The 72,089-nt window shown below is 46.6% G+C and overlaps 1 protein-coding gene across 1 annotated transcript; it reads left to right on the forward strand.

Moving 5' to 3' along the window:
• Positions 1–9,478: 9,478 nt before the first annotated feature.
• On the forward strand, positions 9,479–49,312 carry LOC115094463 (serine/threonine-protein kinase Nek6-like). Its single transcript, XM_029607547.1, has 4 exons — positions 9,479–9,885; positions 11,465–12,647; positions 44,092–44,295; positions 44,848–49,312. The coding sequence occupies exons 2-4, from the start codon at positions 11,486–11,488 to the stop codon at positions 45,000–45,002; spliced, it is 1,521 nt and encodes a 506-aa protein (XP_029463407.1). The 5' UTR covers positions 9,479–9,885; positions 11,465–11,485; the 3' UTR covers positions 45,003–49,312.
• The last annotated feature ends 22,777 nt before the right edge of the window (positions 49,313–72,089 follow it).

Genomic DNA, 72,089 nt, shown 5'->3' on the forward strand with positions numbered 1-72,089 from the left:
CCGCCGCTGGACCCGCAGGTTATTTAAGTTATTTGGGGGGGGGTTCGGGAGGGTGGGGGATTTAATTTAAAGGGTCGGGGGTGGGTTTTAGGGGGTTTTAGTGTGCCGGCTCACGATTCTAACGATTTATAACGATAAATCGTTAGAATCTGTATTGTATTGTGTTCCATAACGGTTTAAGACGATATTAAAATTATCGGACGATAATTTTAATCGTCCTAAAACGATTCACATCCCTATAACACGTTATACAAAAACAATTCCCCCTGGCTCGAAGATATGCCACAATTCCGTCAAGCCAATCGCCCCACTAGAAACTCCCTTGCTGGCACCCTCCACACCCCCTCACTCAAAATTGGTCACCTTACTACCACCAGAGATAGAGCCTTCTCCATTGCTGGTCCCACTCTCTGGAACTCCCTTCCCGCCAAACTCCGCTTAGAACCATCCCTGAGCCATTTCAAAAAAGGAATCAAGACATGGCTCTTTAAACAGGCATACCCCAACTCCTCTCAATCCTAGTCAGTGACCTCCTCTGAACCATTTCAGCTCCCGCCCTGCCTACAATCCTTCTCATTGACCTCCCCCGTACCACCCCAGCACCCTCCCTGCCCCATCCCCAGCACCTTCTCCAGCGCCCCACAGCCTCCCCCCCACCCCGCCCTTTCCCCCCTAGCAACTTTTCCTCTAAAGTACCCTTGCTCACCTTGCCCCACATTCATCCCCCGCACCATTCCCCCACCCCCTCCGCTCTTTTTCTCTCCTCGCTCCCTCCCTCCCTTCCCCCCCTTGCCTCTGCTTTTAATTGTACATAAGTGCACATGCCTCCTTAATATTGTTTATAAGTTCATATGCTAAGTTCATAAGTGCACATGCCTCCTTAATATTGTTTATAAGTTCATATGCTTATCTAATTTTAATATGGAAAACCTAAAAATCCATTTAGTTCAACAAAGTTGTATTTCTGCTCGTTGACTCTCTATAATTGTACTTTCGTAGTTAGCCTTCTATCATCGTTCATTGTAATTTCCTTTCACAGTTACCTGTAAACCGACATGATGTGTCCTACGAATGCCGGTATATAAAAAGCGGTAAATTAATTAATTAATTAATTAATTAATTAATTAATTTCATTATTATAACTTGAGGACTGATGTTTGTTTCTCCATTGCTGCACTGCATACAGAGTCTGACTTGTTGCAGTTTCCAGTTTAGTTTTTGTCTATATGTTTCTATTTATACTTTATGGTCTCTTTATGCTGTATTTGGTGAGGGTGAGGTGGGGTATTCTGCTGGCTTGCAGTTTCTATGTAGTAATTTTTTGCAACCTGATTTGTTCTATTTTTCCCACAGGACATGTATTGGTGTTTTAAGGCCTGGTGTAATATTTCCAATGTTGCCTTTTCATAGATAGGTTTGTTCCTGGTTGAGAACTGGCAGTTAGTACTATTTTAGTACAGGAAGCTTAATATATCATTATTGTCATTTAGTTTTCTCAAGACTAAGTAACGCTGGTTGAAATAATATGACATAGTCAATACTCTTTCAACTACTATTCCTTCCCAGATAATCTTTGTCTTTTCCCAGAACCTCTGCATTCCCAGACAAAAAATGAAGTCTCTTTTCCAATTTCTCCTCTCAGAATCTCTTTACCAGTTCCTCATCCCAAAGACTCTTTATCAATTCCTCTTCTCACAGTTCAGTTACTCACAAAGCACTCGGAATGGCTCTAAGGTAACTCATCCCCTTCCCTAGGTGGATGCAGTTCCCCAATCCTGTGCTCCAATTCCACACACTCCAATTCCAGGTTCCTTTGGGACCTGCCAGACTCCACTGTAGCTTCTCTCTTTTACTCCAGAATTCAGCTCCTCACTTTCCTCACCCTTTCTCAGCCTCCTGATTCTTCACTTCTTGAGGACTTGTTGAAGCACCCCAGCTTCTACTTCTCAGCATCTCTCTTAGTACCTGTGGTGCCACAGTGGATAGCATCTATATCCTTTCCAGTTGCTCAGACCCCCTCCAGAGACTCCTTCCTCAGAGAGCAACCCTTATTCTCTCTCACTCATACTTAAGGGAATGGTTCCATGGTGTAGTGGCTATCACATCTGTTTCACACACAGAAGATCTTGGGTTCAAGTTCCAGTGGAGCCCTTTTTTTCAAAAGGGCATGGGATAAACACTGTGGGGCAGATTTTAATACCTACGCGCAGGCATAGATTTGTGTGCACAATCTGATGAGCACAAAACATGCACGAGCAGCCACGCACGTTATAAAATCCGGGGTCGGTGCGCGCAAGGGGGTGCACTTGTGTGAGCCGAGCCCTAGGGGAGCCCCACTGGCTTTCCCTGTTCCCTCTGAGGCCGCTCTGAAATCGGAGCGGCCTCGGAGGGAACTTTCCTTCCACCCCCTCCCACCTTCCCCTCCCTAACTCGCCCCCAGCCCTACCTAAACCCCCCCCCCCCCCCTCAATACCTTTGTTTTGCAAGTTGTGCCTGCCTCTGGGCAGGCGTAGGTTGCACACGCCGGCTCAGTGCCAGTGTGCGATCCCCCGGCCTAGAGGCCCTATGGAGGCCTCTGGCCATGGCCCCAGTCCTGCCCCAGACCACTCCTGCCCCTTTTTTCAAGCCCTGGGACATACGCGCGTCCTGGAGCTTGCGTGCGTCGCCAGGCCTATGCAAAATAGGCTCAGCGTGCGTAACCCCCCTACGCGCATAGGGCATTTAAAATCTGCCCCTGTGGATCCCTAAAGGCAAGGAGGAGGGGAATGAAGTAAGGCATGGGGGGTATCGTGCTGGTGTGGCAGATACTACTCTTAACAAATAAGCCATCACATATGGGTAACTTGCTGGTGTGGCAGATACTACCCTTGGCAAATAAACTTCAAAATGTGAATCAACTCTATCATTGCTCGCTGCTTCAATGGCAGGGGGATAAGAGGAAAGGAGGAATTGGGTTCAGACAGCAACCAACAAAGACATTGACCTGTATGGTCTGGGAAAACAGATGAGCATGGGGGTAACTTGCTTGATGCGGTGGTTACTACCCTTAACCAAAAGCCTGATACTACACTTCTGATGCAACTCCAACATTGCACATTGCTCTGTGATTCAATGGCAGTGAGGGAGGGAAATTGGTCTCAAACAGTAACCAATAAGAGCCCTGACTTTGGCAGTCTGAGAAATTGATAGGAATGGGAAACTGATAACTTTGGGAGCTTGTTGGGCAGACTGGATGGGCCATAGGGTCCTTTTCTGCCGTCACTTTCTATGTTTCTTTGTTTCTATCATCCACACCTCTTTGCGCTCCAGATGAACCTTCATGAGTTGCAAAGTTCCCCATTTTAACAACATAAGTTGGCTCCATTACAATTTCTGATATTACTGTGCTAGCTAGTAGCCAGTAGGACCATATTCTTCTCCACTTCAAAAAGAAAAAAATTGTAAATTCCCTATTGAGCAATTTTTTCTTTAGCATAATCCATCTTCCATCTCTTCCATCAGCCCCAGGCATGACATGAAAGAAATTCAAGTGAGCAGACACAACATAAGAAAATTTACCTTAGAGAGAAACAAAGACAGAGCTGGGAGCATTATTCCAAGTTTTATCATTTTTTTCTGTAAATTTTCAACACTGTTTATACTTTTTAGCCACTGTATTTTTAAAACTTTTTTTCAACCATACCATTACAAACATTTAATCAACAGCATAGGCTGCCCAATTGAAATTCCTTGGGCTTAAACTTTAGGCATCCTAAGCAAAATCAGTCCATTTTCTTGACGTCAACTTCTTTTCTTCTGGCCCTCTTCCTGAGCCTCCTCCTCGCAAAATCTCTTTACCTCATTCCCGAAGGCTCTTTATCAATTTCTCTTCTCACAGTGCAGTTACTCACCCAGCCCATGGAATGGCTCCAAGGTAACTCACTCCCCTTCCCTAGATAGATGCAGCTCCACAACTTTGCACTGGAACTCCACACAGGCACCACACTTTCTTGGGTCCTGCCAGACTGCCTACTCCAGACTTTGGTCTCCTCAGACTCCTTTTTCCTTATACTCCTGATTCTCAACTTCTTGAGAGCTTATGGAAGCACTCAATCTTCTCCTTCTCCAGCATCTCTCTTAGTAACTGTGGCTTCACAGTGGGCAGCACCTACTTCCTCTCCAGTTGCTCAGACCCCTCCAGAGACCCCTTCTTCAGAGACTAGTCTTTGTTCCACATGGAATACCCCTTTTTATATTCCTAATACCCCTCTAGAGGAAGGTCACACTGCCACTCAATCATCATCCATACCCCTTTGCACTCTGAATGAACCTCAGTGACCTAGAAATGTCCCCATTTTAACAACATAAAGCTACTCCGCTACTATTTGTTATATTACTGTGCCATCTAATGGCCAGTAGGGCCATTAGATGGCACAGTAATATAACAAAACTGGGGTAAACTGGGGTAAAAGCCATTAGTATGTATGTCCTAAAATAAGCATGTACTTGCATATAAATTAAGAGGCATTACATGCAAATGAGGATTTAGAGCGTGCATGGGAAATAGCATGGTATACTCTTTTCTACATGCTATTTTCTATGCTCGCACTAATGCTGAAATTTAACATTTGTAGCAGGTGTTAAATCTTTATCATGCATCATGCTATGGTCTAATGGCCCTATTTACTAGGGACAAAATGGAAGAAAACCTTTAGTAAATAGGCCCCTAAAACTGTCTGCCTCTTGAAATCATCTGTGCTAACAAGCCCCAAGTGAGAAGGCCACTTACCACAGGGTATTTCCTCTCCCAGAACCCTCCACCATGAAAATCTGCCACTCTCCCTCCCTGGAGAACCAGCCTATGCTCCCCTCCCCCTGATAGCAATCAGAAACCCACCCCCAAAGCCTCTGAGGAATAACCTGCCCCAGATCCTCTCAAGGGAGAGGAGCAGATTTTCATGGTGGAGGGTTTTGGGAGAGGCAATATGCCATGGTAACTGGCCTTTCACTTGGGGCTTGTTTTCACGGATGATTTCAAGAGAAGTACCACTGGTATGAAACAAAATTATGTGTATCATAGATATAAGGTGCTCTATTTTAAACAGATGATTGGTATTCAGCTGTTTTTCAATGTGATACATTTGTATCAAAGAAAAAAATGATTTGATTTACTATTTGCTTTTGCCTTGAAGGTTGTACTAAGTGGAAGGACAGTTCTCAAATTATGCTAGTGAATTGGTAGAAAATGGTTCTTACCTGTTATAAGTATGCACTTATTGTAGCAGAGAGGCATAATTATTTATTTTTGTACAAAAAAATGTGGAAATCTCTGCATACTTATTTTGTTGCAGGTTGGCTGATAATTTCCCCAGTATTGTTTATTGGATCTGGTATATAACTATGATTTATTTGTTTGGGTTTATTGTTGAACCAGATTCAGTGCTTGCTGTGTTATATGATAATTATTATTCTTGCTTGTTTTTTAAATGTATATGCTTAAAAATGAAATAAACATTGTGGGCACACACATTCAAAATAGTACTCCTTGCTTGCAGTTCTCTTTCTTGATACTTAGAAAGAGTCCCAGGGTAGGTTCTGCTAGATCTGATTACCTGACCCTGTTGAATGTTCCCTGCCTCTGGAGATCTAGGGTTGCCAGAGAGCTCCAGGTCTTGGTCATCAGAGACAGGCTGAGATATTCAGCTTTGTTCCATTGCAATTCCCAAGAGGAGCAGTCCTACAGCTCTGTGCAGTAGGATAAGAGTCAAATCCTGTCCCTAGTAATGTGGAATTGCTCAGTAGCTGTACATTTTTTAGGTATGGTAATTTCACAGGATGCAGGTGATCTCTCCAGTTCACTAAACTGCAGATATCATTAAACTGTTAGGCCCTGCCCATTTCTACCTTGCAGGTAAAAGCAGAGAACAGTTGGTGTAGGTAGGAGAGTCGCAGAAAAAGAGGCTCAAACTTTAGCTACACACAAGAAGAGTCCATCAGATCCAGCTTTTAGGAGAATTATATTGCATCCTAAAAAGCACTTCACTCTGGAGCTACCCGAACACTTGTTTTCCTTGGGCAGTCCAATGCTGATGAGAGAGAGGAGTATGAAATAGTTGGCATATAAATTAATTTGAACTGTTGGCGGTGTGTTTTACAGTACAAGAATACCATCATATGCATGTTTGGCAGCAGGACCATGAAATGAGCAAAACAAGGCAAACAGTTCCTGCAAGTAAAACGGACATACTGTAATATATTTATATAAGAAGACACTGCCAACAGCACATACTGCATAATTTTACATTTGTGTTTACAATAAACGGTTTTCGCAGCTCATACAAAACACAGTCCATGTTGGAAGAGCTTTATTACAAGCTTTACATAAGCTTGTAATATGAGTTTGCCATTAAAGCTGAGAACTTCTCTGCAAGTTGTGGGTTTGTCATTGGTCAATTCATATATTTTTCATTCCGTATCTGTTTTGCTTTTTGGATTTATTTATTTATTTGCTTTGATTTATATTCTGCCTTTCAGCCACTGCAAAGCGGATTACATAAGCGGATTACATTCAGTTCTGTAGATGGTGCAGTGTGAGTTTTTTCACTCCTTCTTGTTGTGCTTTTAATTTAAAAAGTAACGCAAGGAAAAACTTCTATCCACTCTAGTTTATATGTACCCATTCTGTACCAAAATTAGAGGTGGGGGGGTCAAGCCAATCGACCAATCAAATTGCTGAACATCGCTTGGTGTTTTTAATCTTATTTTTAGTCCTGGGGGAATTCTGTGCTACTGCGGAGCACAGAATTCCCCTCCAGCACAGCTGCGCAGAATCTGGTAGGCCCAGGCATGTTGCGAGTGGAGGCTGTCCCACTCACGGCGAAGATAGAGCAGGCCCCGACATGCCGCGTGCGGAGGCCGTCCTGCTCGTGGCACGCCTGGGCCTGCTTCATCTTCGCTGTGAGTGGGACGGGCTCCACTTGCGGCAAACCGGGGCCTGCTCCTTCTTCACTGCGAGTGGGACAGACTCCATTTGCGGCACGCCGGAACATGTTCCATCTTTGATGCGAGTGGAGACCGTCCCATTCGTGGCGAAGATGGAGGCCCTGGCATGCTGCGAGCGGAGGCCATCCCACTTGCAGCAAAGTTGGAGCAAGCCCCAGTGAGAGTGAGTCTGTGTGTGGGTGTGTAAGATTGCGAGCCTAGAGGGTGAGAGAGAGAGCATGTGTGAGAGTGTGTAGGTGCCAGAGAGAAGGAACCTATGTGAGGAGATTGTGAAGGAATGTGTATATCTGTGAGAGATTGGGCGCTAGTGTGTGTGAAAAAGAGATTATGTGTATGTGAAGGTGTTTGTTTGTGAGAGAGAGAGAGAGCATGCGTGAGGATGTGTGAATATGGAAGAAAGAGAGCCTGTGTAAAGGAATGTGTGTGTGTGTGTGAGAGAGAGAGGGAGTCTATATATGGGGGGGGGGGAGCAAGAGAGGGAGCCAGTGTGCAGGGTGTACGAGAGAGAGAGATAGGTAGCCTGTGTGAGGGTGTATGTGTGAGAGAAAGGGAGCCTGTGAGGTTGTGTGTGCAAGACAGAGAGCCTGAATGAGAGTGTGCGTGTGTGTGCGAGAGAGAGGGAGCCTGTTTGAGGGAGTGTGTGTGCACGAGAGGGGGAGTTTGTTTGAGGGGGTGTGTGTGCATGAGAGAGAGGGCGCCTGTATGAGGGTATGTATGTGTGTGTGACAGAGGGAGAGAGGGAGAGAGGGAGCCTGTATGAGGGGGTATGTACACTAGAGAGAGGGAGCCTGTGTGTGAGAGAAAGACAAGGGACAGTACTGAGAGAGGGATCAAACTCTGAGAGTGGAGATAGAGTGGAAGGGATTGAGCCTAGAGGGGGAGGGGAGAGATAGTGGGAGGTGGAGGGTAAACTGAAACGAGAATGGCCAGGGGAATAGGGAGAGAGGGCGGAAGAGACACTCTTACAGTGAACTTCTAGGGAAATCCTAACTAAAGCAAAAAAAAAGGGACCACATTACTCCAATTTTAAAGAATCTCCATTGGCTCCCTATAAAATATAGAATCCTCTACAAACTCTCTCAACCATCCACAAATCTATCTACAAAACCTCACACCTTGATCTCAGGATCCCATTGCAGCTACATTCATCCTCCCGTCTGTTGAGATCGGCACAAAAAGGCTCTCTAAAAACCCCTCCATTCAAAATATCTTCAAACAAAAGAGCCTTCTCCACAGCAGGTCCTAACCATTGGAACTCTCTCCCTTCAGACCTTAGGCTCGAACAATGCCCTATCACCTTCAAAAAAAGACTGAAGACCTGGCTTTTCACCCAAGCCTACGCCTGAATTTGACTTTTCTAACTCTGTCCCACCCTGGACAATTTCATTATGTCTCCCACTGCTTAACAAACCTAGAAACATTTTCAGTTTCCTCCTGCTAACGATTGACCACTGGTTACATGATTATTCCTAATCTCTATTATGTTAGATTTCTGTTATTATGTATTTCATAATGTTTTATGTAATTTAACTATTCCCTAGCACCTCATTCCCATGTTTCTCTTGTTCTCTGTAAGACTCATGTGTTAAGTCATTTCAATGTTATTTGTAAACCGAAGTGATTAGTAACATTGTTACCAGAACCTCGGTATATAAAAATTGTTAAATAAATAAATAAATAAATAAATAAATAAATAAATAAATTCTGTTCAAAGTATTTAAAACTTTGCATCTTTAAGTAATGACTTTTTTCTGTATTACATTTTAAATTAATTACTTATAGACTGTCATGTATATTGTTATTTTGACCAATATAAAGTATGCAGAATTTTAAGTTTTTGTGCACAGAATTTTAAATGTTTTGGCGCAGAATTCCCCCAGAAGTATATTCTATGGGACCAGACTGACTAGCCAGGGACTGTGAGAAGTCGCCAGTAATAATGCTGCTGTTGCTGCACATATCACCTCTGATTAATTTAATTAATCTAGACTCTGCACTCACTCCTGGGGGGTCTTAAATGCATTTGTTAATCAATACTGGGCTCCAGTGTCAACAGTCTGGACTATGAGCAGACCAAAACCCAGTATGATTCATAGCAAATACAAATAGCTGAAGCTGAAACCTAATCACGATTAGGTCGCCACTAGGCCTTATCTCGCCGGGTAATGCTTAGTAAATCTGGCTCCAAGTACACTGAATTAATGACCTGTTTATGGCAGCTAAGGCTTTCCCCCCATTCTGTGTTCATGAGAAGAATGCTTAGAGAATCAGGTCCTTGGTCAGAAATGCGTGTGCCGAGTATACAGAGGCACCACTCTATGCTTAGCACGAAGACACTCTCTTTTTTTTTGGGGGGGGGGGGGTGTGGAAAAAGTCACCTCCCACCTAAAATTCAACTGCCCCCCCAAATGCATCGGAAGGCTTCCTCCGTTCCTGTTGGGTGAGTTCAGCCGCGCGGAGCGAGCGTCGCTCTCTTCCCCCAGCGCCCGGCCCGAGCGGTGACGGGCGCCGTCACTTCCGTGCCGGTAACAGGATCCCCTGCCGGCAGGGCCCAGGTTGCCTTGGAGACGGGGAAGCAGGCCCAGACGGGGCACGACGGGCGGGGGGGGGCTGCAGGAAGGTTGCACGTAGGCTTGTACTCCAAAACAAAACTTTCTCCATGTGCTGTAACATGAGCCGGTGGGGGGCGGCGGCGTCCGCTCGGGATTACAGGCTCAGTCACCAGGCTCTTCCTTCACTTAACTGGGAACAAGGAATCGTCAGAAGGCTGCGAAGGATGCGTTTTCTGCCTTAAACGGAGGTCGAATGTACGCTATGTGACCGAGAAGGAAGAAAAAAACCATCCCGGGCCGCCCGCTAAGAGGCGGGGAGACGGAGGACGTCGCTCGATCAAGCGCGGGCCGGGTAAGGACTCTTGTGTTATGCATCCTGCGGCGAGGAGCTCTCGGCTGGACTGGGAAAGGGCCTTTATTTACTTCGCTTTCCCTCATTATGGCGCTTCGAAAATAACAGTGTCACAACCGAGTCAGATTGTCACGAGTCAAGATTATTATACAAAAGCGAGTAGTAATGCAGCCTTACTTTAGTGGCGATGGGTGAGGTATATTGGAGTACAGTGCTTAAGGTGTGGGCCAGGGACATCCTTAGCACTCATGAGTTCCAAACCTTGCTCTCCTGCCAGCTCCCCGTGCAATCCTGCAACTGGTCGGTTATCGTTTTAGTTTTACTCTGTACGAGGACATTAACGATAACGACAGTGGCAGCACCTCTTTGGAGAATTTTGAACAAATTTGTAGCCAGAATGTATCTAGCAGAAATGGCTACATGTGTCTGCTATATTTTAATTGTAAAGAGTTGGAATATCCCATACAAACAAATATTAAAAATACAATAGATATAGGTGATAGAAAATGATGGAAGACAGAGATTGCAAGGCCCATCTAGGCTTTCCATTCCTGATGCCATACAGCTTCACTTTCTTGTGGCCAATCATCTGTGCTTATCTTATTCTTTCTTGAATTCTCTCACTTTTGGCCTCCACTATGTCCTGTGGAAGACTGTTTCAAGTATCCACTACCTTTTCTCTGATGAAATATTTCCTTATGTTGGTCCCTAGTCTTCCCCCATTTAGCCATGTGTCAACTCTGTCTTCCTCTGTTGCCATCTCCCTCCAATCCTTTTTTTCCCCTATCACTGCATACAAGTACTGACTGTCAGTGTAATACAATTTTTGTTTTATGCAACTTTCTTGAAAAGCTGTTTTAAAGCTGCATATGCGTAGCTTTGCATAATAAATAATAAGAATCTAAATGTATTATTCTACATGTAGTAGAAAAATTCTTCTGTCTGTATATTGGAGACCTTTTCAGAAGGGTGGTGTATCTTACTGCTGATACTCCTTTGTATATTTGTGCAAAGTCACAAATAAGGATTTAATAACAAACAAAGGAGAGCATTTCATGCTGGGGCTTTTGTTTTCCCCTACTTAACATTTTTAATTTGCTGCATCTATTTCTTCTGTCTCTTGTGTAGCTTTTATTATTATCCTTTTATAACTTGAGCTGAATATTTCAGTTCAAAGGGGGGGGGGGGGGGGGTCAGAGTCACTGCGGATCATGTGAATGTGTATACTGGGCACCCAGTTTTTGTACTCACTTTATACCCTGATTCTGATTTGACACTTTTCTAAGTGCCCATTCCAGGGAGATTTGACCGGATAGGGAGGATGAGGGGGAGAGTGGGGCAAAGAGTGGAGTTTTGGGGGGGGAGGGGAGGGGGGAGGCTTTGGTGATTGCCTGCTACTAAAGAGGCATGCAATTAGTTTTAAGGTCCTGCTGATCCCTGCCCTAGTGGCATCCCTTCAGTAAAACCGCCCAGGCCAGCCAAATACTATGTGGTTGGCAACTGTAAGAATCTACAGAATAGAAAGCTATAGAAAAATATGTACACTTGTAGGTAAGCTTATGTTTGTTTCACTTTTCAGTGTGAGCTTTCTTGGGGCACTATGGAAAAATATGAGAAGATCATGAACATAGGGAGAGGAGCAAGTGCTGAAGTCTTCCTCATGAGGAATGTGGAAACGAAAAAATTGTATGCTGTGAAAAGAATTAAGATGGATCCCTCAATGAGAATGAGAAACAAGGAGTCTATAATCCAGGAAGCCACTATCTTAGGAAAACTCAAACACCCCCACATTGTAATGTGCCATGAGTACTTCTCTGACCCCGAAGATGAGCACATCTTCATTGTTGAGGATTATTGTGATGGAGGGACAATGGATGACCAGATAAAACAGAGGAATGGTGACTTCTTCCCTGAGGACAAGGCCATGGAGTGGTTTGTACAGCTAGTCATGGCTATCCAGTACATCCATTCAATGAAAGTTTTACACCGAGATATCAAAACATCAAATGTGTTCCTCACCAAGAAAGGGAGGGTCCGACTGGGAGATTTTGGCATTTCCAAAGTTATGAACAGTACTTTGGATATGGCAAGTACATGTGTGGGCACACCGTATTATCTGAGCCCAGAGCTTTGCCAGGATGTTCCATATAGTTCCAAGGCTGACATCTGGGCACTGGGATGTCTCCTTTTTGAGCTGTGTGCTTTAAAACCGGCCTTTGATGCAATGAATCTCATCAGCTTATTCTACAAAATTGTGACAGGTGAATATGCCAGTGTACCTGAGTGCTATTCTGAAAGTGTGCACAGCTTGATTAAAACACTTCTAAATAAGTGCCCAGAGGAGAGACCTAGTGCTAGCTGCATCCTCAACATTCCCTTTGTGCAACAGCATCTCAAGATTTTCATTCAGAAACAAGAATCTCAACTGTTAAAGCAATATTATACAGAGAAAAAGGAATATTATACAGAGAAAAAAGTTGATGGTGAAGCCTTGTATTCCTCAGAACTTCGTAGCAAAACTTCCATGACACAGTGCAACCAGACGAGACAGGACTGCCGACCAAAGTCAGCTCCACCATCTGCCAGTCAATCAGAGTTGGAAGAGCATGAGACCTTGGAGCAGGAGGACATGGCCAGTACAGGAGAGAGGTCAGACTATTCAGAAGACTTTGATGAGCATGAAAGCATGTCTTCTGTTGAAGAGAACCTAGAGGCAGATAGTTCTCTCCGACCTCAGGTTGAGGAAATCCCTGAAGAGATAGGTGAGTCAAAGAAAAGTTTTGGAGATCCCTACAATCAGTCTGAATAAGTTTACTTACCAAGTATTTAGCTCCTCAAGAGTGATGTATATGCATATATTAAAACTATACACCAAACCTAATCTGCCAAAAAATTCATTTTACTGCATAAAATAATTTAGATAAACTATATTTCCAATTCTGCAACAGCTTTGTGATAGCATAAGAGTTTACTCCAGGGTAAGTAACTGGAGTGCCAGAAATAGGTTTGGTTTTCAGGATATCCACAATGAATATGCATGAAGTATATTTCCATGCACTGCACTCTAGTATTCGAGTTCCTTTATCCCTGGTTTAATCTTCTTTATGAGTAAACATTCTAATATATTTTATTTGGAAAAGGATTATTTAGAAACATGATGGCAGAAAATGACCATTCCCTGTACGTACCCAGATCAGTCCAGCCAGCTGGGTTTTTCCTCCCAGCAGATGGAGACAGAGAAAAACTCGGAGCACTCCTCTTAACTGGGTGTAGCACCTGCGTCTCCTCAGTATTTCTCCATCTCCAGCAGATGGAGGTGGTGTACAGCCTGCGGCTCTGACTGATTTTAGGTTTTTGCAAAAATAAACCCCAAAATTAATAAATAACAAGCAGCTCAAGTAAGGACAAGAAAGAACTGTTATTCCTCCCAGGGGGTTGGCAGGTCCTAGTGGGACCATGCCCCCTGGTCGCAGGTTTCTGGAGCAGGGTCGGTGGCCCAAAATTGCTCCCCTCTCTTCAGTGGTGCTGGGGGTGATACCAGTGGTCTGGTCCCTTCCCCCCCCCCCCCCCCCCCTTTGTAGATCCGGAGAAGTTTCCTGGGCCAGTAAAGTTGCATTAATACAAAAAAAAAAAAAAAAAGAGGGCAAACGACGAGGTTCGCTGCCAGCAGCCTCCTTTTTTTTCCTGGCAAGGTTGCTATTCGCAGCCAAACCCTAACCGGGCCGTTGTCTGTGTCTCGGGACCTGAAGTATATTTATCGGTGCCCCCCCCCCGACTCGTGCGCACCCCCCTTTCCCGCCGAGATGCCGCGAGGCACCCGTTGTTTGGCCTGCGGGGAGCTCTATTCGCGGCTCTTCCACGATGGGCTCTGTGTGCGTTGGCCTCCCCGGAGGGGAGGGTCCCTCAAGAGTGGCAGGGGCGAAGGCAGGCAAGACCCGCGGTGCAAGCAAATGACCTGCTACTTCGGCGCTCGAGGCCGATCCATTCCCACTAAGCACAGGAACAGCGACCATTTTGGAATCCTTTGGCATGGCTGAACAGAGGGCAGCAGAGGAGGGGGATCTCCCCCCCGATCTGTCTCCAGCTGATTTAAGTACTGATTTTTTTGGAGCAGTAGCCCGATCCCCTCGAGGGGGGTTCTAGGGGCCAGTCCGATTTCCCCATGGCATTTGGAGCCCTACTGGTTTTACAGTGGACTTCGTGCTTCTGATGCATGAAGCCTATCTGGCTAGTCAGCCCTGCTCGGGGCCCCTCCACAGCGCAGACCAAATGAAGGCCCGCCCGCTAAGGTCCCCAAGAGACAGGATCCATAGGGGGCCATTCGAATTCAGAAGATTAGGGGTCCTGCTTCTCATCTGACCCCTCGGAGCCCACAGCTCAAGATTCAGCTGCAGACCCGCCTCCCCTTAGAGGAGATCAGGGCAAAGAGCCGGACAGGTCACTTCCCATGAATGGAGATGATCCCAAAGTGGTGCATTTATTTCATAGGGAGGAACTGGACCCTCTAATCCCGCATGTTCTGGCGGAGCTGGGCACTGCGGTCCCCCAGGATAATCCAGGTCAGGCCACGGTGGACCCTGTCATGGCTGGCTTGCGAGGTGCGGCAAAGACTTTTCCTTTTCACCATATGGTGCAACAGTTAATGGTCCAGGCGTGGGATGCTCCGGAGTCAGGCTTGAGAGTGGGCCGGGCGATGGACAAGGTCTATCCTTTGCCGGAGTAGACTCTGGATCTGTTGAAGGTGCCCAAGGTGGATGCTTCGGTGAGCCACCATCCCGGTTGCAGTGTGATGGCCCTTAAGGACCTATAGGATTGGAAGCTCGAAGTGCATCTCAAGAGGATTTTTGAGGTGTCGGCCCTCTGCATTCGGGCTGCATCTGCAGCAGCTTCGTGCGAGTCTCCGGTGGGTGCAGCAGCTGTTGAATGCTAGGGATCTTCCACCCCAGGAGTCGGCGCAGGCCGAGCGCTTGGAAGCGGCGGTGGCCTATGGAGAAGATGCTGTGTATGATCTCCTTCATACTTCTTTCCGAACAATGTTGTCAGCGGTCTCGGCGAGGTGGCTTCTCTGGCTCTGCAATAGGTTGGTGGATGTGTCCTCCAAAGCTCAGCTCAGTGCGATGCCCTTTAAGGGCAAGTTTCTCTTTGGCGAAGACTTGGAGCAGCTGATCAAATTTTTAGGCGACAACAAGTTACACAAACTAAGTACAATCATAGGTAGGGCAACCTAGGTAGGACATACCTTAGGTAGGACAAACCTAAGGGGGTTAGGAGTTTTCTCCCCACCTGCTATCATTTTGGGGGGCAAAGGCATTTCTGTCAGAGCAGGGCACAGGGAGCAGGCCAGCAACAGCCTTCGGGGAGGTCCCAATCCTGGTCTCAATCCTTTCAAGGGTGCAGAGTGAGCCGAGATGGGGCCAGTCAGGGGCCCCTTGGCTCCAAGTCCTCTCTGAGATACAGCTGACCCATTCCTCCATCCCATTGATAGGCGGTCAGCTGGCCCTTTTTCACGAGGAATGGGTCAAAATAACGTTGGACCAGTGGGTCCTAAGTGTCATAGAATTCGGCTATGTTTTAGATTTTGCTCGGCCTCTGTGAGACCTGTTTATGATCTCTCTCCATGCAGCTTCCCATTGAAGAAAGAAATCATTCGGCAAACAATCCAGTGTTTACTCAGTCTGGGGGCCATTTTCCTTTTCCCCAGGAAAAATGTGGAACTGGCCATTATTCCATTTACTTTGTGGTGCCGAAGAAGGAAGTTACCTTCCGCCTGATTCTGGACCTGAAGCAGGTGAACAAGACCCTCAGGGTCTCGCGTTTTCGGATTGAGACCCTGTGTTCAGTCATTGCGGCCGTATGCCGAAAGAAGTTTTTGGCTTCTCTAGATCTGACGGACGCGTACCTGCACATAGGGATCCACAGGGATCACCAGAGATTTCTCTGCTTCATGATCCTCAGAATGCATTTCCAGTTCTGTGCCCTCCCCTTCAATCTGGTTACAGTTCCACACACGTTCACTAAGGTGATGGTGGTAGTGGTAGCAGCCCTCCGGCAGGAGGGAGTGCTAGTTCACCCGTACCTGGATGACTGGCTCATCTGTGCAAAGTCAGAGAAGCTCTACAAGCAAGCAGTGGACAACGTCTTGTTCCTTTTGAGGGCCCTTGGTTGGGTCATCAACCAGTCCAAGAGTCATCTTCATCTTTCTCAAGTTCTGGATTTTCTAAGAGCACGATTCAATAACCGAGTGGGCAAGGTCTTCCTAGTGGAGGACCGAATCAGGAAGTTGCAATCTCAAGTTCAACATCTGTTGGCAGCCTCGTGCCCAGAGTCTGGGAGTATTTACAGGTCCTTGACTCCATGGCGTCCACTCTGGAGTTGGTCCTGTGGACATTTGCTCATATGAGACCCTTACAGAAAGCGTTGCTATTCCGTTGGGACCCGATGTTGGAGGAATTCCAGGTGGTCTTACCGCTCACTGAGTCCGCCAGGTCCAGTCTTGGTTGGTGGCTTGTCCGAAAACATTTGAGGTGCGGGGTGGACCTCGAGGTGCCTTAGTGGGTGATAGTGACTATGGACACAAGCCTCTCTGGTTGGGGGGTGGTGTGCCAATCCTAGTCAGTCCAGGGCAATGCTCGACGGAGGAGACACAGTGGTCCATCAGTCACCTAGAGACCAGAGCAGTACAGTTTCTTCAACTCTTGCGCAACCGGGCAGTATGGGTTGTGTTGGACAATGTGACAACTGTAGCCTACATCAATTGTCAAGGCGGAGCCAAAAGTCATCAGATAGCTCTGGAAGCGGAGCAGCTGATGTCCTGGGCAGAACAGCATCTAGCCTTGCAGGTGACGTCACACATAGCGGGGACTGACAATTGCAAGCAGATTTTCTGAGCCACCAAAGGCTAGACCGCAGAGAATGGGAGCTGTCGGAAGCAATGACCCTCATCTTGCGCAGATGGGGAACGCCTCATCTGGATTTGATGGTGACTCGAACAAATGCCTTTTTACGATTTTCTGATTCTGGAGTATCCCTCAGGACAGTTCCCTCCTTTCTACCGCAAGTAGTCTCAGCTTTCCACTTAAACCAGTCAGTGGAGCTTCCAGCCTTTACCAATGTCGAGCTGGATACACCTCACGCAGGAGAATTGAGGTATCTAGATATCAGGAGGGTCCTTTTATGATACCTCGAGGTTATTAATGCCTTTCAGGTCTTCGGTCATCTTTTTGTTATCTGAAGCGGCGCTAAGAAGGGACACAAAGCGTCAAAAGCGTCCATAGTTCGTTGGTTGAAAGAGGCTATTGCTTCCGCTTATATTTGTCACGAATGTTCTATCCCTGAAGGTTTGAAAGCACATTCCATACGGTTGCAGGCAGCTTCTTGGGCAGTGTGTCAATTGGCTTCCCCACAAGAAATTTGCAGGGCAGCAACCTGGAAGTCCTTACACACCTTTGCCAAACACTATCGTTTGGACGTCCAGGCACCAGAAGCTGCCAGTTTTGGGAGCAGTGTCATTCGAGCGGGACTCTCCAGGTCCCACCCCAGATAGGGAAGCTTTGGTACATCCCAGCTGTCTGGACTGATCCGGGTACGTACAGGGAAAGGAAAATTGGTTCTTACCTGCTAATTTTCGTTCCTTTAGTACCTCAGATCAGTCCAGACGCCCACCCTTTTTCCGTGTGGGCATGATTCTTGGGAGAGTCCATTCGATCTGTCTTACTAACATTTTTTTTTCAGCTCCACTACAGGATCCATTCTTCTTATCCTGATCGCAGAATTTTCACATGTACATGGTTGGTTTGTTCATTTCCTTCTTGCTTGTTTTTCTTGTTCAATGGTTTCAATACATTTTCTGCTTTGAGAATTCTAATACTGAGGAGACGCAGGTGCTACACCCGGTTAAGAAGGGTGCTCTTCGAGTTTTTCTCTGTCTCCAACTGCTGGAAGGGAGACAAAACCCAGCTGTCTGGACTAATCCGTGGTACTACAGGAACGAAAATTAGCAGGTAAGAACCAATTTTCCTTCTGTCCTATCTAGTTTCCCCATCCATACCAACTATTCAGCTTTACAATTCATACTACTCCCTCAGAGATCCTCTGTGTTTATCCCATACTTTTTTGAATTCAGATACTGTTCCTGGCTTCACCGTCTCCCCAGGGAGGCTGTAAAGTATCTTCTATTCTCTCTGAAAAGAAATATTTCCTTAGATTATCCCTGAGCCTCCCCCCTTCCACCCTCATTGCATGAAAGAGGCCTGCCTCCTGTGCATGGAAACCTTGGTGATATTGTCTCTCTCCTATCTCCCCATCCCAGCTTTCCTCTAAGATAACCAGTACATGTTTAGATCTTTAAATCTGTCCCCATATGCTTTAGAATGAAGATCACTGATCATTTTAGTAGCCAACCTCTAGACAGACCGCAGTTGGTTTATATCCTTTTGAAGATGCAATCTCCAGACCTGTACATAGTATTCCAATGAGATGTCACCAAAGATTATGCAGTGGCAATACTGTGGACATTAGTGGTAATAATGGATACGTTCCAGCATTGTACCCTGCTAAGTTGTTATTCTAATTATCTGTGTTGAATAGTTGCCTTTGAGAACATCAACAGCTATAATATACACCTAACTGTGCTATATGCTCCTCTTAATTGAAATCTTCTATTGCTGGTTGTCTTTGCCACTTATTTAGCAACTTTTTCACATTTTTTTCACTTACATTAGACGACTGGTAGAAAACTGCCATAATTTGTGACTTCCTGTTTTTTTTGCCACAGGGTACTTATCTGCTTCCTCATTAATGTTGTGGGTTGATGTGCATGCTTTACCCATGGTGTTTTATTTGCATGATTTCACTGAAACATGGTGGCAGAAAAAGACCATACGGCCTGTCTAGTCTACCCATTTCTTTAGTCCCTATCACTCCTTCAGACATCCCCTGTACTTGTCCCTTGCATTCTTGAATTTAGATATCATCCTTGTCTTTACCACCTCCACTGGGAGGCTCTTTCCTCTCTGTAAATAAATATTTCCTTAGATCAGAGGTGCTTCAACTGGTCCTATGGGCCCCCCTAGCCAGTCGGTTTTCAGGATGTCCCTTATGAATATGCACAGGAGGTAGTGCATGCAAATATATCTCACGCGTATTCATTAGGGATATTCTGAAAATCCGACTGGCTGGGGTGTGTGTGTGTGTGTGTGTGGGTGGGGGGGGGGGGGCACCATAGGACTGGTTTGAGCACCCCTGCCTTAGATTACTCCTCAGTCTATTCCCTTTCACCCGCATTCTATGACCCCTCATGCCAGAGCCTCTTTTCTTTTGAAGGAAGCCCGTCTTTTGTGAATTGATATCCTGGAGGTATTTAAATGTTTCTGTCATACTTCCCCTATCCCACCTTTTCTCTAATGCAGAGATTCCCAACCTTTTCAGATGTAGTGATCTTTTTCAACATCCAAAAGTTTTAGGGACCCCCTTTCAGTCCCCACCATTCTTGGTGTCCTGTCCCAGCCATTCCTTACTAGTCTCTCTCTCTCCCCACCAGTCCTCCCCATCAATCTCGCCTATCACCAGACTTTCCCCACTCTCTCTCCTTACCCATCTCTCCACAAGTCTGTCTCTCACTGTTCCTGCCCAGACCCATCCCACCAGTCTCTCATTTCCCAAGCCCCCAAAGTCTCATAAGAACATAAGAAATTGCCATGCTGGGTCATACCAAGGGTCCATCAAGCCCAGCATCCTGTTTCCAACAGAGGCCAAACCAGGTCACAAGAACCTGGGAAGTACCCAAAAACCAAGAAGATCCCATGCTACTGATGCAATTAATAGCAGTGGCTATTAGCTAAGTAAACTTGATTAATAGCCGTTAATGGATTTCTCCTGCAAGAACTTATCCAAACCTTTTTTGAACCCAGCTACACTAACTGCACTAACCACGTCCTTTGGCAACAAATTCCAGAGCTTAATTGTGCGTTGAGTGAAAAAGAATTTTCTCCGATTAGTCTTAAATGTGTCCTACATAAGCATTGGTGATGCGCATGCCCCTAGGGAGGGGCACAGTGCCGAGTAGCGGGGTTTCTCCGCAGGCCACGCGGAGAGGCCCATCGTGAAGCAATGGCTGTGGTGTCTGGACCGGGAATGCCAGGGACTGCAGCTGAGCCAGAGGCACCAGGGGAGGCCTGAGGACGGAGTTGGCGGCCCGCTGCTGCCAGAGAGGAGGAACCAGGAGCTGGAGTTACTGCAGAGAGGTGAAGGGGCCGTGTCGCGGGTCTGCCGCGGAAGGCATGCATAACAAGTTTCTGATGTCTCTGGATTTGTCAGAGGCATACTTTCATATACCCATCCATCTGGAACATCAATGCTTTCTGCGTTTCGCTCTTTTGGGGTGACATTATCAGTTTCAAGTGCTGCTTTGGGTTGGCCTCCACGCCTAGAACCTTTCCAAGGTTATGGTAGTGGTTGCGGCGGTGTAGAGAAAGGATGGCATTTTGGTTCACCCATACTTAGATGATTGGCTGATTCGGGCCAAGAGTCTGGAAGAGAGCCTTAGAGTCTCCTTGCTACAGAAACTAGGTTGTGTGGTGAACTTGGCCAAGAGAAATCTACAGCCATCCCAGACACTAGAATATCTCAGGGTTCAGTTTGACAGGAAGCAAAGCAGGGTGTTCCTGCTAGAGGACCGCATTCAGAAACTGATGGTGGAGATGCAACTATTGACAGAAACAATAAGCCTGACAGTGTGGTCTTATCTACAGGTGCTCAGGTTGATGGCGGGCACCCTAGAGGTGGTTCCGTGGTCGAGGGTGCATATGTGCCCTATTCAGCGCACTCTACTGGCTTCGTATTAAGACTATTCAATATGGCTTTGCCTATCGGTGGAGATCAGCATACATCTGCTGTGGTAGTTGCAAGTGGACCATCTAAGGAAGGGGGTGTCCCTACGATCACTAGACTGGCTTGTACTCTAGATGGATGCGAGCCTCCAGGGTTGGAGTGCTTGCTATCAGGAGTTGACAGCACAAGGCAGGTAGAGTAGAGAAGAATCTCTCTGGCGCATCAATCGGCTGGAAGCCTAGGCCATCCGGTTGGCATGCTTACGATTCATCGACCAATTGTAGGGTCGAGCAGTCCGGATAATATCAGACAGTGCGATGACAGTGGCTTACTTCTGTTGCCAGACCTGTTGGTGACATTTCACAGTGCGAAGGCTCCTCACTTTTTCAATTGCAGGAGAGATCAAAGGTACTTAGGTATCAATGTCCTATATGCCTTTCGCCGTGGCCCAGGTTGGGTAGAAGGATTTGAAGGATTGAGAGATACACAAGGATGGTGCCTTTGGTGGCACCAGATTGGCTCAGGAGGCCGTGGGATGCAGAAGTGAGAAAGCTCCTGGTGGACTCTCCGATCCAATTACTGGTTCACAGGGTTCTGCTATGGCAGGGCCCTGTTCTTCACAAAGATCCGACTTGATTTTGTCTTGTAGTATGGCCCTTGAGAGGGTTAGGTTGCTGAAGTGTGGATATTCCACTGCAGTGATTGCCACCTTGCTATGAGCAAGAGAGTTTTCCACTTCCTTAGCCTATGTGCTGGTTGGTGAGTATTTGAGGCTTGGTGGAAGTATTGAAGGGTTCATCCTTGTTCAGTTAAGATCCCGCTCATTTTGGATTTTTTGCAGGATGGATTGAGTAAGGGGTTGGCTCTTAATTCATTGAAGGCACAGGTGACAGTTCTTGCCTGTTTTCAAGGTCAAGTGGATAGCGGACCCTTGTCAGCTCATTCAGATGTGGCTCGTTTCAAAAAAGGGATGAAGCATCTACTTCCTCTCCTGTAGTTGCCAGTGCCCTTGTTGAGACTTAATCTGTTTTTTTTATTTTCTGGCAGGTCCCTCTTTTCGAGTGCTGCGTAGCCTTCCTTGAGGTTACTTATCTTGAAAATGGTGTTTCTTGTGGCAGTTGTTCTGTATGTAGAATCTCTGAACTGTAAGCCTTGTCTTGCCAGGAACTGTTTCTGCAAGTGATTTCAGAGGCGATACAAGTACTGTTCCGTTCTTTTTTGACAAAGGTGGTATCGGATTTTCATTTTTAATCACACAATTCCCTGCTGACTCTAGACAGGGAGAGAGATGTAGATGAATATCACCTGTTATGGTCCTTGGATGTCAAGAAACATATTTTGAGGTATTTAAAGGTTTCTGAATCTCTCAGGAAGACGGACTGGCTGTTTATATTCCATAATGGGAGTAAACTGTGTGAGCCAGGCATCATGGGCTACAATAGCCCATTGGATTAAAGAGGTCATGGCCATGTACGTGGATGCTGAACAGCCATTGCCTAGTCATGTTAGGACTCATTCCCCTAGGGCTTAGGCAGTGTCATGGGCAGAGATTAGTTTGCTGTCTCCCATCGAGATTTGCAGAGCTACGACATGGACCTCCTTACATACCTTTTCCAGGCATTACCGCTTGGATGTGCAGGCTTGGGAGGATGCAGCCTTTGCGCATGCGGTATTGATCAGACCGCAGGCAGCCTCCCTCCCTGTTTGGGAGTAGCTATGGTACATCTTACTGGTCGTGGATCCACCTATCCGAATACTAAGGAGAAATTACTACTTACCTGATAATTTCCTTTTCTTTAATGAGGATAGGTGGATCCACTTTCCTGCCCTCAGCTGCTGGATGCTTGTGCTATTGTTCTCCTGCGTGGCTGCGTGTTCCAGGGCTTAGTGGTGTCAATCCAGTCCCTAGACAAGTGTTGTTATACTCTTTGTCTAAACTCACTGTTTTCCTGTTAGCTGAGTGCTGGAGTGGTTAATAATCAAGTTTTGTTAGTTTGTCCACAGTTGGCATTTGCAGAGAATACTGGCAGGCTGATGTCAGTGCAGGGGTATATATATCATGCCATCAGCTTTGCTCCATCTCCATCTGCTGGTAGAGGTGCTTAACTCCACTAGTCGTGGATCCACGTATCCTCAATAAAGAAAAGAAAATTATCAGGTAAGTAGTAATTTCTCCTTTTACTCCTGGTCAGAGGTGGAGTAACGTTTCTAGCACTAGTGTTAATCTATGGGCAGAAGCAAAAGTTCGAGTGTTGGGCCCTGTAGTCTGGATTTTGCGCATACAAAACATGCTTTGTGTACAAAAAGCATGTTTTCTATGCATAAAATATGATTTATGTGCACATTTTGTAGACATAAATCGTGTTTCATGCGCACAAAACATGGATTTTGTAAGCATAAATCATGTCCAAGAGACTCCCCCCTCCCCCTGCCCCTGCCTTAAAATGTGCATTCTTCCTAAGCTCAGCGCACATTTTAACTCTGATCTGTGTGCACGTTTTTGTATGCATTTTCAACTCCCGATATATTAGTATGCCATCTGCTTACTGCAGATGGCATACTAATATATGCCATATAAAAACATAATTGTTTTTAGCACCTGCATTAAGAAACTGTGTGCTGAATTTCAGTGCAGTCTTAACATACCGCTAGTTTCATCTGCCCCTCTATGAGAATGGTGCAAGTATGCTGGTTTTTCATGGTTAAAAATTAATTAGCAGGACTGCATAGTCAAAAGGAGAGTTATGGGGTCCCAGCAGAGTGCTAACATGAGCATACAAAATACATCTTACAGGATACCAAGGTGGTATATCCTCCTGGTGTTTCATATTTTGTATTGGTGGAAAATAATTGTAGGCAATTTATATCACCACCAAGCTATCTGGAATATTTAGTTGACCTTGCTATTCTGCAGATTCCCAGCATAGAACATTCAGAATGTGTTCATCCTGAATGATTCATGATGAGCTGTGTTACATTGTATGTGATGATAAATTGAATTCAGAAGGGCACGGGATAAACACAGAGCATCCCTAGTTGTTAAAGGATGAAAATGATGAGATGGGCTAACCCTGTATTATCTTTAGTTATTATATTTCTGCATGGGGATAATCTGCAAGGAGCAATGATTACTACCTTTACAGAAGGCATGGGGGTGACCTGCATAGAGCAGCAGTTACTACCCTAAACAATTTGCTGGGCAGATAGGGTGGACCATTTGGATGTTTATCTGCCATCATTTATTTATTTATTTATTTATTTATTTATTTATTTGCAATTTTTATATACCGACATTCGTTCGGGGAACATCATATCGGTTTCCATATAACATAAAAGTAGCCAACTGGGCTTTACAATGAACTGATAGGAGAACTGGGTATCAGGGAAGGTGGGGGGAAGAGAACAAGGGTAAGCTGTACAAATTAACAAGAGATATAGTAGGGATGTATATATACAAGGAGGGCATTATGTACAGGAGACTTATTTATAGAAAGCATCTGGGGGGGGCGTTTAGAGGGAGGGGATAGGATGATTACTTAGGGGGACGAGGGGAGGCAGGGGGGAAGAGGGTGTGTGTTAAGGGGGGGAGGTGTGGGGAGGGAGCAGAAGGTTGGAGGGGGGGTGGGGTGTTCACGTGAAGGCTCGGGAGAAGAGCCAGGTCTTGAGGTTTTGTCGGAATTTTCTGGGGCAGGCTTCCAGGCGTAGTTGGGTGGGCATGGAGTTCCATAGTGAGGGTCCAGCTAGGGATATTGCACGTTGCTTGGTGGAAGATAGGTGAAAAAGTTTGGGCGAAGGAGTGTGAATGTATGCTGTGTAGGGTGTTCTGGTGGGTCTGGAGGAGGGACGGATGATAAGGCTGTCTGTGTTACTATGTATATTTTTTATTTTAAAACATTTTCTTTGCAACCATTCAGATGAATCCAGAACAAGTGAGTTATGCACCTCTACCAGCAGATGGAGATGTAGCAAACTGACGTCACAGTATATATATATATATATATATATATATATATATATATATATATATAGGGATTGCTTTCATTTGAAAAAGGAGAAATAAGGAAAATAAATTTGCCCCACTCTCCAGCAGTGATACCAAAAGATCCCTCCCTCCAGTTGAAAATCCCTGAGGTGATTTCCGTGGTCTCTCAGATGAGTGCCAGCATGGACTTAGCTGTTAACCAGCTGAAAGGCTGTGGGTGCAGGAAGCCATGTGCAGCGGTGACGGCATATGCCCTCTCCCCCCATAGTTGGAGACCATCTCTGTACTCAGCCAGGTAAGACTGAGCTCAGGTAAGTTTTAAAAAAATAAAAAAAAAATAGAGAGACACAAAAGGAGGGTTTTTTGCTGTAGGCCTCCTTACCCCAGTCTCTGTGCTTGGTGTGCCGATCTGATGTTTGTCCCACTCTGTGGGAGGTTGTGGTATCTGGGTGGCTTGGTGAGTTGAGCAGCCTCTTAGGCTATTCCCTGCTCTGAGGCTTTTTCACTGTGTGCCATAATGGCATTTTGTGTGCTTTCTTTAGGCTGCACTCTACAGTACTGTGGGTTTGGTGTTTGTGTCTAGCTATGCATCCAAGTTGTGCATCCAGTTTTTAGACATATAGGCAGGCCTAGTAGTCCGTGTGTCCAATTTTAAGTGGTGCCTTAAGTGGCCATCCATTTAGCTGTGTGCACAAGTTGAGCATTGCTGTGCACTTAATATTTTATGGCACCTATCCTAGGGACACCTAAATCTTGGTTACTTAGGCATTATTTATTTATTTTATTATACTGACATACCACATCTGTTTACATTCAGGTACTGTAGGTATTTCCCTCACAATCTAAGTTTTGTACCTGAGGCAATGGAAGGTAAAGTGACTTGCCCAAGGTCACAAGGAGCAACAGCAGGACTTGAACCCTGGTCTCCTGGTTTATAGCCACTGCTCTAACCACTAGGCTATTCCTCCTCCTAGGCATTAGGTTGCCTAGGTGTGAGATGCCTAGGCATTGGACACCTAAATTTTAGATGCCTAGGTTGGACACTTAGAATTTTTAGACAGCTTAGGAAAAAAAAAAAAAGCTAGACACACGCCTCTGGCCACCAATCAGTGCGCCGCCGGTCTAATGGCGCCTATATCTAAGAAACCTAAGTGCCTTTCTCTTTACACTGCCTATCATAATCGAGCATCTCAACCAGGAGTGCCCGCTGACTTGCACTAGTGTTGTTTGGAGGTTCAGGGAGGATTATCTTCCTCTGATTTCACTAAGCCTGGTTCGTTCCAGTCAGAAGTAGGTCTGGATAAAGACATTTCAGGTGGGGCGCCTGATTTTGGAACTCCCCTAACTGGTTCTTCAGCAGCGGAAGGCAGCTCAGTGAGTACGCCTCAAGAACCTCTTCATCTGGATAAGATTACATTTTTATGGTAGAACTTTTCCAGGGATTGCAATCCTTTCTTCAGGTGCAGTCCTAAGCCCCGTCCAATGGTCCCAGGGCAGAGTCTTGGGTGAAACCTTGCCTGGACCTATTGTTAAAGCCAGAGTACTCCTAGAGCAGCAGTGGGACTGCCCGATAGAGAAATGGATGGCACGGATGATGACGCCGATCCTGACTCTTGAGGATGATGAAATTCCTCCAAGATTAGAACCCTACAGGACTATGCTACAGTTCTTCTATAGAGATGAACTGCCGGCCCTGATTTCCCAGACCTTGAATATGCTGGGAGTACCTGGGGCAGATTCCATGCCTAAGCCAAAGAAAAATACCATTTTGGTTTCTCTGTAAAGCTTCTTGTTTTTTCCCTGTGATGGAGGCCATTCAAGAATTGATTGATCTTGAGTAGGGCGCCCCAGAGGCTAATTTCAAAGGAGGTCAGGTTTTGGAAGACCGGTACCCTCTAGATCTGGTGGTGAGAGAGTGTTTACATTTTCCGAAAGTGAATGCACTTGTATGTGCAATCTCCAAGCAGACCACTATCTTCGTAGAGGGAGGAGTGGCCTTGAAGGATGAAAACGAATGGAGGATTGAAACTATACTGAAGCAGGTATTTGAAGCAGTGGCAATGACTTTGCAAATAGCTTCTTGTTGTTCCCTGGTTGCTCGCACTTGTTTACTTCTCTCTGAAGAGGTTGTTGATTCTAGGATGAATTCCAGGGCAGTTATGGAGCCGGTGGCCCCCTTCTTGGCAGATACAGGCTGAGATTTGGTCTGCATAACAGCCAGAGGGACGGCTTCGGTAATAGCGGCCAGGCATCAGTTATAGTTGAGAAATTGGTCGGCCGATGCGTTCTCCAAGGCTAACCTCACAAAATTGCCCTTTAAGGGCTCGCTTTTGTTTGGAAGTGAGTTGGAGAAACTGGCCAGTAACTGGGGAGAATCACCGGTTCTTCGATTACTGGAGGATAAGAAGCAGACACTATGCTCCTTTAGCATAATAGGTCGTGCTAGGGGATCCAAGCATTTTCAACCCTATAGAGGAGCGACCTTTCAGAAGACTCAACCTTTTGGTAGGTCTCAGTCCTTTCATCCCAGACAGCCCAGAAGGGGCACGGGCTTGAGTAGTGGATCCTCCCAAGCCTCCCAATAAAGGTTTGCCGACCCACCCCCAGGAACAGGAGCTAGGGGGACACCTCTCTCTCTTTTATCAGAGGTGGGTCGAGATCTTATCGGATCAATGGGAATCTGGAAGTGATATGAAAAGGATATGTGCTGGAGTTTTGCAGTATTCCTCAAGACATGTTCATGGTCTCTCCCCACCACTCCCTGCAGAAGAAGCAGGCAGTGAAGGATACATTGGCAAGGCTCCTCAGTCTGAGGTCTGTGATTCCGGTGTCCATGTCTCAAGAAAATATGGGGCAATTTTCAATTTATTACATTGTACCCAAGAAAGAGGAATCCTTTTGTTCCATCCTGGATCTCAAAGGTGTCAACCATCATCTGCGGGTGACACATTTTCGCAAGGAGACCTTGTGCTCGGTGGTAATGGCCGAATTGATACTGGGGAATTTCTGACCATTTTGGACATGTCTGAAGCGTATCTTCACATTCTCTTTCGACTAGAGCATCAACAGTTTATGCGGTTTGCAGTTCTGGGACACCATTATCGGTTTCAGGCACTGCCTTTTGGTCTGGCCACCGCTCCCAGGACCTTTTCCAAGGCAATGGTGATAGTTGTGGCAAAATTGAGAAAGGATGGGATCCTAGTACATCCCATATTTGGATGACTGGCTGATTTGAGCCACGTCGCTGGAAGAGAGCCGCCTGGTGACCCGCAAAGTGATTTCCCTGTTTCAGGAGCTTAGCTGGCTGGTTAACCTGGCCAAGAGCTGTTGTGGCTCCCGGCCGCGGCAGGCCAGGGCTGGTCCCCCTACCTCCTCCAATGCGGGCCGGTGCCTCCTCTAACCATAAAGGTATGTCACGCGCTGGGGCAGGCCAACCACAGCCTCCCATGCGGCTCTGAACACCGCCGTCCTTCCAGCGGGGCTCTCCCTAGGTGCAGGTGTGCGGGAGACTCCGCCTCTTAAAGGGGCCATGGCGGGAAACCTTGACCCGGCCCGGCCCGATGGATGACGTCAGGACTGAGGGGTATTTAAACCCTGCCTCAGTCTCTTCGGAGTGCTAGTTGCTGTTCCTGATGTCTCCAAGTTCCTGTCTTCAGTTCCTGATCCTGGTTCCATTCCTGTTCCTGTTCCAGTCCTTGGTTCCTGAATCCAGTCCTAGCATTCCAGTTCCTGCTTGTGCCTCTGTTCCTGATTCCAGTCTTCTCCTCATCCTCCAGTTCCTGTGCTTCCCTCCTCAGCTTGATCTCCTGGTTTGACTTCGGCTTGCTTCCTTGTCTCTGCTTGTCTGCCGCACGTCTTGATCCTTGGCCTTGTTCCTCATCTCTGCCTGTCTGCTGCCTGCCCCGGATCTTCAGATTAGACTCTTGTTCTGCACCTCTGCTGCCATCCCTGACCCGGACCTCTGACTTTGCCTTGCTTGCTGTCACTTCTGTTCTCATCGAGGCGACTCACACCTAAGGATTGCCAGCCCTGGGACCCAAGGGCTCAACCTGCGGGGAACGAGGGCTAGAATAGATGAAGCTCCAGCCAGGTTGTCCTCAACTGTACCACCAGCCGGCGACGAGAACCATTCGGGGCCGTCCCTCAGTGGTAGTACCTGTCATAATCCGCTATGCTGATGGGAGGAGCAATCAGATAGGAGTAGCAATCTGATGTATTCCGTAGGCGGAGTAGCAATCTGTTGTTATAAACTGCTGGAGATAGTAGTGGGTGGATCCTTGGGCCGGTGGCAGATGACCATGTCCCCGGGGGAAGATCCCGAGAGGGACCACCGCCTAGGCTTAGAGTATGGAAACAGAGACACACACTAGTTCTTTTATTAAACAGGTCTTGAAACCACCAGAGGTGGCAGTAGTGAGCTGAAGTGTGTGGCAGGGCTGAAGTCCCTCAGATAATGGAACAGTGATTCTTGGATGGCTGAGCTGTTGAGAAACTGTAGACAGTGAGTAGGCAGGGTATGCAGAGTTCATGAACATAACTAGATGACAACACTCACATATTGGTCCCAGGGAGCTCAGGAGCTGGAAAGGGTAGGCCCTCGAGGAGCGAATACCTGGTTCCAGGGAAAGCTCTGAGAGAGCGATGGTAACTCACAATGATGTAGACAGTGATGGCTTCCAGGCAGAAGAGAATCAGCAGATAGTCAGGAAAGAGGGCCCTCGAGGAGCTAGTACCGGTTCCTGTCTGTAACCTGAAAAGCAAAGAGAGAGCGAGGCCCCCAAGGAGCGGGTACCTCTGGTAAGTCCGAGGAGGCAGAGTAGCTTAGGTAGAGTAACTCTATCCGTTGCTAACTCGGTTTGTTAGCGATATCAGAGACTTTAAATATCAGAAGCGGATGAGATCATCTCAGGGGGACGCCCCTGAGGTTCGCGCCCTTGCTGGTACTTCGCTCGGAGCGCGCACACCCTAGGCTTCAGGCAACATGGCAGATCTGCAGCGTCAAGTTGGTCCGGGGACGCTGGAGGGAGACAGCAGGGAGACGCCATGGCAGCCAGCCATCCTTCAGACCTGGAGGGAGTCGCCACAGAGGTAAAGAGGGCGGAGTGAAGACATCGGGCAGCAACGGTCGCAACAGTACCAATCCTCGTCCCAGTCCTAGGGTCCACAGTTCTAACAGTTTGCAAAGGCCATGGACCCGGTGGATCTGTTCGGTCTACAGGCCATCCCTGGTATGGCCCAACGTTTTCAGCAGCAACAGCAGTGTTTGGATGTCTTGGCGGCTACAGTCAAGTGCCTGGCCAACCGCCTGGATCCTTCTTCCACGTCCTCTGCTCCTCCACCGGTGATTTCTTCACCACCCTCTCCTCTCCTGCATCTGCCTGTTCCGCCTCGGTATGCCGGGGATCCAAAACAATGCCGAGGGCTATTGAACCACTGCTTTATGAGGTTCTCTCTCCAACCTACTCAATTTCCCAGCGACCAGGTTAAAACCACATTCATTCTCTCCTTGCTGGATGGCAAAGCCCTGGCCTGGGCCTCTCCGTTGTGGGAACGCGGGGATTCCATCCTCAGACACCAGTCCCGGTTCGTTCAAACTTTCCGACAGGTGTTTGACGAGCCAGGACGCCAGTCCACCGCCACTTCCAAGCTGCTCCACCTCCGCCAGGGCTCCCATATTCTGGCTGAGTGTGCCATAGAATTCCGCACCCTAGCTTCAGAACTGGGCTGGCGGGAGGATAGCCCGCAGAGTATTTCCTCAAGGGTCTGGCTTCAAGAATAAAGGATGAGCTAGCAGCCTGGGAGTTGCCTGAGGAACTGGAGGCACTCATTGACCAGGCAGGTCGAATAGATCGGCATCTTCAGCAACGCTTGAAAGAGCTGAAGCCGGGACATCGAGTGGTTCCCTTGGCTCCGTCCTTCTCTCGCCCTCTGGTCTCTCCGGCCTCCCCCGAGGCTTCACCGGTACGCAGTGAGGAGCCCATGCAGATAGGCTGAAGCCACAACCTCATAGGAGAAGAAGCAGGTCCATGGGACTTTGCTTGTATTGCGGCAATAAGGGTCACCTTCTAGCCCAATGCCCAGAGTGTCCGAAAAACTCTCGAGCCTAGGAGTCACAGGGGAGCTGACCCTAGGCTGCATCAATCCCACTCCCCAATGCACAGTACCGGTGACCCTCCAATTTTCCAGGGGATCTTTCACGACTCTGGCCTTTATTGACTCCGGAGCTGGAGGAAACTTCATTCTGGCTGAACTAGTGAATCAACTGCAACTTCCTGTGGTCCGTCGCACCCCACCGCTTCTGGTATCCTCCATCCAGGGTGACCCTCTACCTGGACGGGTCTCCTGCACAGCCCCTATGATTCTCCGTACTGGAGTACTACATGAGGAAGAAATATCCTTCTTCATCTTCGAAAAAGTCATTCACACGCTGATATTAGGACTTCTATGGTTGCAGAAACACTCCCCTGCCATCAACTGGGAGACCCAACAAATTGCTGCCTGGGGTCCTGATTGTTTCTCCACTTGCCTACGGAAGTTGCCTCAACCTCAGCTCCTGCTTGCTGCCACCACTCTACTTCTCCCTTCGCAATACGCTGACTATGCTGACGTATTTTCCAAAGAAAAGGCGGAGACCCTTCCGGAGCACCGCCCCTTTGATTGCGCAGTCGACCTCTTTCCCCAACACGGTGCCGCCTCATGATCGGGTGTATCCATTGTCACTACCCGAGACCCAAGCAATGTCTCAATACATCAGGGAGAACCTTGACAGGGGTTTCATCCGTCCTTCCACATCTCCAGCAGGCGCCGGATTCTTTTTCGTGGCCAAGAAGGATGGTTCATTAAGACCCTGCATTGATTATCAAGGGCTCAATGCCATTACTTGCTGGGACCATTATCCGCTCCCGCTCATCCCAGAACTCTTGGACCATCTCCAAGGAGCCAGGATCTTCATGAAGCTCGACCCCCGCGGGGCCTAAAACCTGGTCCGAATCAAGACCGGGGACGAATGGAAGACCGCCTTCAATATGCACGACAGTCATAATGAGTACCTAGTAATGCCTTTTGGCTTGTGCAACGCACCGGCGGTTTTCCAAAACCTAATGAATGAGCTCTTCAGGGATATGCTCCACAACTGTGTGACCATCTATCTTGATGGTGGCTAAATTTTTAGAGACTGGTACTTGCTTAAAAACATTATGTTAGGTTTTTCTCCTTGATTTCTGTTATTCTACCTGTTTCTTGTTTTTAATTAATAATTAACAATTATTTATAGGTATCTTATTTGCATAGTTGACATTAGAATTTTATTTTTTACGAATTATTATAATTTTCTCCAACTGCATTTTTATTTTATTTTTATTTATTTTTACTTTAACTATTTCTAAACACTTAAGGATTACGAAATACAGCGGTTTTATTTTTAATTATAATTTTTATTTTATTTTATTATCATTATTGTAAACTGTTTAGGTCAATTTGCTTTGTTAAAATGGTATATAAAATACTTTAAATAAAATAAATACATTTACTCCAAGGACCTGACTACCCATCATGCTGAAGTTCTCCAGGTTCTCCATTGTTTAAGAGAACACTGTCTATTTGCTAAATTGGAGAAGTGCCTCTTCGAGCAGGAGTCCCTGCCCTTCTTGGGTTTTACAATTTCCACTTCAGGCTTCCGAATGGACCCATCAAGCTAGCTAGCATCCAGTGGGACTTTGTTCACTGCAACGGTTTCTTGGCTTCACCAACTTCTACAGGAACTTCATCCAGTGATACTCTCACATCGTGGCACTGCTCACTGCCCTATCCATGAAGGGCTTGGATGCTAGACATTGGCCTCCTAAAGTTGTTTAAGCTTTTGAAAATCTGAAACAGGCCTTCCTGCAAGAACCCTATCTCCATCACCCAGACCCTGCTCGCCCATTCATTGTGAAGGTAGACACGTCCGATGTGGCGGTTGGGGTGGTACTCAGCCAGCACTCCACCCAGGGAGCCTTGCTACCATGCTCATTTTTCTCCCACAAATTCTCCCCTGCGGAGAGGAATTATGGAATCAGGGACAAAGAGCTTCTGGCCATAAAGATGGCATTCGAAGAATGGAGGCAGTGGTTGGAAGGGGCGCAACACCCCATCACTGATCATAAAAATTTAGAATATCTCAGTAAGGCACAGCGTCTGAACCTGCGCCAGGCCCACTGGTCCCTCTTCTTCAGCCGGTTCAACTTTGTACTGCGGTACCATCCAGCAATAAAGAACGCCAGGGCAGATGCCCTGTCCAGACTTCATGATGCATAGGACACTCCGGACTTACCCTGTTACATCCTGGTCCCTGCCAGAATCCTACTAGCAGCCACCAACATGGTGCCCCCGGGGAAGAAGGTGGTCCCACTCCGCCTTCGACCGAAGGTTCTAGCCTGGGGTCACAAATTGCTCACTGCCGGACATCTGGGCAGGACCCGCACCTTGGAACTGTTGTCACGTTACTATTGGTGGCCTCGGATGGCCCTGGATGTCCAAGCTTATGTTAGTTCCTGTCCGACTTGTGCGCAACAGAAGCCACTGCCTGACCACCCGTGGTTGCTCCTGCAGCCTGTTCCAGCTCCTCACGAGCCGTGGACCCACATCTCCACGGATTTTGTGGTAGACTTAACCTCTTCCCATGGCAACCAGGTGATCTGGGTAGTGATCGACAGATTTTCAAAAATGGCACATTTTGTTCCGCAACCCAAGCTGCCATCTGCACCTGAATTGGCACGACTGTTTACGCAACACATCTTCCGCCTCCAAGGCCTTCCCCAGCACATCACATCAACCGTGGCCCCCAATTCACGGCTAAGTACTGGCGCTTCTTATGTAAAACATTTGGGGTGCAGTTGGATTTCACTTCTGCTTTCCATCCTCAGGGGAACAGTCAAGCTGAACAGATCAATTAGGGGTTGAAGACTTTCATCCGCTCTTTTGTTGGGAGCCATCAAGATGACTGGGCACTGCTCTTACCTTGGGTGGAGTTCTTGTACAATACACACGTGCACTCTGCTATTGGGACTTCTCCCTTCCAAGTGGTCTTCGGCAAGCAACCCAGACCTCCTTTGCCCTTGCCTCTAACCGTGCCTTCCCCTGTGGCCCAGCTCACGGCTCAACAACTTCACGACTTATGGGACACCACCAATGCTAACCTTCTAAAGGCTGCCAACACAGCCAAGCGAATGTCGGATACACACCATCGCCCAGCTCCACTGTTTAGTTCAGGGGACTGGGTGTGGCTCAGCACCCGCCACCTTCGTCTTCGGGTCCCTTCGATGAGGCTGGCCCCAAGATACATTGGACCATTTTCCATCAGCAAACGCCTGGGTCCTGTGTCTTACCATTTCCGCCTTCCTACCAGTTTGCGGATACATAACTCCTTTCATATATCCCTATTAAAACTATTGGTGCTCTCCTCATTTCATGGCACTCCACCCAAGGTTCCAGAGGTGGTCTCTGAAGAAGATCCGATCTACCAAGTCAAAGAGATTCTGGATGTGCGATGGAATCACAGATGTTGGGACTATTTGATTTCTTGGAAGGGATTTGGTCCTGAGAAGAACTCCTGGGAACAGTCATCGAATATCCTGGATAAGTCTCTGCTCCAGCACTTTCACCTCACTCACCCTTAAGGGGGGGTACTGTTGTGGCTACCGGCCACAACTCCTCCGATGCGGGCCGGTGTCTCCTCCACATAGCCTCACCTCGGTGGTGGGAAAGGTAATGGAGTCACTGCTGAAAGAAAGAATAGTGAACTATCTACAGTCGGAAGAGTTGCTAGACCAGAGGCAGCATGGATTCACCAGGGGAAGGTCCTGCCAGAAAAATATGATTTACTTTTTTTATTGGGTGACTAGGGAATTAGATAGAGGAAGAGCGCTTGATGTCATCTACTTGGATTTCAGCAAAGCTTTTGATATGGTCCCGCACAGGAGGCTTGAGAATAAAATGAGAAGCTTAGGAGTGGGTGCCAAGATGGTGTCCTGGATTGCAAACTGGTTGCCGGACAGAAGGCAATGTGGGACTGTAAATGGAAATTACTCTGAAGAGAGAGCGGTGTTAAGTGGAGTGCTGCAAGGATCGGTGTTGGGACCAGTCCTGTTCAATATCTTTGTGAGCGACATTGCGGATGGGATAGAAGGTAAGGTTTGTCTTTTTGCGGATGATACTAATATCTGCAACAGAGTGGACATGCCCGAAGGAGTGGAGAGAATGAGACGTGATTTAAGGAAGCTGGAAGAGTGGTCAAAGATATGGCAGCCTAGATTCAATGACAAGAAGTGCAGAGTCATGCATATGGGGAGTGGAAATCCGAAAGAATTGTATTTGATGGGAGGTGAAGGACTGATGTGCACGGAGCAGGAGAGAGACCTTGGGGTGATAGTGTCTAACGATCTGAAGTCGGCGAAACAATGTGACAAGGTGATAGCTAAAGCCAGAAGAATGCTGGGCTGCATAGAGAGAGGAATATCTAGTAAGAGAAAGGAAGTGATGAGCCCCTTGTACAGGGCCTTGGTGAGGCCCCACCTGGAGTACTGTGTTCCGTTCTGGAGAACTTTGGACAGAGACAGGATGGAGGCGGTCCAGAGAAGGGCGACCAAAATGGTGGATGGTCTTCATAAAATGACTTATGAGGAGATATTAAAGAACCTAAATATGTACACCCTGGAGGAGAGGAGGAGCAGAGGTGATATGATACAGACTTTTCATGGTCAACAACAAATCTTTTACAATGGAAAAAAAATCAGTAGAACTAGGGGGTCACGATTTGAAGCTCCAGGGAGGAAGACTCAGAAACAATGTCAGGAAGTATTTCTTCATAGAGAGGGTGGTGGATGCCTGGCATGCCCTTCTGGAGGAAGTGGTGAAGACTAAAACTGAAAGATTTCAAAGCGGCATGAGATAAACACTGTTGATCCATAAAGGCTAGAGGATGGGAATGAAGAGTAGAGCCATGGGGATGGCTTGTTGGAATGTTAACTACTACCTGGTGATTACTACCCTTACTCAAAAAATCCCTTGCACGGTTAATGCAGTCCCAACATTGCTCTCTGCTTCAATGGCAAAGGGAAATGTGGAAAAGAGGATTTGCATTCAGATAACAACCAAAAAGGACAGAACTTAACAATCTGGGTAAACAAATAAGCATGGCGGTAGCTTGCTTATTATGGCGGTTACTACCCTAAACCAATTAAGCCTGATACATCACTTTGAATACATGACAGCAGGGGGAAAAGTGGAAAACAGGATTTACATTCAGACATCTTCCAACAAGGCATCGATCTGTGCAATCTGGGTAAACAAGCATCGGGGTAACTTGCTAGATGTGGTGGTTACAACCCTTAACCATAAGCCTTATGCTCACCTTTGATGCAACTCCAACATTACTCTCTGCATCAATGACAGGGGATGGCAGGAAATTTGAATCAGTTACCAACATGATCCCTGAAGTTGATGGTTGGTGAACCAAATAAATATGGGAAAATAAGTGTGGAAGCTTGCTGGGCAGACTAGATGGGCTGATTGGTCTTTTTCTGCCATCATTTCTATGTTTCTATGTAACACTGCAGTCCTCCTTGCAGCGGGGCTCTCCCTAGGCGCGCGTGCATGGGAGACTCCACCTCTTAAAGGGATCTTGGCGGGAAACCTCGGCCCGGCCCTGATGGATAATGTCAGGACAGAGGGGTATTTAAACCCTGCCTCAGTCTCCATCTCCTTGCCTTTGCAACAGGTCGTCTCCTCGGAGTGCTAGTTCCTGACGTCTCCATGTTCCTGTCTTCAGTTCCTGATCCTCATCCTGGTTCCGTTCCTGTTCCTGCTCCAGTCCTTGGTTCCTGAGTCCAATCCCGGCGTTCCAGTTCCTGCTTTCCTGCCCGTGCCTCTGTTCCTGATTCCGGTCTTCTCTTTGTCCTCCAGTTCCTGTGCTTCCCTCCTCGGCTTGATCTCCTGGTTTGACCTCGGCATGCTTCCTCGTTTCTGCTTGTCTGCTGCCTGCCCCAGATCTTCAGATTGGATTCTCATTCTGCACCTCTGCTGCCAGCCCTGAACCGGACCTCTGACCTTGCTTTGCCTGCTGTCACTTCCATTCTCTTCGAGGTGACCCGCACCTAAGACCTGCCAACCCTGACACCCAAGGACTCAACCTGCGGGGAAGTAGGGCTGGTATAGATGAAGCTCCAGCCGGGTTGTCCTCACCTGTACCACCAGCCGGCGACAAGAACCATTGGGGGCCATCCCTCAGTGGTAGTACCAACCCTCGTCCCAGTCCTAGGGTCCACAGTTCTAACAAGAGCAGTCTTCAGCTGTTACAGACCTGGGCCGTACCCCGGGATGTCCGCTTACCTCACGGCCAGCCCGGGCCGCTGGAAGCCTCCTTTGGCAGTCTAGGCCCAAATCGCAGCCTGCTGCGGCGTTCCCTCTGCGAGGCAGACGCCGCCGATCTTCCGTCGCTGGCCCTGCCCCCTAGGCGTGCGCGTGCGCGCGCAGGGGTTCCAGATTTAAAGAGACCAGCGCGGGAACTCAGGGACAGCCCCTACTGATGACGTCAGACGCTGCTGGATTATTTAAACCCTGCAGCCGCCTCAATACCGTGCCTTACAATGAGGTTCACTCAGTTTGAGTTACTAGTTGCTGCATCAGGATCCCTGACTGTCTTCGGCTTCTGACTTCTGGCTTCTGACCCTGCTTCGTCTATTGACTCCGGCTTCAGCTTCCCTTCCTGGCTTGTCTTCGGCATCTGACTTCTGGCTTCCGACCTTGGCATGTCCCTGGACTTCGGCTTCAGCTCTCTCCTCTTCCGCAGGTATCCGGTTCTTCACTTGCCTGGAGGTTTCGCCTAAGTCCCAGCGGCTCAGGTCCTCACGGGCTCCTCCCGGGGGGACCATGGGCTTCCAAGGGTGAAGTCTCTACTGACCTCCTGGGCTCAGCTGCTTCGTTGGATTACCTCTTCAGGCTGCTCTTCTGGTCCTTGGTCACAGAGGATCACACCTAAGACCAAGAGGCCCGGGTCCCTACGGGCTCTTCCTGGGGGGGACCTCAGGCTTCCAGTGGTGAAGCCTTCTCCGGACTACCTCTTCAGCGCCGCCTCCCGGCTGCAACGTCCACTGTGGGTTCTCTACAGTGCAACATCATCAGTCTCAGCCAGCCCAAGGGTCCACGATCGTAAAAGTTTGCAAGGCCATGGACCCGGCAGATGTCACAGGCTTGAAAGCCATTCCAGGTTGCAACAACAACAAATCTGCATCGACTCCCTGATGACGACATAAGAACATAAGAAAATGCCATACTGGGTCAGACCAAGGGTCCATCAAGCCCAGCATCCTGTTTCCAACAGTGGCCAATCCAGGCCATAAGAACCTGGCAAGTACCCCAAAATTAAGTCTATTCCATGTTACCATTGCTAATGGCAGTGGCTATTCTCTAAGTGAACTTAATAGCAGGTAATGGACTTCTCCTCCATGTACTCATCCAATCCTTTTTTAAACACCGCTATACTAACTGCACTAACCACATCCTCTGGCAACAAATTCCAGAGTTTAACTGTGCATTGAGTAAAAAAGAACTTTCTCCGATTAGTTTTAAATGTGCCCCATGCTAACTTCATGGAGTGCCCCCTAGTCTTTCTACTATCCGAAAGAGTAAATAACCGATTCACATCTACCCGTTCTAGAACTCTCATAATTTTAAACATCTCTATCATATCCCCCCTCAGCCGTCTCTTCTCCAAACTGAAAAGTCCTAACCTCTTTAGTCTTTCCTCATAGGAGAGCTGTTCCATTCCCCTTATCATTTTGGTAGCCCTTCTCTGTACCTTCTCCATCGCAATTATATCTTTTTAGAGATGCGGCGACCAGAATTGTACACAGTATTCAAGGTACGGTCTCACCATGGAGCGATACAGAGGCATTATGACATTTTCCGTTTTATTCACCATTCCTTTTCTAATAATTCCCAACATTCTGTTTGCTTTTTTGACTGCCGCAGCACACTGCACCAACGATTTCAGTGTGTTATCCACTATGACACCTAGATCTCTTTCTTGGGTTGTAGCACCTAATATGGAACCCAACATTGTGTAATTATAGCATGAGATTAGCTGACCAGATTGATGGAACCACCACACCCAGTTCCCCGGTACCTGTAGCTGTGGCCGATTCCGGACTGACCATGCCCATACAATTGCCAGCACCTTCGCGGTACTCTGAGGATGCGAAGTTATGCCGAGGATTCCTTAATCAATATTTCATTCGGTTCCACCTACTACCAGCTCAGTTTCCCACGTATCGGATCAAGACTAGCTACATTATCTCATTGTTGGATGGGAAACCATTGGCATGGACCTCTTCACTATAGGAACGTCAGGACTCCCGCCTAGCCAATCTGGTGCAATTTGTCACCACCTTCCGACTGATCTTCTATGAGCCCTCCCACGGGCCTACGGCCGCCTCAGAATTACTTCAGCCACGCCAGGGTAACCGGCCCCTGTCCGAATATGCTGTAGAATTTCAGACCCTTGCAGCCGAGTTGAACTGGGGGAACGACAGCCTGCATGGCATATTTCTAGAGGGCCTCTCCTCAAGACTTCAAGATGAGCTGGCGGCCAGGGATCTCCCGGACGACTTGAATGGTCTCATCGATTTGGCGGGTCGTGTGGACCGCCATATCCAACGCCGGTTCCGGGAGAGGAGGCCCGCTCAGAGACCCGGGAGCTCTGGAACCACACCTTCCCGACCAGAGCACTCCCCTTCTGCCTCTCTAGGGAATCAAGATGCAGAACATGCAAAGGTAACTGAAGCTAAGAAAGAGGCCATAAATGAATATAAATGGTGTTGTCACAGTTTGAGTTACCGGCGTTTTACAGGCAAACATAGGAGTCCCGTTTTCACCAAAAATTTGTTTACATTAAGGCTTCGTCTGCGTGTCAGCATTGTTTTGGCCTGACAGTGTCTCTTCATACTCATTTTGACATTTGTTTTCTGGTTTCATTATTTAATTTTTTTTGGATACTAGCATTTAAACGCAACAGGTTAAAATTAATATTATGGTGCTGCTGTAGCCAAATTTTATGAGGGCATAGAAGATTTACCTTTGCATGTTAGTATCTTTTTCAACTATGTATTCATATGATTCATTGTTTCAAGATGTCTCACAATGTGTTACAATATTACATGCTGCTTATTTTGAAGGTAAATGTCTGAGCATTACTTAAGAGGCTGAACTGCTGTATGGAGACAAACCACCGGCATCATACATAATAGGTATTTTAAAATCTTATAGTCACCTAATAATAGATGGATTCATATATGGGCACGTATGGAGTTATGCATATAATTACATTTATTTATTTAATTTATACTAAGTAGCTGTTACTTAATGAGTGGTTGTTCAGTGTTATTTATCAGACCATGTCAGAATACTGTTGTCATTCAATAGTGTCTAGTAAAAATTATGTTCATGTCTTTGATTTTATATAATTTATATAATTTCATTAGCATTGTTTGGTGTATGTGTTTTTATCTATGTTTGTATTTACATTTAAATGTTTTTATATGTGACTATATTTATTTTGTTCTGTCAGCCCCTGAAGCAGCTCAAAGAGCGAAACTCTGCCTGAGTCGGGCTTTTTATGATGTTTTGTGCGAAATAAAAGAACTCCTGGTGTTCACTGATCCTCTTGTTTTGGTCGCTACTGCTATCTTGGATCGGTTTCCTGTTTGCTTTTTTGGTCCTTCCCTTTAGCAGACAGGAAGATCAAGGAACAGGCCGAGGTCAGTACCAGAGAGACAGTTCGAGGGTACTACCTGGGAGATTAACAGATGGACACAGGAACAGAAGGACGCTGGAACAAGGCTGGAACAGTAGGATCCTGGAACAAGACTGTTACAAGGCTTAGAACGCAGAGACAATCTAGCACACAATACAATGCCGACCCGATTGCCAAGGCAAGGAAGTGCAGGCAGGAACTTCCTTATGTAGTTCCTTCAATCAGGGCACGCCGCGGAGCTAGGACCTGCACCTAGCCCTAAAAGAGGCCGGGCGGTCCGTGCGCACGCACGTGTAGAGGCGAGGCCAACACCACGGGAGACACCGAACTCCGGTGTGAGGCCTGGTGTGCAATGGAAGGTCCAGCAACCGCCGCCACCGGACGCCGAGGCCTGGAGGAGCTCGCGGTTCCGCTGAGGAGGCCGACCCAGGACCTGCAGAGGAGCTAGAGAGGTGAGCAGGCCCGTGCGCGGGCCGGACATGGATGGGGCGCGCAACAGAGGGATAGTGCTCTAGGTTGCTCCAGATTGGCCCAGGATACTGTGGTATTCGGATCTGTAGTGGCTCCTGGCGGAATCGCCCCTTCGACTTCCAGCACCCAGGGATCTGTTGCTGCAGGATCCTATTTTTCATGAAGAAAAGACTCAATTTGATCTTACAGTATGGTTCTTGAAAGGGCTTGCTTGCTGAAACATGGATACTCTACGGCAGTGATTTCCACCTTGCTAAGAGCTAGAAAGGTCTCTACTTCCTAGGCCTATGTGTGGGTTTAGCGAGTGTTTGAGGCCTGGTGTGAGGATCGAGGTACTCTTCCTTGTTTGGTGAAGATCCTGTTCATTTCGGAATTTTTGCAGGATGGCTTGAATAAAGGCTTGGCACTTAATTCCTTAAAGGTACAAGTAGCGGCTCTCGCCTGTTTCAGAGATTAGGTGAATGGTGGATCCTTGTCAGCTCATCCTGATGTGGCCCATTTCCTGAAAGGAGTGAAACATCTTTGTCCTCCTTTGCGGTTTTCAGTGCCCTTATGGAGTCTTAATTTGGTATTGAATTTCTTAGTAGGCCCTACATTTAGATCGATAAGTAATCTGTCTTTGTGGTTCTGACCTTGAAAACGGTGTTTCTTGTGTCAATTTGTTCTGCGCGTAGGGTTTCCAAATTGCAGGGCTTGTCTTGCTGGGAGCCATTCCTCTGGGTGACTCCAGGGGCGGTACAGCTGTGTACTGTTCCTTCTTTTCTACTGAAGGTGGTCACTGACTTTCACTTGAATCAGTCCATCTCCCTGCCGTCTCTGGACAGAGAAAGAAATATAGAGGAGTATCGTCTGTTGTGACCCTTGGATGTCAAGAGAGATATATTGTCTGGTATATGGAGGTTTCTAAGCCTTTACAGAAGTTGGATCGCCTGTTTGTCCTTCACGGCAGTACTAGGCAGGGAGAGCTGGCCTCATGGGCTACAATAGTTTGCTTGATTAAGGAGGTAGTCACAGCTGCATACGGTGATGCTGGGAAGCCATTACCTAGTCAGGTCAGGGCTCATTCCACTAGGGCTCAGGCAGTGTCATGGGCGGAAATGAAATTGTCACCCATCAACATTTGCCGAGCTGCAATGTGGTCCTCGTTACATACTTTTTCCAGATATTATCATCTGGATGTGCAAGCCTAGGAGGACACAGACTTTGCATGTGCGGTTTTGAATGGACCATGGGCGATTCCCGCCCTATTCAGGAGTAGCTTGGATACATCCCACTTGTTCTGGATTCATCTGACTGGATACTAAGAAATGAGAAATTACTACTTACCTGATAATTTCCTTTTCTTTAGCACAGTCAGATGAATCCAGCTTCCCTCCCTTGGTTGCCGAATGGTTGTATTATGGTCCTCCTTCATGGCTACGTGTTACAGGGTTTACTGGCAAGTGTTAGTCCAGTCCCTAAACTAATGTTAATACATTCTTGTCTGAGCTCAGTGTTGCCTGTTGGCTAAGTATTGAAATGGTTATCTGTTTAATCAAGTTTTGTTAGTCTGGCCACAGTTGCTTTTCAAGAGAATACTGGAAGGCTGATGTCAATGCAGGAGTATATATACTGTGACGCCAGCTTGCTCCGTCTCCATCTGCTGATAGAGGTGCATAACCCAGTTGTTCTGGATTCATCTGACTGTCCTAAAGAAAAGGAAATTATCAGGTAAGAAGTAATTTCTCATTATACCCTTCACGTTACATTCAAGATGTTCATGGCGGTTTACAAATGTTACATACATATTTCAGGTAACAATCAGACAGAATAAATGAACAATATTAAAACAAAAACAAATTTAAAGGACAGGGAAAAATAGCTGGTACCCATTTAATCTGGAAAGGATTATCATTTGGTTACCATCCATGATGGATTGAAATATATCTCCAAACTGTCTTCCACGCTTTGGGGTAGATTTTCAAAGGGTTGCGCGCGTAAGATATGCGCGCAACCCCCAAAAACCTACCCCTGCCTCCCCCTGCGTGCGCCGAGCCTATCTTGCATAAGCTTGGCGGCGCACACAAGCCCCGGGCCGTGTGGGCTGGCCGGGGGCGTGGCGGCGGTCCGTGGGCGGGGCTGGAGGCGTGGCGGCAGTCCAGGGGCAGGGCCGAGTGCTCTGGCACAATGGCCTGTGCCGAGGCAGGGAGCCAGCAGCGCGTGCAAGTTACGCCTGCCAGAGGCTGGGCAGTCCGCGCACGCACGCGCGCGTAGGGGCATGGCCAATGCCACGGGAGACACCGAACTCTGGTGTGACGCCTGGTGCACAGTGGAAGGCCTGGCAACCGCCGCCGCCGGATGCCGAGGCAGGCGTAACTCCACGAAATAAGGTAGGGGGGGATTTAGTTTGGGCTGGGGGGTGGGTTAGATAGGGGAAGGGAGAGAGAGGTAGAGGGGACAAAAAAAAAGTTCCCTCCGAGGCCGCTCCGATTTCGGAGCGGCCTCGGAGGGAACGGAGGCAGGCTGCTTGGCTTGGCGCATGCAGGTTGCACAATTGTGCACCCCCCTACGTGCGCCGACCCTGGATTTTATAACATGTGCGTGGCAGCATGCGCATGTTATAAAATCGGGCGTAGATTTGTTCGCGCCAGGTTTTGCGAACAAATCTGCGCCCTTGCGTAAGTTTAAAGATTTGCTCCTTTGTGCAGTAATAAGAAATAGCTACTGTTGTGCCCCCAGTTGCTGATCTTTCAGTGCTTTTGGAACTCTGTTCAGTGGTACATCTTGGTGAGGTGACTGGAGGAAGGCAGAAGCTGACTCACAGTAGCCACTAACTGGCCTTGTTGCTGCCATCTGCTAATTCAAAAAGGTTCGTGGCTTGCCAGCACAAGACCCCCCCCCCCCCCACCATTGTCTGAAGTCAGATCATTTGCTGAGGAAGTCATCCAATGTCCTGCTGCCTATGTTTTCATTGTAACCCTGGCAGGGAGGCTAGCAGGTATTACACCTTTCCAAAGGATCACCTGCAAGCTAGCGGAAACAAGAAATGATCTAGTGCCCCATCCACAAATTGCCAAAATGATGATTTGTGCTGCTGCTTGGTGTACTGTAACCCCCTCTTCCACAGATTCATCTTAACAGTATCTTTTTACACTCACAGACTCGAGTGATGAAATTGATCTTCCTGAGTACCCAGATGATTTTGAGGAGGCTGAAGACAATACCTTGGAAGATGTGGTTAACAATGCCCGTTGTGCTATGGAGGTGGAGGCAGACAACGAAGCCTTCCAGGAAGACCCAGGGGATCAAAATGTTCCTTCAGCTATTTCAGTGACTCTAAAAACACTGCGGGAGAAATGTATGGGTAAGGAGAATCTGATCTGAGAAGGAAAGAGCTTGAGAGGTTACTAGTGGCTGGATTAGGATGATATTGCTTCAGTTAGAGTGGGAGGGAGGGCAGGAGGAACCTATGTTGACCCGAGTGTCTGAATAAAGCAGAGTGGTGCATGGGGCTGGGGCATGAAGGTTTCATTAGATTTGACGACTGGAAAAGGAGAACTCTTGAGGGAACACTACAAAGGAAGAGGGTCAGGTAAATGAACACTCTTCTCCGCTCTCCCGGCAGAGCATGGCTTGGTTGACCTCTGATACTAGCTTTGCCCTTTGTCCTTGGGTGAAACTGTGTCTCAGACAGTAGCTGTACCCAATGGTGCTGGCTGGAGCTGGTATAGATTTGTGTCCCTGGCATTTCTTCTGGCCTAGGTGCCTGCCATCATGAAGCAAATAGTGTTTGTGTGAGTTTATATGTGGGTGGTGTCGCACAATGAGGAAAGGAGACATTTATAATGAAAACCCGCCACCACCCTGACCTGTTGCTGGAGAATTACATTGCTCTGATTTCACTGCTTACTTGCAGATGATGTCGGGCAGACTTTGTACGAGGAAATTGCCTGTCACTTCCTGAATGGCCTCACCCCAGCAGACCTTCTGCCTCAGTTTGAGCACCGAATGGGCTCGGACCATTTGGAGACTTGCTATCTGCTCTTCAGTATGGATCCAGAAGCATCATAGTTTACTACTCTAACATGAGTGACTATCAGGTTTGTAAAAGGCACATGGATCTTCCCAGTTAAGGATGAGTTGTTCATTTAGTATGTAGATTTCCACCCATGTCAAAAGATGAATATTAACTTCATTAACAGGAAAGCAAAAAAAGCTGGTTCACTGGGGTTGGCATCTACATGAAATTGTCTTCAAGACGATGATGAGATTAAGCAGCACAGTTCTGCTGTTGCAGCTACAAAACAGGAAATAGGAGGGAAGAAGCAGCCCATGCGGTCACTGGCAAACTGGAAGCTCACTGGAGCACATGGGAGGACATCAGAGGAACTGGAACCTCTTGCCCATGTACAGCAGAGCTCAAGATCACAGTTCTCCTTAAACTGTATTGCTGAGGTGAATCGGCATATCATGAAACAGAAACTGGAGAGTGTTTCTTTGCTTAGCAGGCACATTTACAAGTCGATGGTAGATAGTTGTATGAAGAAAGACATCATTAAACAGCTATTAAGAAGGATGCTGCAGGCTCATCTACGAACTAGTCTGCATGGTATCTCTCCTTACGTTCTGACTGCCTGACTCTCATTAAAAGGTCATAATACAAAGTTAATGCAGAGAAGGGAGAAGGGCTCTGTGTTGGGAGTTAAGAAGCTCTGGCCCAGTGAAGTGGTCTGAAAACAAGTGAACATAAACCAGCGTACCAGAATCTTTCTTAGTAGGTACGTCAACTATTTAAACTCTGGAGACATTTGAATCATTGGAAGATCACTGCCTGGGCAAGAAGAACTTGTGGATACTGTTGCCTTGGATTATGGTACTAGCCCAAATGGGTGTGGATTGATCTAAATGGGCCTGTGGACTTTGTTAATGTAATCTGTTCTTTAGTGGAATACTCAAGGAAACAATTGATTAGAATTATTATTAGCCATACTTTAACTTGCTGATTACTGCACAGACATTTACATGTAACAGCATAGGCATTGCAAACTATATTACCTTTCTTTAAGGTAGCATAACGTTTAGGTCAAACACTTTTGAGGCTGAGTGTGGAGAATGTATCGACCGTATTGTAATGCAAGGCTATTTTACACCGGATATTGGGCTTATCTGTAGATGGCAGCAGCTCTACAGCTATCCATTCTCTGTCCTCAGCTGAGACAATTCAGCAGTCATTTGGTAGCTTCCAGAGACAACAAAATGCCATAGTGTGTGCCCTGTTAATGTTTGATGCTCTGTGCTGATGGCACCATAAATAATTAACATCATGGCAGGTTGCTAAGAGTCTGTGCAGCATATTAAAAGGGGCAAGGTGGGCAGCTGCAGGTGTGGTCAAGTTGTGGCTCCAGCAGATTGTCTCGCATAAATCAGGGGGAGTGCCTCTGGCCCTGGGGACTTGCCAATTTTGAAAAGCCTAGATGATATGGGTGACTGGTATAAATCTTTATGAATAAGTAGATTTTGCAGAAGATTGTAATTTATGACACACAGACTATAGGTTTTGCTTGTTTTGAATGCAGATATAGAGCAGACCCTTGTCATTGCCATGATCTGTATTAAAATGCCCATTAATATGGGTTCAGACTGTACATGACTTACTGAATCAATAGAAGAACTTTCACAGGGCTAGCATGGTAGTGTACTGGTAAGAGCATAGAGCAGTAACATCTAGAGACCCTGGTTTGATTTCCTGATCCATTACTGACTGTGTAACCATAAGCAAATTACTTTACCTCCTTTTGCTAAAACTTAACATGTAAGCCCTTTGCAGAAAGAATGTTATAACTATATGATCTACCTTGTACATAAACTGGTGTAGGAGAGAGGAACCGGGGCAATGATCTCGTGTATTGTGAGGAGTCAGAATACAGAGTAGGAGAGAAGAGTCCAGGAAAGGGTTTGATGTAGAAGAGGAATCCAGGAAGGGAATTGATGTAGGAAGTTGAATGAGGGGATGGGATGGGATGTGGTGCAGGAGAAAGGATCAGGGGATGAGATCTGGTGTAAGAGTTGGTTAATATTATAAGTTTAGTCATAGAGTGAGGTTAGTACATAGGGATAAAGTTAATCAGACTGCAGATAATACTATGTTATTGTAATTACATTTCAAGAGTTATACTGCCTTTATGAGGCACTCCTTTTATCTGATGAAGAGCGTATAACTCTTGAAAGCTAATCTCAAGCATATTTTGTTAATCATAGCACCTGTAGCTCGTTTGCTGACTTTCATTTCTCTGAATTAGTAGCAGAGTGCTGAAGGGATGATCACTCTTGGGGGTGAGAGACGTGGTTTGATAATTTATACTAAGCATTTCAGATATTTCAGATAATCACTCTGGGGAAGACTTAGATGACAAAAAACACTTTCGATAATGGCAATTTCCAAAGCCCCTTATCCAGGCAAATTGGCCCGTCTGTAATTTTCCCTCCTTAGAGTGACTAAAACTTGCATTATGCATGTAATTTTAGCTGAGCTAAAAAAGAGCATTCTTATGGGTGCATTTAGGTTAGGGGTGGAGAACAGTGCACATGTTTGGCATTTTCAAAAGTATGTACATTACTACCCATACAAAAAACCGGGCGCAAGGTATCCATGCACTTTCAGTGTGCACACTGTACACTGGCTGATTTTTTAAATGAAACTACTTGCATAGTTTCTGTTAGCTGCAAAGTATGTGAGGTAAAAATAGGGTTGCCAACTGGCTCCAGATTTTCAGGACAGGTTGATCCAGTCCTGGCTTTACCCCATTGCAGGCTGGGATTTGTAGTTCTGACTTCCCTATTGCAGTTCCTTAGAAAAGCATACAGTGGGGTAAAACCAGGCCTGGATGAGCCTGTCCTGAAAATCTGGAGCCATTTGGCAACCCTAGGTATGCAAGTAGCTGTGTACTTTGCAACTACACAGGCTACTCAAAATTGCCTCCTATAAGTTTGTAGGTTTTCAGTAATAAAAACTACATTCAGATTTGAGGGGTAAAGTCCAGTGTTTTCTTAAATGAATTATTGCATTGACTGTTCAATTTTGTTCGCATACTGGTGGTGAAAATCTGGATAAAATAACCATTTCTTCATAATAGTTCTTTAGTCTGCAATATCCTAGAAGTTTAGGATTTTCTGCCCTTTTGTCTAGTGATTTAAGATCTTTTATGTCTGAAATTTTCTAAATTACATGTATAGTTTTGTGATTTTTCTGGGTTAGGAAGTCGCCGTTTACATCCTTAGCCGGGCTTAACTCTTCAGTAGCAATTTATATTTTTTCCTCTGTATTGGAAAAACTAGTTCTCTGTCAACATTTTTTTATGATGCAGAAGCAAGCTGCTTTTTTAATTAATTTCTTCTCATAGGGAAGTGAGTGGCAGCTTGAGGTAAATTATTGTGTCTTAAAATAATTACTGCTCAGTCACAGCTTAAAGGGCCAGACACTAAATCATGTCTATGAAAGCTGTCAGATTGCTTTCAGTAGCTGAAATAATTTTCACAAGTAGAATTCATGACACCTATCAACTGAAGAAAATCTATTTTCTTTCATCTTTTTAGGCATTAGACCTTTTGTGTGGAGAATCTTCCTCTATCCCAGGGTAGGCTGCTACTGCATCGTGGCTGGAGTTTAAATCTTAATTTGTATGAGAAACCCAAAATATTAACTTAGAGTGATTAACTCTGGCTCCGGTTATAGTTTCTTCTCGCACGGAGCTCTGTCGCACAGAACCTCTGCAATCTGGCAGTTAGATTGCTTCTACCATTTATACTTCTTGTTTGTACTGGGGAGCACTGGGAAAATCGAACACCTCAGTTTGGGGGTGGGGGAACAGTATTACCTATTTAAATGGACTAATGTAGCTCCCATGTTACTTCAGCGAAATTAATATAATCTGCTATCGGGAGATGCATACAAGATGTGTGGTGTCGACACATTGGTATAACAACACTAATAATATGCTACATAGCATTTAACAGAGAGTATTACTTTTCCTCTCTGAGAAAGCTTCATGGAAGCAGTGGGTGTCGAAAGTTCAATGCAGAAAAAGCATCGATAGTTCTGGTGTCAGACATGAAATGAGGAAGAGAGGTCTGACCAAACTCTTCAGAGCCAGACAAGAGCAATGATGATTTAAGTAATGTTGTTCACTTGTTTCATCAAAAAATTGTCCAGTTAGATTGTCAAAAAAATGTGCAGAAATAGACTTTTTCTTACCAGTCTTTTGCAGAGATGAAAAGCACAGGCTTTGCTTTTGCTGTGGTTATTTATGTCTCCTATTTCTTAGCCTTCATAGTGGAAGACATTCCGCTCCAGCTTCTATAATAATAATAATAATAATAATAATAATAATAAAAAAAAAAAAAAATATATATATATATATATATATATATATATATATATAAAACAAAATAATAGAAAGTGTAACTATACATATGAAGTGCCTCATTATATTAATATCACAAAAAACAGTCTATATTAAGCACTAATGTCATAACTGAAATGTTAATTTTATTACAAAATATAAATATTTAAATAAATCAATAAAATAGTGTTACACAAATCATAAACACACTGTACACATGATTCTGACAGAGCTACAAGCATAGATCCTTTTGTGGGCTTTATCTAGTTCCTTATGGCCTTTATTTAATAACAAGTTTTTACATATGTGCAGTGTGTTTATAATTTGTGTAACATTATTTCATTGATTTGTTTAAAAAAAAACTATCAACCTAATAAATGAAGGTTGACTGACGTGCCGCAAATGCACAGTAGAGAGCAACTCTACTGCGCATGTGAGAGCACGTCGGTCACAGCAGAGTGTCAGCTGCTTGATAACATGGCGGCTGCAGCGGCGGCGGCATCGGCAAGGGGCAGCGGCGAGGGGAGGCGGCGGCGGCATCGGCGAGGGGCGGCGGCGGCGGCATCGGCGAGGGGCGGCGGCATCGGCGAGGGGCGGCGGCGGCGGCGAGGGCAGCGGCGAGGGGCAGCGGCGGCATCGGCGAGGGGCAGTAGAGGCGGCGGCATCAGCGTGGAGCGGCGGCGGCGGTATCGGCGAGGGGCAGCGGCGGCATCGGCGAGGGGCAGTAAGAGGTGGCGGCGAGAAGCAGCGAACCCGGTGGTGAGGGAGGGGTGAGAGGGGGGAGGGGAGAGAGGGAGGGAAGGAGAGAGAGGGAGGGGAGGGGGGGAGAGAGAGGGAGGGAGGGAGAGTGAGGGGGGTGAGAGGGAGAGTGAGGGGGTGAGAGGGAGAGTGAGGGGAGGGAGGGAGAGTGAGGGGAGGGGTGGGAGGGAGGGAGAGTGAGGGGAGGTGAGGGGGGAGGGTTGCCCGTTTTAACGGGCTTAACGGCTTGTATATATATATATCGCAAACCTTTGCCCAAATAACACTTGGCTTTATCAAATGAAAGTCTTGTCTCCAAAAGTAAATCTTGTACATTATTGGTATCAGCCAGCTTTTAATATAACGTGAAAAATGAAAAGGGAAAAAAAGAAGAGAATGTTGTTGGCATGTACAGGCAAATGCTTGATGATCAGTGTATTTAATAAAAGGAAACCAAGTAGTGTAATATTTATTTGATGGGTTATTCACGAGTGGTTTAACATTTCCTTTACTAATATGTCCCAGACTTTATGGACAATTGTTAAAAACAACAGTCCAGACATACCTGATTATAATTAAAAAAAAAAAAAAGAATAAATCATAAAAGCAAAGCTTGTATCTTGCCAATAACATTTGTTTATTATCAATGTAATATTATCAGTGTAATATGTAAAATGAACATCATTTTTATAGCAAACATTTCTATTCTCCACTTGTGACTGTACCACCTCACCAATATAGTGAACCCCCTGAAAAAGTGACCATGTAACTTGCATTAGGGTGTTGGTCCTGTCTATTGACCTTTTGGCTTTCCTGTAACAATATGTATTTTTAACAAGTTTCTACAATAAAGTTATTTTTTACTGATTTTCCTTCCATTGCAGCATTGGTGAGTTTACAGTGCTTGTTGGATTTTCTGGGCTCTCTGTAGGTATATGTCATCACCTTTCATAATGACAGGTCATTTCAGCTTTGTGGACTATCCATATAGCTTCATGTTAAAAGGGAAAGAGTGAGCCACTCCTTTTGCACTGAGATATTAGTCCTACTTTTTCTTGGTTTATCAGATCTATAGCTCAATGTAACCAATGGGGTGAAACTAGGACTAACATAGAAATGACGGCAGAAAAAGACCAATCGGCCCATCCAGTCTGCCCAGCAAGCTTCGACTCTTATTTTGCCATGCTTATCTGTTTAACCAACCACCAACCTCAGGGCTCTTGTTGGTAACTATTTGATTCAAATTTCCTGCCATCTCCTGTCATTGATTGAGAGAGTAATGTTCATTGATGCAGAGAGTAATGTTGGAGTTGCATCAAAGGTGAGCATAAGGCTTATGTTTAAGGGTTGTAACCGCCGCATCAAGCAAGCTACCCCGATGCTTGTTCACCCAGACTGCATAGATCGATTGTTGGTTGTTGCCTGAATGTAAATCCTGTTTTCTACTTTTTTCCCCCTGCCTCAGCTTTTCACTTTTGATCTCGAGCTGTCTTCAAACTCAAGTCTAGAAATGCAGTGGCAAGTTACATGACTCTTTTCTGGGCCAAATATATTTTCACATAGGATCTTCACTGCAAATTATGTAAATCAATATCTAGGGACATTCTATTGCAAAGAACAAAGTAATGCATAGATTTTTGGAAAAACATGACATTTGACATTTTGACATTAATGGAAATCCATATAGCACTTCTGTATTAAGATCAGGTCATACACTAGATTTTTCAGGACATCATCCTAAACATGGCCTTGCATCTTACACCTGTAAAGACATACAGGATAAAGTGACAGTGCTGATTCAGGATGATAATTGCATCACCATCATGGTTGCTGAGATCTATGTGATAAACTCAAGTGGAGGAACAGGACAGAGATCTGGCCAAAGACATCTAAAAGGTAAGAATGAAGGGGAGGTGTTGGTAAGAGATTTTAACCTGTCGAATGTGGATTGGAGTATCCTGCCTGCAGACTCAATTAGAAGTAGAGCAAATATGGATTCTCTTGAAAGGCCTGTGCTCAGACAAATTTCAATAGAACCCATGAGGGAAGGGGAGTGATACCAGACTTGGTACTTATGAATGGAAAAAATATCTAGATAGGTGCTCACCTGAGCACCGGTGATCATCAGATGGGATGATTTAACATAAGGGTCAAGGTGGAGGGGAGTCACACAACCCTCAAGCTTCTGGATTTCAAAAATACTAAGATTGGTAAAATGGGGAAGAACCTTAAGGAGGCAATGGAAGGATAGGGGATGTAGGTATAGTAGAAGAACATAGAAAAAAGAAATTGGCATATTTATTTAATGAGGTGGCTGAAAAAGTAAGGGCAAAAAGTTTAGCATTCAAAAAATACAAAGGATCTGAAAAAAAAATGGAAAAATATCTGGTAAAACTGAAAGTGACAAGGAAAGAAATCAGGATGGCATGAGTGGATGAAAAGATAGCTAATGAGGTAGAGAAGGTGACAAGATTTTTTTCAGGTATGTCAATGAAAGGAGGAAGGCCAGAGGAGGAATTGTAAGACTGAGAAGAGGCAAGGTACAATGTGTGGAAAGAGACAAGGAAAAAGCAGAAATGCTAAAAAAATGTCGATTCAATATTCACTAAAGAAGGGTTTGGAGAAGGACTTCTGATTGTTGGCAGGGGTATATATGGGAATGGGAAAGATCCACATACTGTGTTGCATAAATAATGTTGTAACTCGCAAAACTGAAAGTGGGCAAACCATGGGGCCAAATGAGATGCATCTTAGAATAGTAAGGGAACTCAGAGAGGCTCTGGCAGGTAAGAACATAAGAAATTGCCATGCTGGGTCAGACCAAGGTTCCATCAAGCCCAGCATCCTGTTTCCAACAGAGGCCAAACCAGGCCACAAGAACCTGGCAAGTACCCAAACACCAAGAAGATCCCATGCTACTGATGCAATTAATAGCAGTGGCTATTCCCTAAGGGGCGGATTTTAAAAGGGCCGTGCGCGCCGGCGTGCCTATTTTGCATAGGCCGCCGGCGCCCGTAAAGCCCCGGGACGCGCATAAGTCCCGGGGCTTTTGAAAAGGGGCGGGAGGGGGCGTGCCGCGGCGTTTTGGGGGCGTGGTGCCGGCCCGGGGGCGTGGTCGAGGCCTCCGGACCAGCCCCCGGGACCGGAGGACGGAGCGGGGCTGCCGGCGACGCGCGCAAAGGTAAGGGGGGGGGTTTAGATAGGGCCGGGGGTGGGTGGGTTAGGTAGGGGAAGGGAGGGGGAGGGCGAAGACAAGTTCCCTCCGAGGCCGCTCCGAAATCGGAGCGGCCTCGGAGGGAACATGCAGCTTGCGCTGGGCTTGGCGAGCGCAGGTTGCACAAATGTGCACCCCCTTGCGCGCGCGCGCCGAACCCGGATTTTATAAGATACGCGCGTATCTTATAAAATCCAGTGTACTTTTGTTCGCGCCTGGTGCGTGAACAAAAGTACACGCTCGCGTATTTTTTAAAAATCTGCCCCTAAGTAAACTTGATTAATAGCCGTTATTGGACTTCTCCTCCAAGAACTTATCCAAACCTTTTTTGAACCCAGCTACACTAACTGCACTAATCACATCCTCTGGCAACAAATTCCAGAGCTTAATTGTGCGTTGAGTAAAAAAGAATTTTCTCCGATAAGTCTTAAATGTGCTACTTGCTAACTTCATGAAATGCCCCCTAGTCATATTATCCAAAAGTGTAAATAACCGCTTCACATCTACTCGTTCAAGACCTCTCATGATCTTAAAGACCTCTATCATATCCCCCTGTCAGCCGTCTCTTCTCAAGCTGAATGGCCCTAACCTCTTCAGCCTTTTCTCATAGGGGAGCTGTTCCATCCCCTTTATCATTTTGGTTGCTTTCTCTGTACCTTCTCCATTGCAACTATATCTTTTTTTAGATGCGGCGACCAGAATTGTACACAATATTCAAGGTGCGGTCTCACCATGGAGTGATACAGAGGCATTATGACATTTTCCGTTTTATTAACCGTTCCCATTCCTAATAATTCCTAACATTCCCTTCTGCTGATTGATCTATTCAATAAGTCTTCTTTGGAGATTAAGGTGGTGCTGCAGGACTGCAGAATGTCAGCTGTGGTCCTTCATAAAAGTGGTAACAAAGGAGATTGGAAACTACAGCCTGATTAGTCTTACCTTGGTGGAGGTAAAGAATTATGGTTGCCATGTTAGTCCACTTAGATATATGAAATTAAGAGTCAAACAAGATGTTGGTGATGCCTTTATATTGGACTAATTTAATCTGTGATGAGCTTTCAAAAATGATCCTCTCTGACCTGGTGAAGAATAGAGGATAACTCTCAAAAGCTCATCACAGATGTATTAAATTACTCTAATAAAAGGCATCACCTACAACTTGTTTGTTGATGCTCGCTGATGGCAAAATAAAAGGAAGCTCTACTGAAGGAAAAGATAGTGAACTATGTATAATCCAGTGTGTTGCAAGATTTTAAGCAGCATTGTTTTACTAGAAACAGCAAATTGATTTATTTGATTGGGTGACTAGAGCATTAGATCAAGGGCATGCACTAGATGTAGTTTATTTGGATTTCAGGAAAGCTTTTGATTCTGTCCCACGTACAAGGTTCATTAATAAACTGAGCAGCTTGGGGGTGGGTCCCAAGGTGGAGGACTGAATTAGAAACTGGTTGAGTGATTGGCAACAGAAGGCAGTGATAAATCGTTTTGATTCTGAGGTGAGAAATGTGATTAATGGAGTGCCTCAGGGATCAGACTTGGTGCTGGTTCTGTTCAATATTTTTGTAAATGATTATTGCAGAAGGGTTAGAAGGAAAAGTTCCCCTTTTTTTGCAGATTACACAAAAATCTACAACAGAGTGGACACCCCTGAGGGAGTAGACAGAATGAGAAGGTTCCCTGTACGTACCAGGATCAGTCCAGACGGTGGGTTATGTCCCCCGTCCAGCAGATGGAGTCAGACCAGAGCTTGAGGGTGTCACTACATATACCAGTTCACCCTCTGCTGGAGCTCAGTATCTTTCTGACTCCAGCAGATGAGAGTTGGGGGACCCAGTAGCTCCCCCAGGGTGACAGGGTTTTTCCATTTCTTTCTTTCTTCTATTTGGTCCTGTCATTTTTTGGTTTGAGCATTTTGGATCAGTAAAGTTCAATTTAAAAAAAAAAAAAAAAAAAAAGCTCCAATCTTTTGAGGAGGCGTATTTCTTACTTGTGCTGCCTCTCGCTACCTTTCTCTTCCCACTTGTGGTTGGAGGTAAGTGTGAGTTTTTTTTCTTGTTGTTCACAGGTTTTTCTCTCCGGACGCTCGAGGGGTCCCGTGGATGCCGGTGGCGCCGGCCTCTCCACGCGGTTGCTGAGAGTCCTGCGGCCCAGCGGCTGATTTCGCGGGCTCGCTCCGGTGGGAGGGGGCTCCCTCCCCCGACGTCTAGGGACCTCCTCCAGCGGGTCGTGCAGGCCTTCCAGGCCCCCCCCCCGCGGCACCCCTCCGCCCCTTCAGCCCCCCCTCCCCCCCGAGGCTTCTTCCGGCGTTTTCATGCCGCGGCCGTCAGCGTGTGCGGCCTGCGGCGAGCCGGGGGTGCACCTTTTGCGGGAGGGAGTGTGTGAGCGGTGTCTCCCTGAAGGGGAAGACACCTCGCGGTCGCCGGACGCGTCTACCGACCTCCCCTCCTCACAGCCCAGGCGGCGCGGGCAGGCCACGTCGCCGCCAGTGGCAGGAACGGCGGCCATTTTAGGGGTGCACCGTGAGGTGTTCAGAGCCTCAGAAGGAGAAGGGATGTCAAGGGAGACTTTGCACTCGGTTTTGCCCCCGGAGGGAATTGTACCCGATCCAGGCCTCCAGGCAGGTTCCTTCTCAGGGACTTCATCCAGTTCGGCATTTTTCTCTCCAGAATTCATCCTATTGATGCATAATGGATATTTGCAGGGATGGGGGGGCCTGGGGGGGGTCTCCCTCGGGGCCTCCTTCCCCCAAGGTTCCTAGGATTTCTCCTGGTCCGCAGGATCTGCTCGGGTCTGACCCGGGGGTCCCTCCCTTGCCACTCCGGCGTGCCACGGGGGCGGTCTCACCGGTGGGGGATGACCCTCCAGATCCCCCGGAAGCGCATGCGGACAGACAAACGGATGGGGATGATCCACGTGCCCTGCGGATCTTTCAGAAGGAAGAGCTAGACGAGCTCATTCACCATATTATTCAGGAGCTGGACCTTGATCCACCACCGGACCCTCCGGCTCCAGTGGCCCCGGCCGTCGCTACGTCCTCGCGAAAAGAGGACCCAGTCCTTGCCGCTCTCCAACCTAGGGCGAAGGCTTTCCCCATACATGAGTCTTTTCTTCAGCTCCTCACCAGAGAATGGGACACTCCCGAAGCATCTTTGAAGGTCACCCGTGCCATGGAGAAGCTGTACCCTCTGCCGGAGGATTTTTTGGACCTCATCAGGGTCCCCAAAGTGGATTCAGCGGTTTCAGCGGTGACTAAGAGGACGACCATCCCGGTCACGGACGGCACGGCCCTGCGGGATACGCAGGATCGCAAACTGGAGAGTTTCCTCAAGAGGGTCTTTGAAGTCTCCGCCCTAGGGATGCGTGCAGTAATGTGCAGCTCGCTTGCTCAGCGTGCCAGTCTGCTCTGGGTGCAACAACTTCTCACGTCTCAGGACCTGCCCCCCGAAGAGGCTGCCCAGGCGGACCGCCGGGAGTCGGCCATAGCGTATGGGGCGGCTGCTCTGTACGACCTCTTTCGCGTACTGGCGAGGTCCATGGTTTCGGTGGTTGCAGCCCGGTGGCTCCTGTGGCTCCGTAATTGGGCGGCGGATGCTTCCTCTAAGTCGAGCATTGGCTCCCTCCCGTTCCGAGGCAAGTTCCTGTTTGGGGAGGACCTGGATCAGATTATTAAGTCTCTGGGGGAAAATTCGGTCCATCGGCTTCCTGAAGACAGGCAGCACTCCTTCAGATCTTTCTCCTCAGGTAGAACCAAGGCCAGGGCGCAGCGGCGTTATAGGTCTTACCGACAGCCTAGTTCTTGCCAACCACCTACCAGATCCCAGCCCTGGTCACGTTCCTTTCGTGGTCGGAGGCCCACGCGAGAAGGTTCGGGACCGGGGAATCCTCACGCAAAGTCCACACAATGATGCCAGAGTAGCCCACTCCTCCCCGCCCCGCATCGGGGGGCGACTCACACAATTCTACAAGGAGTGGGTAAATATCTCCATGGACCAGTGGATACTGGACACCATAAGGGACGGCTACGCTTTGGAATTTGTCCGTCCACCGAGGGACAGATTTCTCTTCTCCCCCTGCGGTTCGGATCTCAAGAGGATGGCGGTTCAACAAACGTTAGACCGGTTACTGGAAATAGAGGCTATAGCTCCAGTTCCCTTCGGCGAGGTGGGCTTGGGTCACTATTCCATTTACTTCGTCGTTCCAAAGAAGGACGGTTCCTTCCGGCCTATCCTGGATTTGAAGGAGGTAAACCGGTCCCTGAGGGTCAGTCGCTTCCGTATGGAAACCCTTCGGTCTGTGATCGCCGCGGTGCACAAGGGGGAGTTCCTTGCTTCCCTGGACCTGACGGAAGCGTACTTGCACATTCCCATTCTTCCGGCTCACCAGCGGTATCTCCGTTTCAAGATTCTAGGTCAGCATTTCCAATTCAGGGCTTTACCCTTCGGCCTGGCAACCGCCCCTCGGACCTTCACCAAGATTATGGTTGTGGTGGCAGCGGCCCTTCACAAGGAGGGCATACTAGTACATCCCTATCTGGACGACTGGCTGATTCGCGCAAAATCCTTCTCGCATGGGCAGTCTTCTGTGGACAGAGTCATACAAGTCCTCCGGTCCCTGGGCTGGGTGGTGAATCTTGTCAAGAGTTCCCTAGTGCCGTCTCAATGCTTAGACTTCTTGGGAGCCACTTTTGACACAAGCCTGGGCATGGTGTTCTTACGCCCGGACAAAGCACAATCATTGAGGGAGCATGTGCGTCAGTTTTCGTCTCTGGCAGAACCCACCGCCTGGAATTATCTTCAGCTCCTGGGAGTGATGGCCTCCACCATCAACATGGTACCCTGGGCTTTTGCACACCTGCGACCCTTGCAGGCGTCTCTTCTGTCCAGTTGGAAACCAGTCTCGCAGGGGTATCAGGTGATTCTTCCTCTCCCACCGACTGCCAGGGAAAGTCTAGCCTGGTGGTTGGTACCGTCGCACCTGGCGCGCGGAGTGTCAATCGAGGTGCCCAATTGGGTGGTGGTGACCACCGATGCCAGCCTCGTAGGATGGGGCGCCGTCTGCGAACGAAGCGCCACTCAGGGGACATGGTCGCCAGCGGAGGCGAAGTGGCCGATCAATCGCCTGGAAACAAGGGCCGTGCGCCTAGCCCTTCAGCGTTTTCTTCCCTTGGTCCGGCACAGAGAGGTACGGATTCTCTCAGACAATGCAACCACTGTGGCTTACATCAATCGGCAAGGGGGGACGCGGAGCAAGCATGTCTCCCTCGAGTCAACACTCCTGATGGACTGGGCAGAAAGGCATCTCGTCCGAATCGCGGCCTCCCACATCGCCGGGGTGGACAACACTCAGGCGGACTACCTGAGTCGACAACAGCTGGACCCCGGCGAATGGGCTCTCTCCAACGAGGCGATGCATCTTCTTGTCCGCCGTTGGGGAACCCTGCGCCTGGATCTGATGGCGTCTCACCTCAACACCAAGGCGCCGCGCTTCTTCAGTCGCAGGAGGGAGCACGGCGCGGAGGGGGTGGATGCCCTGGCGCTGCCATGGCCGACAGATCAGCTACTCTGTCTTTCCTCCTTGGCCCCTGGTGGGAAAGGTCCTTCGCAGGATAGAGCACCATCGAGGTCCCGTGATTCTCGTGGCCCCGGAGTGGCCCTGTCGGCCATGGTTCACAGATCTTCTGCAGCTGACGGTAGACGGCCCGATATGACTGGGTCATCTCCCTCGTCTGCTGCACCAGGGTCCGGTATTTTTCGAGCAGGCAGAACTCTTTTGTCTTGCGGCCTGGCTTTTGAACGGCACCGCCTCCGTCGCAGGGGCTACCCGGAGGCAGTGATCTCCACTATGCTGCGGTCCCGTAAACCTTCCACCTATGTCCGTGTCTGGAAGATCTTCGAGGTTTGGTGTTCCAACCAAAGGGCTCGTCCCACGGAGGCGACGGTTCCAATGATTCTCCAGTTTCTACAGGATGGCCTGGATAAGGGCCTCGCTTATAATTCTCTCCGGGTCCAGGTGGCAGCCCTGAACGCCCTGGTGCAGAAGGACAGTGCTCTTCCCCTTCAGCCGGATATCGCACGTTTTCTCAAGGGGGTTAAACATCTACGGCCACCAGTCAGAGACCCTTTTCCTTCCTGGAGCCTCAACCTGGTCCTCCGGATGTTATCGGGCTCACCTTTTGAACCGCTTCGCGGGGCTACCGTTAAGGACCTAACTCTCAAGACGATTTTTCTCGTAGCCATCTGTTCAGCACGCCGCATCTCAGAGGTGCAAGCTTTATCCTGCAGGTAACCATATCTTCGATTCTCGGATTCGGGAGTCTCCCTCCGGACGGTACCGTCCTTCATCCTGAAGGTGGTGTCGTCCTTCCACCTGAATCAGACGGTGGAACTCCCGGCGTTTACCCCGGAGGAACCAAGGTCTCTCCATCTCCTCGACGTCAAGTATGCTCTGCTTCACTACCTGGAGGTCACAAATGACTTCCGGCTCTCTGATCACCTGTTTGTGCTCTGGTCAGGCCCGAAGAAAGGGTCACCGGCCTCGAAGACGACCATTGCGCGCTGGATAAAAGACGCCATTTCCGCGGCTTATATTGGAGCGAGTCGGAGTCCACCTCGGGGTCTCTCAGCACACTCTACGCGCTCCCAGGTGGCCTCCTGGGCGGAGGCTCGTTCTGTTTCTTCGCAAGAAATTTGTCGTGCGGCGACGTGGAAATCGCTGCACACCTTCTCCAGACATTATCGGCTACACCTGGCTCCGGAGTCCGCAGGTAACTTTGGTGATCAGGTACTCCGAGCAGGTCTCTCAGGACCCCACCCAAATTAGGGAAGCTTTGGTACATCCCACCGTCTGGACTGATCCTGGTACGTACAGGGAAAAGAAAATTATTCCTTACCTGCTAATTTTCGTTCCTGTAGTACCATGGATCAGTCCAGACGCCCACCACTCTGGGATTTTGGCTCCTGCTCGGGTTCTTATGTGTAGCTGTCACTTTGTCTATTCTCTGTCTTTTCAAGTTTACTTGTTGATGTTCACAGCTCCTCACAAGTTGGCTGTTTTCGGCCTCGTTGGCTGGTTTTCTTGATGAATTTCGTTCTTTTTTTTTGTCCCTTCATGGTTAAGGGTTCTTGATCCAAAATGTTTTTTGCTATTTTTGGGCTTTGCTATCCGTTATACTGAGCTCCAGCAGAGGGTGAACTGGTATATGTAGTGACGCCCTCAAGCTCTGGTCTGACTCCATCTGCTGGACGGGGGACATAACCCACCGTCTGGACTGATCCATGGTACTACAGGAACGAAAATTAGCAGGGAAGGAATAATTTTCTTTTTTTAAAAAAGCTTGAGGAGTGTCACATGCTTGGCAGTTAAGAATCAATGCAAAAAGTGCATAGTCATTGATTTTAGGGTGCAGAAATCAGAGAGCAATATACGACGGGGGTGAGAAATGATTTGCACTGACCAGGAGAAAGACCTTAGGTTAATAGTGCCTAATGGCTCTGTTTGTTAATGCCTCTACTAACTTTAGCATTCTTTCATTCGAAACTTGTAAACCGTTGGGATGACGAAACTGAATGACGGTATATAAAACTTGATAAATAAATAAATAATGATCTCAATGTAGCAAAACAGTGTGATAAAGCAGTGGCTGGTGATAGAAGAATTCTGGGATGCATAGAGGCATAAATAGCAGGGGGAAATGATGATAATACCTCTGTACAGGTCATTGGTGAGACCTCACCTAGAATATTGAGTTCAGTTGTAAAGGCCAGACCTCAGAAAATATAAAGATAAACTAGAGGAAGTTCAGTGAGAGCTAACTAAACCGGTGCCAGGTTTACACCAAAAATCATATGAAATGAAACTTAAGGACCTCAATATGTGTGCCCTAGAGGAGAAGAGAAATGGGGAATATGCACAAGAAGTAAACCTTTTGATCATGATTAGCTCCAAAGACAACATCAATAAATAATTTTTCAAGGAGAAAGTTGTGAATGCTTGAAATACCCTCCCAAAAAAAATGGTGGAAACTAAAGGTGAAGAATGGAATAAGTACAGAGGATCCTTACTTGCAAAAACTAAAGGGATAGTAAAAGCATGATTTAGTGGCACTACAGACCATGAGGTCACCTACATGGAATGGCAGTTACAACCCTAATAGTTGGATGACTGCAATGGGCTTCCAAGAAGGGTAACATGCATTGAGCGGCAATTATGACCCTAACAGCCTATTCTTCCAAGAAGGCATTCGGATAACCTGCATAATGTGATTACAAGCCAAATTGCAGTGGCAAGACAGCATTGGACTTCCAAGAAGGCAATGGGGTTATCTGTAAGGAGTGACCATGGTTAAAATCCAAACTTGAATGAGCAAGGGGAGTCCAGATATTTTGGACAATGACTATGCTAGTTTTGATTTTGTGGATTATTAGAAAACTTGGTAAAAAGACATGGAAGGGGACCTGAGTGACGGATTTAGTGTTGATCTTTTAAGAATCATAAAGGAAGCTGGCAAGGCCTTAAATGGCCCACCACTGGAGCTTTTAAAGGCAAATACTTAACAGATTCTGGGCATGCTTGATACTAACATGGAGGGCAGTGACAGGAAAGAAAATGAAAGTTCAGGTAAAAGATATTGGTGTTGAGTAGCTAGTATTGGGTTGAGTATGGGAATTTGTATGTTTACCCAAAGTAGATTGGATGAGCCAATTTGGTTTTTTTCTCTCATTTAGTATGTTACTGTGTTATTTTATGTGTAAGCCAGGATGGGCTTTAAGGTCATGTGACTCTTGCAGCTGCAAAGTTGAACCTTTGTGGTAGGAGGCAATACTGGTGATTGAAAAGGGTGCTTGAGGGCGGGGTTGAGAACTCCATCCTCTCACTCTTCAAATCTCTGAGGAACTGTCCCCACTGTACAGGGCACTGTTTCCACTGTCTGCAGAATACTATTGGGCTAAGGCCAGCTCTGGTATAAATCTTCACTTGCATGTTGACCAGGAAAACGTGGTGACACAGGTCCATCAGTGCACATCGGAGATTTTAATAGTCATCCTACCATGTGAAAGCATAAAAAAGTTGATGAGAATGGGGAAACCCTTCTGTATGGGACTTATACTGAAGATTGCCCTCTGCTACATGATATCAAGCAGCTTGGAACATTTGGATCAGCACAGTGGAGGGGGTTCTACAGTTTGGATCTCTGCTTCACTTCCTATGATGAAAATGGCATTAGGGTCCCATCAGAACAAAAAAGCTGTTCTAAATTCCCCATATACAATAGAGGCCAATGTTCCCTCCAAGGAGTGACTAGGTATGATTACATTTTTTTTTCATGAGCAACAATTTTTTTAAGACTGCAATGTTTAGTACTGTTATTAGCATTGCATTTCCGTATGTAGCACAAAGAAAAATGTATGTGAGCCACCATGTAAAACCTGCAGGCGATACTCTAAAATGTATGAGCAATCGCTCACATGTTCACTTAGAGGGAACTATGATAGAGGCCCATCGCTCTATATGCACAAATCCTGTTTTCTGTGATCAGATCCAAGTTAAAAAGTTACTGGAATTTTTGGAAGGTGAATGGGAGAGGTTTTACAGCACAAATTGAAGCAAACATCAATTGTATTCAGTTTTTGACCTCAAATTACAGCCATTTTGTCAGCCAAGTGATGAAAGCAGCAATGAAGGCTCTTATCTCGTGGCTTCCAGAAAAAATATATGCCGTGTCATTAAACAGAAATTGAAAACCTTTTCAAACAGTACCAAAAGGATAAAAACAGGTCATGGCAACTGTTTCCCTAAAGTTGATGAACTCAGAGCGACAAAATCAAGAGCTTTGACTTTATAAAGTCAAGCCATCGTACCATTGGTCTCTTGGTGTTGCAACCGTGATAACATACTAAATGCCACAAGTGACACCTAAATCCATTGCTTTTGCCATTGTCATTAACTCAAAGGGGTCTTTGGTCAAAACAGGTAGGTTTAATTTAGTCAACAAATCTTCACTCCATCGTGTTCATGCTGATGGAAGTAAACAAAGGGTTTGCAGCCACAAAGTTTGGGAAAGCAACTGACTTTGACAGTTAGTATATGTATATCTTAACGACAGAAGTCTCCTGATGTTCAGAGTCTGAGGTTCAATACACAACCCATCAGCATTTCCTCATTAGGAACAGAGAAACAATACACAATAATAAAAACCTGAATCTGATTTCACAGACTTCACTTGCAGATCTTTTCAGAAAAATGCATATTGGGGCAGATTTTAAAAGCCCTACGCACGTAAATCCAGCTGGATTTAGGCGCACAAGGGGGTTATGCACACCAAGCCTATTTTGCATTGGCCCAGCGACACGCACAAGCCCTGGGACGTGCGTATGTCCCGGGGCTTGAAAAGGGTGGGGCGTGGGCGGGGGTGTGGTCAGAGGCCTTCATGGGGCCGGCGCGTGCAACCTACGCCTGCCCAGAGGCAGGTGCAACTTGTAAAACAAAGGTGAGGGGGGTTTAGGTAGGGGAAGGGAGGGGAAGGTGGGGGGGGGGGGCAGAAGGAAAGTTCCCTCCGAGGCCGCTCCGCGGAACGAGGAAAGCCATCGGGGCTCCCCTAGGTCTCGGCACACGCAAGGTGCACGTGTGCACCCCTTTGCATGCGCCAACCCCGGATTTTATAACATGCGCGCATGTTATAAAATCGGGCCTAGATACCTCTTAAAATCCGCGCATACCTCTTAAAATCCGGCCCATTGTGGACAATTTTCAAAACGATTTCCATTGGACGATAGTGACTTATGCACATATGGGGGAATTTTAAATCCCTGGCACACGCCAATACCGGGAGATTTGTGTGTGGCTGGACCGCGCGAGCGCCAAGCACATTTTCAGAGCAAACTGGTCTTTAAATTGACATTGCATACTGAGCATGCATTGCAGGGTCTGTGTCCTGCTGGTCTAATATCTACTAACTGTTTCTGTGGTAGAGCAGATGGGGAAACGTAGTCTTTGATGTTTTTAGACCTTTTATTAGCTGTTAATATCTCTTTGTCTTTGAAACCATCTATCAGTTGGATCATGGGCCAGTGACGTTTCAAGATTTTAATTATATTGTGTGACATGTGTGTATATGTCAACGGACAAGTGATCTTAACATTTGGTCTCTTGGTCTTAGGTTGGAGGAGATCAGATCTATTTTGTTTAAGTGCTCTATTGAGACCACTTGTTACATATTTCTCTGGATAAGCTCTGTCAAGAAATTTGACGGCTTTCCTAGACCGCCTTCCTCTTTGTTTTTTGGGTTCTGATGATGGCAATAGCTTTGCTATCTTATCCTGGGTTCCACTTATTTTCTAGCAAGGGAACAGGCAAGAGTACATGCATATGGATGAAGGCCAAACTTTACCTATGATGTGTTTTGTAAACCTTGGCTGGCACTAAAGGGAGGGGGGCTTTTGTTTATTGCTAAGTCATCTCTCCATCTTTCTATGTGTCCCACTCAGGATATCTCACCCTTGGAAGTCTTTTTTTCTTATATCAGCTGAGAATTGGAGCCTCTGTTTATGTTATTGTCCCCCTAGCTCTTTCTCCTCAAATCAATGACCTTCTATATCTATTAAAGCTGATTTAAAATACACGATTATATTGGGTGATTTTAACATCCGTCTTGATGCTTAGCCTCTTTCGAGTGCAGCAAGAGACAGTATTATTTATGCAGACCATGCGCTGGACTCAACTTGTAGACAAGCTTAATTACAGGTCAGGCCACATCCTTGACCTGATCTGTGTGTGAGTGCTTGGTTAGTTGGCTATTCATTTCCCTGCTCAGTAATTGAAGTGCCTCAAACTGACCACCTCATGGTCATCTGCTCCTTAAGGCATTTTAATCATCCTTTTCACAAAGCCATTATTCCCCAAAAGGTATGCAGATGATCGCCAATCAACTACGCAGTTTGTGGCCCAATGGTTGTCTACGTCTAGCCTCTGTATCTCAGACAATTAGGACACTGATTGGGAGAATCTGACAGAGTGTTGGCATTTCTCCCTTCAACAGACTTTAGATTCACTGACCCCCATGAAATTCCTTTGTATTCAATGCTGAAACTATGCACCATGGTTCACTACTGAATTGCATAGTAAAAAAAGGGAACTTCAATAAGCAGAATGTAACTGGTGAAAACATAAAACTGAGGTAGCTCTCTCTGCTTACCTTGCAATTTTGGTTAGTTACAGAGATTCTATTTATCATGATATGGGTGTATGGTATTCTACCTGTCTGAATTCTGCTGCTTCTTAATCATGGGAACTCTTTTGTATTGTACGTTCACACTTCATGACCCAGCCATAATGTCTACTGGTAGCCTCTTAATCCTCATGTGAAGAAATAACTTTATTTTTTGTTAATAAGACCGTCCAATAAGTGGACTCACTTCCCATCCCTTCCCCTTCTTTGGATGTAATTCATCAACATGGATTGGCCTCATGGGACACTTTTATCCCTACTTCATCATCTGAAGTGTCCTGTCCTCCATTCTAGGCAAGAAGAAAGACACCTTTTGCTCATTCAACTCTTTTTCAATGGCTCTGATTAAAGTTCTATGAAATGATGTTAGCACATTCATTTCTAATCTGATCAATAATCTTTACTGTTTGCCATCTCAATTAAAAATTGTGACTGTTCATCCACTATTAAAGATCTCAAATTTAAATCCAGTTGATCTTAATACATATTGTCCAATTTCTTCCCTGTCTCTGCTTGTAAAATTCCATGAGAAAATTGTTCTAATGCAGATTAAAGATTATCTGGATACTCATAATCTTCTTGACAGTTCTCAGTTCAGTTTCCATTCACTACACAGTATTGAAACTTTACTTCTGACTTCTTTTGAAGCAAGGCTTTGACTCTGGAATGAAGTATCTCCTTGATAGGGATGTGCAGAAGGAAAAAATCCATTGCTATTTGGTATTCATTTCATCAGGACCTGTATCCATTGCATTCATTGCGTAGGGGGGAAAGCCTATTTGTTGAAACATTTTATTTGTTTTCCGATTTCCCATTAAAGTCAAAGGGGGAAATATTTGCAGCCTATTTTTGGCTGCAGAATTGGAGTTTTCTTATTAATTAATTAATTTATTTATTTATTTAACAGTTTTATATACCGAAGTTCTGGTAACAAAGTTACTAATCACTTCGGTTTACATTACAACAATAGATTGACAGTATTTAGAATAATGTCTTACAATGAACAGGATAAATAGAACTTGGAGAAAATAAAAATAATAACTTAAGGGTAATTATATACAAAGTAGTGGACCTTCCTGGAGATCAAAGCTTAGGTATTAAGTTTGAAATTAAGAGAATGCTTGGTTGAACAACCAATAATTCTGATGAAACTTCTGGGGAGCTATCATCAGAATGAGAAAAGAGCTCCAAGGTACTTAGACTGGCAAAGTGGCACCAAAGTGGCATGAATAGCCTAAGGCACTGACTGCTCTTCCTCCTCCTCATCATCAGTTTCATCTCTCCCCTGCAGCACTGAAGTGGAGGGTAAGACAGGACTAACAGATCCTCCTAAACCTTCATCAGCTATTACTTCTTCCATTTCTAATGAGAATCCCACACAAGATGATTCTTCATCGGAATCGGAAGTAAGCAGTGCCTGCGCTACATTGTCAATGCTAAGTCAAGACTGCAGTCGCACTGCTGCTTTTGGATGTCGCCATTTGTTTTGCATGACTCAGCCTCCCCTTCCCTCACCTCCAAAACTACAGGGTCAGAAACAGGTGGTGGCGATGCATCATCTTTATATTTCATTTTTTTCCAGATGGAACTGCCTGCCCCCCAGAGATTTTAGATTGAAACAGGTCCCTTTTTAATTTTAATGGGGGACTGGCACTCCCTTTTGAGGTGTCTTGTCTCCCAGTCCCAATCAAAGGACCATGTCTATCTTTCCCTGACATTATGGATTTAAGTCACTGCCTACTAGGGATTTCAATTAGAAGAATTGATTTGGCTTCACAGACACTGCTGTCCCAATATAGGTGAGTCTGCTAAACTGCCTGCCCACAGGGACAGTGCCTTGATGTGCACTAATGTAATGTGTGTGCACACAACAAACTGGTAACTACAAAAGAGGTATACTGGGGATTTGGCTTAAAAGAGCACTGCTGTACCAATATAGGTGAGTCTGGAAAACTGCCCACATACCGCCACGAGGCAGTGCCTCTTTGGCTTAAAAGAGCAATGCTGTACCAATATAGGTGAGTCTGGAAAACTGCCCACAGACCCCCATGAGGCAGTGGCTCCTTGGCTTAAAAGAGCACTGCTGTACCAATATAGGTGAGCCTGGAAAACTGCCCACAGACCCCCACTGCACTGCCTTCTTGGCTTAAAAGAACACTGCTGTACCAATATAGGTGAGTCTGGAAAACTGCCCACAGACCCCCATGAGGCAGTGGCTCCTTGGCTGAAAAGAGCACTGCTGTACCAATATAGGTGAGCCTGGAAAAACTGCCCACAGACCCCCACTGCACTGCCTTCTTGGCTTAAAAGAACACTGCTGTACCAATATAGGTGAGTCTGGAAAACTGCCCACAGACCCCCACTGCACTGCCTTCTTGGCTTAAAAGAGCACTCCTGTACCAATATAGGTGAATCTAGAAAACTGCCCACAGACCCCCACTGCACTGCCTTCTTGGCTTAAAAGAGCACTACTGTACCAATATAGGTGAGTCTGGAAAACTGCCCACAGACCCCCACTGCACTGCCTTCTTGGCTTAAAAGAGCACTGCTGTACCAATAGTGAGTCTGGAAAACTGCCCACAGACCCCCACTGCACTGCCTTCTTGGCTTAAAAGAGCACTGCTGTACCAATAGTGAGTCTGGAAAACTGCCCACAGACCCCCACTGCACTGCCTTCTTGGCTTAAAAGAGCACTGCTGTACCAATAGTGAGTCTGGAAAACTGCCCACAGACCCCCACTGCACTGCCTTCTTGGCTGAAAAGAGCACTGCTGTACCAATATAGGTGGGTCTGGAAAACTTCCCACGGACCCCCATGAGGCAGTGCCTCCTTGGCTTAAAAGAGCACTGCTGTACCAATATAGGTGAGTCTGGAAAACTGCCCAGAGACCCCCACTGCCAAGCCGCCTTGGCTTAAAAGAGCATTGCTGTACCAATATAGGTGAGTCTGGAAAATTGCCCACAGACCCCCACGAGCAGGCAGTGCATTGCCTTCTTGGCTTAAAAGAGAACTGCTGTACCAATATAGGTGAGTCTGGTAAACTGCCCACTGACATAGTGAGGGCAAAAGTAGCGCCGGCGCCATTTTGAATATTGGCAATACGGCCCGCGTGCAGGAGGTCGCTCCCGGACCACCGCTGGACTTTTGGCAAGTCTTGTGGGGGTCAGGAGGCCCCCCAAGCTGGCCAAAAGTCCCTGGAGGTCCAGCGGGGGTCCAGGAGCGATCTCCTGCACTCGTGACGTTGGGTGACAGGAACCAAAATGGCACCGGCGCTACCTTTGCCCTGTGATATGGTAAGGGCAAAGGGCCACCGCCGCCATTTCTTTTAACACAGCCATGGCCCGAGAGCGGGAGATCGTGCCGGGACCCCCCCGCCCTCACTGGACCCCAGGTAATTTAAAACATTTTGGGGGGCTTCGGGAGGGTGGGGGATTTATTTTAAAGGGTTGGGGTGGGTTTTAGGGTGCCTGTTTTCCCGCCCTCCCCCCTCCCCCGATTTACGATTTTTTGACGATAAATCGGGGGAATTGTTATTGTATCGCGGCTCTAACGATTTTTGACGATTTAAAATATATCTGACGATTGTTTTAAATCGTCAAAAAACGATTCACATCCCTATAAAATAGCACTGCTGAACCAGACCAATAAAACAAAGTGCGGTCAAAAAATAGTATGGCTAGCTAGCGGCAGCACTGTAGCCAAATCGAACAAATATCTTTTCCAATGGAAAATTCTATCACAGTAGCTAGCAATTGAATACAGATTTGAGATGTTCAGCCACCTCCCCACACCATCCCCACCAAGAAAGTGCGTGGCATGCCGCGTGCTTACCGTATAAATAGTGCTGCATCATCAGGAATAGCGCCGCAGAGCACTGAGTGAGAGCGGCGATTGGCCACATTAGAGAAATGCTTAGCTCTGATAGGTTGCATTCTGGTCTCCTTGCCAACCTGTCTGACCCACTCTATGACAGGGTTGTGAGGTCACTTATGACTCACAGGAAAGGGCTGGTTTTTGCTATGGATACTCCCCCCATGGCCTTCTATTTCAAACGGCCGCTAAGAAATCAAATCACTCCGAGCCAAAAGTATAAAAACGTATGATATGTTTGTATTCGTGGGGGATTGTGATCCGTTTAACGAACCCACGAATAGAACGGATAGGGATGAGGATGAGGATGAGGATAGGGATGTATACGTTGCGGATTGCCAATACGTTGGAAATGAATGCACATCCCTACTCCTTGATTATTAGACATATCATCAGTGTTTGAAACCATTAATCATACCATACTGCTGAATCAGCTGGCCTCTCTAGGAATTTCCTTAGCTGTGTTTGTTTGGTTTTTGTCTTTTCTCTCTAACCATAATTTCCAGATCGCAATTGATGATACATTATACAATTCATACCCATTACAAATGTGTGTTCCATAGGGATCTTCACTCTCAGCTACATAATTTAACATTTATTTGACCCCTCTCTGTGCATTGCTTTCTAATCTGGATGTGTCATTCAAGTTATGTGCGGCGACATCCAATTCTTTTTTTCATGTCTCCTCTACTTTTAGAAACATAGAAACATAGAAATGACGGCAGAAGAAGACCAAACAGCCCATCCAGTCTACCCAACAAGTTTTGCACCTTTTTCTTTTTCTCATACTTATCTGTTACTCTTGGCTCTTAGTAACATTTTGATTCTATTTCCCTTCCACCCCCACCATTAATGTAGAGAGCAGTGTTGGAACTGCCTCTAAGTGAAATATCTAGCTTAGTTAGGGGTAGTAACCGCCGCAATAAGCAAGCTATACCCATGCTTATTTGTTTACCCAGACTAAATAATTCAGACCTTGTTGGTTGTTGTCTGTATATAGATCTACTTTTCTTCATTCCCCCTGCCGTTGAAGCAGAGAGTTATGCTGGATATGCATTGAAAGTTAAGTATCTGACTTTCTCCCCTGCCGTTGAAGCAGAGAGTTTGCTGAATATGCATTGAAAGTGAAGTATCTGACTCTCCCCTGCCGTTGAAGCAGAGAGTTGTGTTGAATATGCATTGAAAGTGAAGTATCTGACTTTCTCCCCTGCCGTTGAAGCAGAGAGCTATGCTGGATATGCGTGATGTATCAGTCTTTCTCGCCTGCCGTTGAAGCAGAAAGCTACGCTGGATATGCATTGAAAGTGAAGTACCAGGCTTATTTGGTTTGGGGTAGTAACCGCCGTAACAAGCAAGCTACTCCCCACTTTTTTTGTGAATGCAAATCTTTTTCCACGTTTCCTCTTGCTGTTGAAGCTTAGAGCAATGTTGGAGTCGTATTAACCGTGTGTATGTTTATTGAATAAGGGTACTATCTCCAGGTAGTAGCAGTCATTCCCGTGAGCCACCCCCTCTTCACTGACGGCCTCTAGACTTTATGGATCCACAGTGTTTATCCCACGCCACTTTGAAGTCCTTCACAGATCTGGTCTTCACCACTTTTGATGCTGCATTGCTTAAATTTCAAGCTGTCTGACTCGGGTAAGGAATTGACTATCTAATAATGGTCTCGCTTTAAATATTAAGAAGACTGAAATACTAATATTGGCCTGTAGTGCACCAGACAATGTGCCTTCACACTTTTTGTTCGAGGGCCAGTTCGTACTGATAAGCACACTTAGGAATTCTCATGGATACTTCACTTTCCATGCACCTGCACATTAGTTTGTCAGTGAAAAAGTTCTACTTCAAGATGTGCATGTTGTGGTCTTTAAAACCTTTTCTTAATCACTCTGATTTCTGAACAGTTACACAAGCGCTTATCATGACACCCCTTGATTACTGCAACTCTTTGTTTTTAGATTTACCAGCCTCTTCTCTTAGATCACTGCAGCTTATACAAAAGTCTGCAGCTAGGCTGGTCACCAAAGCACCTCATTATGGGGCCACATCTCACCAGTGCTAACCAACCTGTTCTGGTTACCTATGGTCTGAAGAATGCATTTTAAGGCCCTTTATAACCGCAGCCCTTCTTGCCTCACTTCTGCAGTGAATAGATACCGTCCTACACGGCCTCTATGCTCATCTTCACAGCATCTCTTAGTCGTCCCCCCACTCAAATAGGCACATCTGGTTGAGTCCAGAAAGCACATTTTTAACATTGCAGCTCTGGTCCTATGGAATGAATTGCCAGAAAATATAAGAGCTGAAACAGATTTGTTCAAGCACATCTATTTGCTCTTACTTTCTCTAGAGGAGGACATACCCTTGACTTAGACCTTTTATTCTCAAACTTTCAGTATTTACCCAATACCCTTATGTTTTGATTTGATTTGATTATGCTCCCTTGTCATCCTTGTATGCGTTGTACTTTTTGATGTACCATAGTACTTTGACTGATTTTATGCAAGTCCTGTTGCAATCCACTGAGAATCAGTGAACTAGAAATATATTAAATTAAAAAAAAAATAGAATAAGATTCTCCATTTTTTTTTAGAATTAAGAATTAATCTTGAAATGACTGCATGATCTTATGAATGCTTAAAAATAAGCAATATCCAATCAGAGTTGAGTACTTTGTTTCAGGCAAAGCCACCAGTAAACTGTTG

This window comes from Rhinatrema bivittatum, chromosome 6, assembly GCF_901001135.1.
Source record: "Rhinatrema bivittatum chromosome 6, aRhiBiv1.1, whole genome shotgun sequence".
NCBI lineage: Eukaryota > Metazoa > Chordata > Amphibia > Gymnophiona > Rhinatrematidae > Rhinatrema > Rhinatrema bivittatum.

Excerpts from the sequence above, each read along its gene's own strand:
- LOC115094463 (XM_029607547.1), top strand. The coding sequence starts at position 11,486 with ATGGAAAAATATGAGAAGATCATGAACATAGGGAGAGGAGCAAGTGCT. Across the intron at positions 12,648-44,091 it reads GGAAATCCCTGAAGAGATAG|ACTCGAGTGATGAAATTGAT; the intron begins GTGAGTCAAAGA and ends TTACACTCACAG. Across the intron at positions 44,296-44,847 it reads ACTGCGGGAGAAATGTATGG|ATGATGTCGGGCAGACTTTG; the intron begins GTAAGGAGAATC and ends GCTTACTTGCAG.